Here is a 62,081-nt window from a genome sequence, read left to right as displayed (position 1 = left end):
GCTTATGGGGTCTGGTGTTGTGACCATTAGGTCATCTGCAAAGAGCCCTAATTTATAGGTTCTGCCTTTTATTTCCACTCCCTTGATGTCTGTGGCTGCTCGGATGTGGATTGCTAGGGGTTCCAAAGCCAGGATAAATAAGAAGGGAGACAGTGGGCATCCTTGTTTCGTGCCTCTTTGGATAGCTATAGTGTTAGAATCCATATTGTTAGTTCTGCATTTTGCTGAGGCTTGGGAGTATATTTGTTTGAGGGTTTGTAGGAAGTTGGGGCCAAATTTCATGTTAGTTAGTACTGCTAGTATGTATTTCCACTCCAAGCAATCAAAGGCTTTGAGGATGTCTAGGGACATAATTGTCAATGGGAGTTTGGTTGCCTTGCTGTGTTCGATCAGGTTCAGTAGTTTCCTGATGGGGTCTGTTATATTGCGGCCAGGGACAAAGCCAGTCTGGTCTGGGGCTATTAACTTGTGTAGGAAGATTTTTAGGCGGTTGGCCAAGATTGATGTGAATATCTTGTAGTCTTGGTTTATTAATGAGATTGGGCGGTATGATTCTACTTTGAGGCTGTCTTTTAGTGGTTTTGGGATGCAGACTATTCTGGAGTGGGTCCAGGTTTTGGGGATGGGGCCCCCTTTTATGATGTCGTTGAATAGGCGGGTCATGTAGGGCATCAAGGGTTCTTTGAATTTCTTATAGAATTCTGCTGTGAAGCCGTCTGGGCCTGGGGCTTTGTGTGGTTTCAGGTTTTTGAGGACCGCATCTATTTCCTCTGGGGTGATAGGGCTGTCCATGAATTCCTTTTCCTCATCAGTTAGGGTAGGCATGTTCAGTCCTGCTAGAAATGTTCTGATTTCCTTCTCTGGTGGGTTATGGGAGGTGTATAGGTTGGAGTAGAATTCTGCAAATTCTGAGGTTATTTCTTCAGGGGAGAATGTTATGTTGCCGTCTTTTTTGGTGATGCAGTGTATTCTTGTTTTGAGTGCTTTTTTCCTACATCTATTTGCTAGTAATCTGGAGTTTTTCCCTCCATATTCGTAGAAACGTTGTTTAGAGTATAGAATGTTGATCATTGTTTTGTTAATTTCTAGGGAGTCTAGTTCTCTCCTTTTTTGTTCTATAAGTTTGAGGAGTTTTTTAGATCCTGTTTGTTTGTAGCGTGATGAGAGGGCTATGATGTCTTGTTCTGTTTTGCTAATTTTTGAGGAGGTTTGTTTTTTAAGGAATGTTTTCTCTTTTATGCAAGCTCCTCTGGTGACCGCTTTCATTGCGTCCCATAGGAGGGGGGTTGTTATATTGTTTACATCGTTTTCTTTGAAGTAGTTTTGGAGGGTTTTTGTGAGACTCTGTCTAATTTGTTTGTTTGTAGTTAGGATGGGACTGAAGGACCATGATGGGGTGGTTTGTGTTCCTTCTCCTATTTTAACAATGACTTCTACTGGGGCGTGGTCTGTGATTTTAATGTTACCTATGTTTGTTGATTCTACTGAGGGGATCAGACCCTGTGTGAGTAGAATGCTGTCCAGTCTGGACACTGTATCATGGCGTCCCGATTGGAATGTATGGCTGATGTCTCCCGGGTTTTGCTCACCCCAAATGTCGTAGAGACCCCTATTTTTTAGCATTTTTAGTAACTTGTAAGAGTTCCTGGTTGTTGGGGGTTTCCTTCGGAGGAAGGTTGCCCATGGGGTTGTGGGGTGGATATCTTTCAGAGATATACCTTTCATATTCAGATTGAGGTCCCCTCCTAGGATTGCTTCCCCTTCAGAGAAGGAGAGGAATTTGTTTAGTGTCTTCTGGAAGAATTCCAATTGTTTCGTGTTTGGGGCATATATGGAGCCGATTGTCAGTTTGATTTTGCCATCTAGTGTCCCTTTAGCGAAAATGAATCTGCCTTTTTTGTCCTTGAGGACTGTTGTGGCAGTGAAGTTCAGGTCTCTACTGAGTATTATGGCTACCCCACGAGCTTTCCCTGAGCCTCGTGCGACCCACTGTTGACTGAAGCGGGGGTCGCTCAGGAGTTTGCTGCCTTTGGGTGGGTTGTGTATTTCTTGTAGGAAGGTGATGTGTGGTTTCATGGTGTTTATGTATGAGGTGATGCGTTTCCTTTTGATGGGGTTTCCCAGCCCCCTCACGTTTAATGTAATTGCTTTTAGGTTAGCCATCTTGCTTATCTATTATGTGGGGCGTTTCCCTGCCAACCCGTTCGGGTTGTCTTGTGTCTCTCTCTTCGTGTTGTTTAAAGGACCAGTGGGGTTGCGCTGACCTAGGGTGTGGTGGGTGGGGGGCTAATGGGATTAGAGTAAGATTTGGGTTAAAGAGTAGGGGGTAAGTTGTAGAGAGTTTCCTATATGTAGTCATATAGGTGTTTGTTTGGGGTATTTTAGGCCATCTGGCATTTAGCCAGTTGGTCCTAGGTCTCAGCTGGTGTGGAAGGCCGTGTTCAAGGACAGGCCATCCCCCCTGTTGTTTGCGATAGGGGGTGATCAGTGAGACAGTGTGAAGTGACTTTGTAACGTCGCTGTCAGGTATAAGGTTCATAAGCAATGTTGCCAATGTTATGAGCAACATTGTTGGCTCACACCCTACTTATGGGCTTCCCATGGGCCACTGTGCACAGAATATTATACTAGATGGACCCTCAATTTGATCCACCAGGGATCTTCTTATGTTCATAATAATAATAATAATAATAATAATAATAATAATAATAATAATAATAATGTTATTTATACTCCACCCATCTGGCTGGGTTTCCCCAGCCACTTTGTGCAGCTTACAACATATCTAAAAATATGAAATCACAATGTTTGAGAACCCAAATTTCTGCTGAATTGTGGCCTCTAGATTTATTTTCTGAGCTATATACTGGATGCTTAAAATTAAGGCTGCATCCACACACTCTGGTAATTTGACAGATTATCATAACATTGCCTTAAAAAATCACCATAGCTTTCATACTTTTGAAAGAATATCTCTGTTTACATGTTTGTCAATGTGATATGTGTTTCATAGCAAACAATCCCACCTTCTTGCGGGAGCATGGTAGGAAAGTCAACCTAAATGTGGAAAAGCAGATAGTACGAGATGGAGCTGTCAGAATCACAAAAAGGAACGTCTCTCTAGGTTGTGATTTGACGTTCTGATTAATAAATCACAGTACTGCTGGGAAAGTTGTGTACACATATTTATCAGTGCAAACAATGGACAATGTCAAGGCAGATGCATGATTGCATCTGGTTGCTAGTTATGCAGCTTCTCAGCTACTCTTCACATTTCTTTATTTAAAATCTGTCTTTCAACTAAGATCGAAGTTATATATATCATATAACAACACACTAAAATTATTTAAAAAACACTCTACAAAGGCTAATCAGCAGCAGCATTAATCCTGGTAGAGTCAATCATATCAGCATAATCTTTGTAGCATCAATATTAATCATTTCAGAAGCAACAAGGTGAAGCTAATCAGGAGATTTCCATCACAGGGCTGACTTGGACTAGTAGCTAAAAGCCTACAAGGAATCCTAGATAGGGCGTTTCACATACTGTACTAGATATGCATATTCCCATGTTTCTAGTAACTGACATGTGGTTAGATTCGTATTTGTTATGTCATGTACAGATCTACCATCTGGCCCAAACTTGGCCAGCTGTGACCATCCAGGTGGAGAAAGGCAAATAGCACCACAGTTTCAATTCCCAAATGATAGAATCAAAACCAAATCTTTACCCAGTACTGCAGATATCAATCTCCCATCCTAAAAATTTAGATACAGTTTAATCTTTGTTAGTAGGAAACACTCATGAAAATACATTTGTCAGTTCACACCAAATCTCAAACCAGAGGAGTGAACTAGACACCTACGTAGTTATGGCCTAGGTCAAACAATCTTTCATTTTAAAAATCAGCACAGTACACTTGTTATCAAGGCTAGCCAGTGATTAGCAGGCTGCACAATTGTGCACGCAAGTTGTTCCTTATTTTCAGCCTGGGAAGGAAACTGCTCAGTTCTTGCGGAACTGGGTGACTGCTGCTGGAAATGCTATCTGTCAGCTATTGGGAATTGTAGAAGGTAGGGCCTAGGACAAGTGACAGAAGCTGTGGACCAACCAATCTCTAAATGGCAAACAAGGAAATGGGAGGGGCTTTAGAATCAACGTTCTGATTGGAAGGTGAGTAGGAGTGGGTGGGCTCTGCAAATGACTGATGGCAGTTTCAAATACATGGGGGAAATGTCTTAACTGTCACAGCTGAGTTGTTTTGACAGGTAGGACAAAATTTGTGGAGCAAAAATACTCTGAATGGGCTGTGATTGGTAGTTTGGAGAAAGCTCAGCAGAGGGTGGAATAGTTCCCTTCTGGAACCCAATTTGTACTCTCTTTTTTTGGTGTGTCCCTGTATACTGTGTGGCCTACTGAAAACGAACTGTCTTATTTATGTTGGATTTATAGCATTTTTACTCCACCCAGCTGAAACAAAAATCGGCAATAAGACTAATATAATATCTAATATAAGTAGCATAAGATAACCCATGTGATAATATAACAAATATGTTTTTATATACTGAGGATTGAAACTATAAAACTGTTCTGCGTGTACTAGGTTTTATTTTTTGTCATATGAAAAAATATACCCAGGAGTGTGGGATGTTAAAAGGATTGCCATCTCCTATTTTCTAATATGTTGACGCCTTGAGTAGTGTGCCTCAGAGCATGCATAGAGGGCCTTTCTACAAAATGAACCAGTTTATAAAGCTTTGTTTCTAGAGAGGTTAGGCAAACTTACTTGATTTTGGTTTTCATGAGCTCAGTTAAGATTATAATGTGCTGGCAAGTATTTGGGGGAAAGGTAAAATTTCCCCCAGATAATTTCTTGTGGATTTGCAACTGTTATCTATGCTTCTTTTTATTTTTAATTTATTTTATTGTAGTGTATTGGTTGAATTTTACTGCCTCCTGGAATGCTGTTGCCAAACAACTGTGTTACAATATTATGCTATATATTGACTTACGTTTGTTGGTCAGGAGAGCACTGTAAAAACAAATTATAGAAGTAGTCTCATAAAAATCAAAACAGGCTGGGATTGACTCACAAAAAAGCAGTAGGGTCAACTGTTCCTTTATAGCAAGTTATGATTCCAACAGAGTTATCTTTGGCTTGTGAAAAAACAGATCAATATTTGCTGCTGGATAACCAATGTCACAGTGCATCTCTGCCTGAAAGGAAAGAGTGACACATACAAACCAAAGAACAAATCCTTTGATTGAAATTTTTAATAGATTCGTTGAAACACATTATAAAATGAAAATTTTCTCTGCATGAGCAATGCAGATAAAATCGGCTACATTTGAAGTGCAAACAAGGAGAAATGGCAAGTGGTAGAATGTATAGTACCCATCTAATAAAGATTCCTTTCTCTCCTGTGTCTTAGCATCTTTGTTTTTTGTTTCCAACAAATCTTAATTAAAACACTACATTTTCCATCTAGCTTACTTGAGGTTGTGTATTCTGTGATCAAAAGGATAATTATCATCGTGTATTTTTTTGAAAATTAATAAGGTAACATTTTTACTTCAAAATCCTACTTAGTCTTGGATTTAAAACACACTTAATTGAAACTTATAATAGTGGTCAGAAAGGACAACGCTGTTAGGATACACTTGTATGCGAGATGAAAAACAAACAACACATTTGTCATGAATTTTAATATTTTGCCATTTGCGCATGTAAAATGTGATTATAGATTGTATCTCTGGCTGAGGCTGGGCGCATGTCAGAGCTTGAAATCAATTTGATACATGTTTGTGACAATATTTTCTGGTGACTCAGTCAGGAATTGCACAGAGACCTACCCACCCTGATGCCAACTAATGAAAAGAAGGGAAGGGAGATGGAGGAACATTTCATAAAAGCTGTGAACTAGCAATTCACAAGGATTTATACTCTTTGGAGGCTGCATACTCTTTTTATGCCCTCACTGCAGCAACCTAAATGCACTCCTAGTTGCTAGTGCCAGCTGTGAAACCCAACAGAGTCAAGCTAATCAGTACACAGAAACACTGTTCCACAGTTTAGCAAAGGCAATGGGCTTTGGCTTTCCTTTTTTCATTTCCTCTTAATTTTAGAGCCACTCAGGATGTTAGATGACAAGAAATGATTAGTTCATTTTCTGCAGATGCATAAAAAGCTCCTACATTTCTGCTTTGGTGATGTGAGATCAGGATCAACAGAACGCCTAGCAGGCATGGCCAAACTTGGCCCTCCAGATGTTTTGGGACTGCCCCAGTTTGGCCATGCCCTAGATCTTAAATGTTCTCTCTCTCTCTCTCTCTCTCTCTCTCTCTCTCTCTCTCTCTCTCTCTCTCTCTCTCCCTCTCTCCCTCTCTCCCTCTCTCCCTCTCCCTCTCCCCCCCTCTCTCTGTTGCTTACATGGAGCCAGAGCAGCCCCCATGAATTATTCTGATGCAGCAGAACCTACTGTGCAGATTAATAATTTGCCTAACATAGAGCAGAGTTGTTTGCACTCTCTTGTTTTATTTCAGACATGATTATTCTGATCTGCCAAACCATTGAGAATGTGCTGCAAAGTTGCATGCTCCCTCCTCCCACAAAACAAAATACTTTAACTGTCAAAGTCCAGGGTAAAGAGATCTGTCTTTAGTATATGATGAAAGCTGCACAATGAATATGCTTGATGCACCTTTGCTGTTTTCCTTTGGTGTCAGAATCCTCATCTGTGGGTGAGTGTTAATCATGAATTGTCTCCAAAACCATGATTTGAAATAGGTTTGCAAACCAGTATTTGGAGCCGATCCTGACTAGTGCTAACCCATATTTTGGTTGTTACGGCAAAGTCTGGGAAAAGGAGGAGCAAGTCTATGAGAAAGAGGGGAGGAAGGAGCATGTCCATAATCCTGTGGTTTGTAGGATCAGGAAAAGCAAAGTTTTAATGGAGCCTTTCTGTTTTGGGTGCTCTCTTCTCCAAACTAAATAATACAAGCTGTAATAATATTTTAAATTTGCACAACTTTAGTTCACACAGTTCTTTGCTCAGAAGGTAAGCATTTATTATTAACATACAGATGGGAACAATAAGCAACATAAAGGTTTTGTTCTGATAGACCAAGATTATTAAATTAATGTCAAGGAATCCTAGTTGGAACTAGAATTAGCATCATCCCAGCTAGATGGGCAAGGTATAAATAATAAATTATTATTATATCATTCCAGTAGTGTCTTTCCCTCTTACAGATTACTAAAGATATTCATTATTGTTTTCCTCAAGTTTTCAAATATAATCACAGTATTAGTAATTTCTGATTACTGAGAAATGATATAATTATTTTGTATTATCTAGTCTATCAACCTCATCTACAGTAAGTAGCCTATTCTGTATTAGCACTTTTTTCTTGAGAGATGCTATTTGTCTTTTACTGCTGCACAGTAGACAAAATAATCCACAGGCTGCTTTCTCTACCTGTATTTCTGTCTGTCTTTCAGGTCCCAGGATTAGCCCTACTGTAAGGGAGGCTGAAGCAACTGCCTCAGATAGCTGATTTAGAATGTCACAAAAGAGCAAAAAATGGTTAGTTATTTACTTTACTGTTGTTGTATTTTTACTGTTAGGGTGGGGGAAAGGCACTTGTGGGATTTTCTGCCTTGGGTGGCAAAATAACCTGACCAGCCTTGGGGATTATGCACCACAACTGGGAGCACAGCCTGAGTGTCATTTGCTGCTACATCTCAATCCAGATAAGACTGAGGCGCTGTTAGTGGGTGGTTCCCTAGACTGGATGGGTGGGAGATTGCCTGCTGTTGATGGGGTTACACTTCCTCTGAAGGAGCAGGTTCATAGCTTGGGGGTTCTCTTGGATCCTTTGCTCTCGCTCGAGGCTCAAGTGGCCTCAGTGCCCCTGAGTGCCTTCCATCAGCTTCGGCTGGTGGTCCAACTACGTCCCTATCTGGATGTTGTCTATGCTCTGGTAACCTCAAGGTTAGATTACTGCAATGCGTTATACATAGGGCTGCCTCTGAAGACAGTTCAGAAACTTCAGCTAGTGCAGAATTCAGTGGCAAGGCTGCTCATCGGAGCAAGGCGGTTTGAGCGTATTGCACTGATCCTGGTGCGACTGCACTGGTTACCAATTACCGGTAGTTTCTGGACCCTATTCAAAGTGCTGGTTTTGACCTATAAAGCCTTAAATGGCTCAGGACTGCAATACCTCAAGGACCGCCTCTTTCCATATGAACCTACCTGGAGCCTGAGATCATCTTCTGGGCAGTGGCGGAGCTAGTCGCTCAGGCACCTGGAGTGGCACACATGCTGTGCACCCAGGGGCATGGCGATCCACCCAGGTGAGTGATTGGCATGGTGCCGATCCACCCGGGGAGATTTTGTCATCCCCCTCTTGGATGACACCTGGGGCGAACTGCACCCCTTCCTACACCTCTGCTTCTGGGGCCCTTTTTCATGTGCCTCCTCCTGGAGAGGTCCGGAGGGTGGCAACATGAGAACGGGCCTTCTCTGCAGTGGCTCCCTGTCTGTGGAATGGTCTCCCCAGGGAAGTTCGCTTGGCGCCTTCATTATACAGTGGTACCCCGCAAGACGAACGCCTCGCGAGACGAAAAACTCGCAAAACGAAAGGTTTTTTCGTTTTCGAGTTGCCTCGCAAGACGAATTTCCCTATGGGCTTGCTTCGCAAAACGAAGCTTGCCCCGGGGACAGCGGGTCTTCTCTTTTGAAGCAAGGGGCGGCGGGGAGATCGCTTCTCCCCACCGCCCCTTGCTTCAAAAGAGGTCCGGGGGCAGCGGGAAGCGCTCCCGCTGCCCCCGGACCTCTTTTGAAGCAAGCGGCTGCAGGGAGATCGCTTCTCTCCGCAGCCACTTGCTTCAAAAGAGGTCCGGGGGCAGCGGGAGCACTTCCCGCTGCCCCCGGACCTCTTTTGAAGCAAGCGGCTGCAGGGAGCTCGCTTCTCTCCGCAGCCACTTGCTTCAAAAGAGGTCCGGGGGCAGCGGGAGCGCTTCCCGCTGCCCCCGGACCTCTTTTGAAGCAAGGGGCGGTGGGGAGAAGCGATCTCCCCGTGCTCCGAAGCCAGGCGGGGGAGTGGGAACACCTGCCCCAGCCACCCCGCTTCGGAACGCTGCTCCGAAGCGGGGTGGGGGGGAACACCTGCCCCAGCCACCCCGCTTCGGAACACTGCTCCGAAGCGGGGTGGGGTGGGGACACCTGCCCCAGCCGCCGGGCTTCGTAGCGCTGCTGCGAAGGCGGGCGGGGGGGTGGGAACACCTGCCCCAGCCACCCCGCTTCGGAACGCTGCTCCGAAGCAGGGTGGGGGTGGGGAACACCTGCCCCAGCCGCCGGGCTTCGTAGCGCTGCTGCGAAGCCGGGCGGGGGGGTGGGAACACCTGCCCCATCCACCCCGCTTCGGAACGCTGCTCCGAAGCGGGGTGGGGGGGGGAACACCTGCCCCAGCCACCCCGCTTCGGAACGCTGCTCCGAAGCGGGGTGGGGTGGGGACACCTGCCCCAGCCGCCGGGCTTCGTAGCGCTGCTGCGAAGCCGGGCGGGGGGGTGGGAACACCTGCCCCAGCCACCCCGCTTCGGAACGCTGCTCCGAAGCGGGGTGGGGGTGGGGAACACCTGCCCCAGCCGCCGGGCTTCGTAGCGCTGCTGCGAAGCCGGGCGGGGGGGTGGGAACACCTGCCCCAGCCACCCCGCTTCGGAACGCTGCTGCGAAGCTGGGCGGGGGGGGGGTGGGAACACCTTCTGAAGGCGGGCGGGGGGCGAAAGTCTTTGTCCCCCCTGCCTTCCTTCCCAGGGGCTTTTAAATCGCCCCGGACAGCGGAGAAGTCCTCCGCTGTCCCGGGGCGATTTTAAAATGCCGCCCGCCAGCATTTTAAGATCGCCCGGACAGCGGAGAAGTCCTCCGCTGTCCCAGGGTTTTTTAAAATGCTGGGGGTGAGAAGAAAAGCCCTTGTTCCCCCCCCCCCCAGCCTTCAGAAGAGGTCCGGGGGGACAGACTGTCCCCGGACCTGGTCTGAAGGCGGTTTCCCTAGGAACGCATTAATTGATTTTCAATGCATTCCTATGGGAAACCGTGCATCGCAAGACGAAAAAACCGCAAGACGAAGAGACTTGCGGAACGAATTAATTTCGTCTTGCGAGGCACCACTGTACACCTTTAGGCATTAGGCAAAAACGTTCCTTTTTAACAGGCCTTTGGTTGATTTGATTGACATCCTATGCCCTTTTAAAATGTTTTTGTTTGTGGGGGGGTTATCGGGTTGTTGTTTTTATTTTGATTATGTATTTTGTGGTTTTATATTTTGATTTTATTCTGTGAACCACCCTGAGACCTCTGGGTATAGGGTGGTATATAAATTCAAATAATAATAATAATAATCAAGCAGCAAAATATTCTGGGTCAGCTCTGGCAGAGTGTCTCTTTAAGGAAGTGGCAGCTCTGAGTTCTTTGTACCTACTCCTTTTCTCTCAAAACACTTGCATGTTCTCATGCAATCTCCTTCCTGCTCTTCTGTTTTTTCAGAATCTTAGTAGTTTACTCCGTAGGAGAATGGAGAAAGAGAGTGACATCACAGGAAAAAACTCCCAGCATTTCTCATCCTTTTTTTAAGCCAAGGAACCATTCGCCGCATTCATGGCACTCAGGAGGCATGTAAAGAACTTTGTGAAGAATTATTCTGAAGCCGAGGTAAAAGTCAGAGAAGCAACATCTAATGACCCCTGGGGCCCCTCCAGTTCTCTGATGTTAGAGATAAGTGACTTGACTTTTAATGCCGTCTCTCTTTCTGAGATTATGAGCATGATATGGCATAGGTTAAACGACCATGGAAAGAACTGGAGGCATGTGTACAAGTCTCTCACACTTTTGGATTATCTCCTCAAGAATGGATCAAAGAAAGTCATTCAGAATTGTCAAGAGGCCTTCTTTAATATCCAGGTGTTGAAGGACTTCCATCATTTAGATGAAGCAGGAAAGGATCAAGGTAAAAATACCCAAGTACTTTCAGAATTCCCTTAAAATAAAGTTGTGGTCTGTGTGAGTGTGTGTGTGTGTGTGTGTGTGTGTGTGTGTGTGTTGGAACATAGAAGGTACTATTATGTTTTATTATGACCTTATGTGTCGTCTTGTATTTGAAGGTCTCCAAGTGATTTACATATTTATCAAATTGCTGAGGGATTAAAAAGCTATGACGCTTTAGACATGGGCAGAGGCCATAGCTCAGTACCAGCACACACTGCTGATTCACATTCACTCATCTCCATTTGAAGCACAGGGTAATAAGAGATCGGAAATGACATTGCATATTGCGCAGTAAAATCTGCTTGAACATTACCAAATGTTGCAATAGATCAAAACGGACTCATGGAGGAGCAAGTGGCTGAATATCTCATACCCTGCAAAGAGCTGAGATCCTAGATGATATGAGTCAAATAAGGATTATGAGGCCCTTTGTACAAAATGTGATATAAGGATAAATATTATTAAAGCATCCATTGCTTGAAAAAGAATATAGATGCTAACATTTTTTTTTGCCAGGCATCAAGCAGGATGGATTAAATAGGTGACATGTTGGATTAAAAGAAAATTATGTAAATTCATATATGAATCCAGTAATGCTAGAAAAACTGTTAGTGCCATGAATAATTAACGTATTGCACTAGTAAATGTATTAAATTATTAACAGCACTTGCTGAGAATATCAGCAGCTGGTAGATGAAGCAAACAGTCCATCAACTCTGAGTCTTTCTATGAATATCTGCTGTCAGATGAATTACAACCCTATATGATGCATGTAAACAAATTCCAACTGTGACAAACCTAATTTGTGCTTTAATGATTTAGATGTGCCAAGTATTTTTATTTATGTGTTCTCCAGGATGAGAAAATCGTATATTGAAGGAGAATTGCAGCATGGCTTTTGAAATACTGAAGCAAAGTTATTGTATTGTTTCATCACCTATTTACATGAGTGACAGAGCGACTTGATAATAAATAATTTCATTATTTTGCAAGACACAATGGCTGTTTAGCTTCAGATTGATAACACTTGGAACTGATACATAAATCACGATGTCAGTGATACCTAGTGTATAGCTGTTTCAACTGAAAAACAATCTTTCTTTGCAGCAGAGTTTAAATTATATAAATCTATGCAGTAGGTAAAGTCACAAACTGTGGTAAAGTGTATCCACAAATTGGCTAAAATATAATTTGCAACATTTGGACAGCCATATACAATGGATGGAATATATAGGCTATCATGTGTCAAGTTTGCATCCCCTCTGGACTGCAAGCACCATGCCAAGTCAGCAGAAGCAGGTCTGCTTGAGCTGTAATGGCATCTGTCGCGAGCCCTGCAGCAGTCAAGATTGGGCTTGGATTGCCAGACACAGACTCAGGAAGAGGAATAAAGGGTGGGGGGGGGCTGAATATTGAGAAGCTGGGTTCAAGGAAGGGGAATTTCCCCTCTCCACTCTGACTTCTGCTGCATTGGGTGGTGGAGCTGGGATGCGGAGGGCTTGGAGGTGGAATTTGAGGCAGCGCCAACTGAACAGGAAGGTGCAGTCTTGTTGTCTAGAACCAGGCACTACCTTTGCAAACAGGAGCACACCCAACCTGAAGGAGCATGTATTTACAATCCAGACATTACTGCAAGAAGAGCAAGTCTTATGAACAAACATGTTACACCTCATCTTTAAAAGCTTGGGCAGGGTGTGAAAACTTGTTGGGACATATTTGTTGCTTCCGTCTAATTCTGAACTTCTTGCCCTGTTCTTGAACTCCTGAACAATGACTTCTGGGTCTTACGTTTGCTGATGAGCCTGTACCATTATTTGCCTGAATAAATAACTCTTTCTTACAAGTAATGTCCTCCGCTTGCGTGTTTTCGGATGGGAGCCAGGATAGCATCAAACTTTTTCTCCCACATGGGGAACTGAAGATGCAAACATAGGGTAGTATTCAACTACCTTTTACTCAGAATAGACAGCCATGCTCATTCATTTCAATGGACCTACTCTGAGGACAATTTAGTTGGTTACCACCCCTATATGGGACTAAATTCCCTATATGGGACTAAATTCCATTCAACAAAGTGGGACGTCCTTATGAGTAGATGTACCCAGGGTTGTACTGTAAAGTGACTTTGCATATATGTTTTGGTATTTATTTCCACATGCATGGCCAATTTAAAATAATAGATGGTTAAAAATAAATAAACAGATATTAAAACATTTGTTTCATTGAAAATATATTTATATTTTTCTGAATGAGGACAAGGGCTCTGATATGATCATGAATAATGTCTTAGTTTAAACAATACTTACAATATATAGACATATGTACCAACTGTTGAATATTTGTCCAGCTCATTATCCTAGGTATCAAGAGCTTCATGCCATCATTACAAATTTCAGCATCTTCTGTATCTATAGAGTTCTACAACAGAGCTAGTCAGCATTACACTAAACTGTACATTAAAAAAATAATCATTTCTTTAATCTTTTTCAACAGGTTATCATGTGAGGGAGAAGGCTAAGCAAGTCCTTGTTTTATTAAAAGATGATCAACTGTTGTACAATGAACGTGAAATTGCACGTCGGACCAGGCGGCGCACTTCCTATGCAATGCTTTCCCCCACAACGGTTACTGAAAAAGCTTACTTTCCATCAATGCCTATCTCGGATCCTGTGTCAGAATTCCCTCCTTCAGAGAACATCCAACGTAAGCAGCACTACTTTAAATTGCAAAGCAAGTATTTGCATTTCAGAGCTTTAGTGACTGAAATTCCAGCATGACCTCAGAGCCACTTGGTATTCTTGGTTAAATCCCTGTCTCCTAGCCTCAGTTAGCATCTTTCACAAACCAAGCAACAACTGGGTGATTTAGCAAGGAGGCATCTGCTTGGCATGGGAAACAGAATGCTGAGGGAGCTGGATCCCACGGGGCTCTTTTATACTCTTAATTTATTGTGTCTCCTGATAAGGATTATTATTATTATTATTACCACCACATTCAGTAAAATGCTGCACAAAGCCAGTAATAGCCCTTTCCATGCTAGAACCCTTTAGCACTGCAGAAACATGGCTCTTCTACAATCAGCTGGAAATGCAATTATAATAATGGATCTACACGGCACTTAATATTCCCCTATATGCTCCTTAACATCCCACAGTACCTGTCCCTATACCATGGTAATGGTAACCTAGGATTGTAGTCTCACTGCAGAGATGCTGTGACCAGAGATGCCTCTATTCTGCACAAAGATGGGCAGAAGCACTTTCTGGATGAGGCAACAATTGCCACAGATCTAGAGCAAGGGGAGTTCCTGTGGTTCCCAAATGATGGGAGGCTTCTTGCTGCTTCCATCAAATTTCAGTCATTTTTGTGGCTTATCAAGCACAGGCAGGCACAGTCCAGAGGAGCCTTAGAGCAGACATGTAGCTGGTTTGGAAGCTGAGGGCACTGCAGAGGGAACCTGCTAAGCGATTGCTAAGCCACCCAGCACATAGCTCCCCACCTTCACTGTGAGCTCCCTGATTCCTATAAACTCCTTCACCATCCAAGTTGACATTACGTTTCCCCTTGCAACTCAGCCCATCAAACCTGATCTCTCTGACCTGCTAAAGTCTCTTTCTGCCCTCTTTGCAGCCAGAACAGTTGCACATTATTTATAATGCATAGGGTTTCCCCCCGCAACCACAATTGCAGAACTAAAATTGTGCTAATAAAAAATAAAATAAAAATAAAAATAATGAGCAGTTTCTGGTTCAAAGTGGAAAGTGGGAATTAAACTCCCTAGCAAAGAACCAGGAGCTGTCTAATGATGAATGAGTTCAGGTATGTCTTGACCCATGAGGAAACAGGAAGCAATTAATTAAAGAAAAACCACCAGACAGTTATAATTAAAGGGGCAATATCTCTTAAAAAGCTTTAGTGGTGTTTTGCTAGTTCACACTAGACAGGAAATGTAATTACACTATGGCCAAGAATTAAAAATCACCATGAACCAGGTCTAAAAAAAGAAGGGAATACAAATACTGAAATGCAGCAATCTGGCAACATCATCAGGATTCTGTGTAAAAATGCAGTGAACAAAAAATGGCAACTCTGCCTAAAACACACAGCATGGAAGGAGCTGATTCTTTACTGTGAGAGTCAATGCTGTTTGCATATTGTCATTAATGAATGTACAGATGAAGCCAGCCAGCCAAACACCATAACTGATCCTGAGAAGGGAGCTTCTCTATGTTGCTGAGCCAGGTTTGAAGACATCTTTTTACTTACCGCTGCTTCATGTTACTTTCTAACAATGTGCACATACATATGAGTCACATCTTTGTACAAAGATGGAAGCAAAACAGAGCAATGCAAGAATAACAGTTGCTATGTCTGTCTCTGAGGTAGATGTGAGCTGAGCTGCAACATGTAAATGGCCTTCTGTAGTACAGTAATTTCTAGGGACCTGCAGCATTAGGCAAGCAGATAAATGTATCATATTAAACAATTCTTTGTTAACCATTAAAAGATACAGAGTACAAGAGAACTCTTAAACGTGAAACAGCAGTTAATGCAGAAACTGCAGCATCAATTCATTTATTGCTATCCATTTTCATTTGTTTCCACGTAAAATATCCCTGCTGTAGGACTGCAGCCTTTAAACTTTTCCATTATCTTTCAAATGGTCTCTAAATCCCTTTCTAGCTTCTCATAATGTGAAACACATGCTTGCCATGCTGCAGTAATAATGCTCCTTTTAAATACTAATTGGAATATTTGGTGGGAGAAAGGGATGATACTGGCCCTAATTTTCTAGTTTCTTCCATATAATTTTCACATAAACAACCAGAACAGTTTGTTCTTTATGTTAATTTGTCCCTCTTGAAAAAAAATGAGACTTGTTTCACTCACTGAGGATATAAGCAGAGTTAGCAGGTAAACAGGATTCTGTCTGGGTTTGTTGCTTATCGGGGAAAATTATAAAAGCTTTTAGCATTCCGATCCAACCACTGGCAGGCAGAGTTGTAGCTAATGGACTGAATAAGACTTGAGAGGCTTTTTTTTTTTTGCCCAATTAACTCTTGGAAATTTAACATCTGTCTATTTTTTTTTCTTTTTACCAAAATATGTTTTAAAACAGTACTTTTCTTTGACAGATGTTCCCCCTAAGGCATCTGCAGGAGCACCATGCCAGGCAGTTCAGGCATCTGGCAAAGCAGAGATAGTCCAAGATACAACAGCACTTAATGCTGTTGCCAAGGTATCGTCAGAGGTAAATCATGCACTGCATTTGAAGGGAAGGCATAGTTGAATATGGCATTTAATCAAATGTGCCTATGATGTATTTCATTCCTGTTGCAATTCACAAAGCAATCCTATGGATGTTAACTAAGAGCCAAGTCCAATTCCAACATTCAGTTGGGCTTACTCCTGTGTGTACAGAATTGCAACATTAGGTGGTAATTCTATATAATGTAACTTGGGAGGGAAGTCAGCAACCCCAGGGTCCATTAGTCTATCCATATAGACTAAGTTCCTATATCAACCCCCCCCCCCCACCTCCACTGTTCTGTGCAATCCCAGGTCAATTAACACTTGCAACAAGTGTACTTCTAATGAACATTACTGTTTAAATATAAGATTTATGAATTGTGGTCCTGTTAAAAAAGAACATATTGTAGTGACATATGAACATTACAAACATATAATCTAAAACAACAGTTTGTTGTTGTTGGCATCCATCTGTCTCGGGAGACAATGGAGGAATGTGCCTTTGGGGATAAAGTCAAACTGTTGGAAGGTTTCAGCGCATGCTGTGGCTGACATGGAGAGAGACACGTGTTGTTGCAGCTGGGGCAGATGAAGATGTCCGGTTGTGCAGCTCCAGATGTACCATGAAGTTTTTTTCTCTCTGCGTTCCTCCCAGTAGTCCTCTGATCACTGCTATGGGTACATGACCTGACTGTCTGTCTCCAGGCCCACTGTGGTCATCTGCAAAGGGTTCCCACATGGCGGAGTTGATGTTGGCAGCCTTCATGTCATGTTTGGAGACATCTTTGTAATGCAGAGCTTATCTGCCAATGGGCCTGAAGCCAATAGGCCTTACTGCCAGGTAAATGAGGTTCAGATTGAAGTCAAAAGCAGTCATTTAACTGGAATTTCATTACCTGCTGCTGGTGGTAATGTTGACTGTGGCCACGATTGTGAGACTTATAGTATATTGCTCAGGAATTTGTGCCTGTGTGCCAGGCATGCATAAAGAAAAAATGGGGATTGGGGAGTGCTGGGGCATCTTTCCATGGTAGATTTTCCTAGACACAGGTTATTACTTGTGAATTTCATTACCTAAATTTAGATAAAGTGCACTGGCACTGAGCAGTTCTAAATTTACAGATATAATTTAGAAATCGTAGCACAATCTAGATCAACATGTGGCCTTGAACTACTGAATTGGGAGTCAATCAAACCAGTGTAGGAAATGAGTATTAAAGCTTTGGGTAGCGTGAAGTTAATAGTTAATAGTCATATATGAACAAACTAGAATGGGCAGCCAAGCCATTCAGTTTCGATTCAGAAACAGGACAGGATAGGAAAATGTGAAGTCCTTAATTACAGATGGATAATGAAGTGGCTATAGACTTTCTCTCATATGCAAAACTATTTCAGGTCAGTGCCGAACTGTTCTTTAGTTTACTATGGCTCAAAATCCTAATAAGAAAGTCCAATAAATATTATTTAATTCCTAACTTCTGTTTATAGTACATAAGCAATCTGTGGATTTGCATCTGTGAAAAAGTGTGGTGTTTTCCTAAGCAAAGGTAGTTGTAGCCTAGCTGAAATAGCAAGAGTTTTGTTTAATAATATTATTCCTTCATTAATTTTATTACAAAATAAGTTTAAAGAATGCAAATTACAATATCACAAGTTCCAGCATTTTGGGATCCTGATTGTAGTTGGTAATTGCCAAGCTCCTTAGTAATTATTCCAGAATCTAATTACCTTTGCCTGCTTCTTGTTTAAATTATTAATATCTACAGCTCAGTCTCTTGAATGGCTAATATTTAGTTAGTTGGTTGGCTGATTGATTGAAATTATAGACTGCCTCATAACTGAAGCTCTTGAAGTTACTATCATAATAGTATTTATTATTTCTTCAGTGCTTAAAAACACCTGCAAAGCTCTGTACCATATAAAAGTAATTAAAAGGCAACAAATCCCTGCATGCAGCCTTACAGTCTGTGTATGATTACTTAATGCAGGGGGGACGGACCTGTGGTCCTCCATATTTTGTTGGACTCCAACCCCCATGAGCCTCAGTCAGAGTGGCTAATGGTCAGAGGTGATAGAGTCAAACAGCATCTAGAGGACCACAGGTCAATGGGTTGATTTACTGCATTCTATGAAGCAACCTGTGGCTCTTTTCTTAACATAGACCCTCAGCAAGTTTTTCTTATGGTTTAAAACATTGTGATTGCTATGAAGAGAGTGAGAAGTCCATCCCGTCCGTCCGTTTCCACCCCCCCCCATGTCATAATGAAACAACTCAGGACCAGCCAATAAAATTGGAAATCATTCAGAACAGTCCAAAGGTAGTACTTGTATACACAGAGAAAAATTAACATGAAATATGCTGCCATGGGATGTTTGGAAGGCCAGCGGCACAGATGGCTTTAAATGAGGGGTTAGGAAATGCTGTGGAGGGATAGGTTTGTTAGTGGCAGTTAGCCATGGTAGTTAACTTCAGTTGGTGCAGAATTCGGTGGCAAGGCTGCTCACCAGGGCAAAACTGAGCACATTACACCGATTCTGGTCCAACTGTACTGGTTGCCAGTTAGTTTCCAGGCCCAATTCAAAGTGCTGCCTTTGACCTATACAGCCTTAAACAGCTCAGGGCTGCAATACCTCAAGGACCGCCTCTACCTATATGAACCAACCTGAACAATGCAACTTCCCCATCTCTCTTCTGCAACTGCCTGCGCACCCACAAAATCTGCTCCTGAGAGTTGGGGAACTTTCTAGAGCAGAGAAGATTTTGGGAGCACACAGGGGAAAAGGAATGGTGCATGCGTTGTGTTGCATGCAACTCTGTCTTCCAACCACCAAATGATTTATTTGAATTAATAATTAATATACTACTGAAAGTTGAAGTGTATGAGGTGTTAGAGAAGGGGTAGTACCTCTGGTGGTGGACATACCATGCCATGCTCCTTCAGGGTAGTCTGTCTGCCTTTGGTCTCCACCCTGCATTCAGCTCTTCCCTGTGGCTCCTATAAGCTGACACTATATGACAGCAGCCAAATTCCAGAAAATGGCTTCAACTGGCTGGCTAAACCAAGTAAAGGTAGCCAGTAGGTCTCAGACCCATGGTGGGTTAGGTACTTGCCCTGCATGCAAAGGCAGGCTCTGGTGCCTTGAGCAGACGAAACAGTTAATAAGGCAGGTCCTGTACATGCTTTCGAGGGAAGTGAGGGGCAGATGGGGCTCCTCAGCCTGTGAAGGTAGCCCATCTAAGATCAGGAAAACTCTGATCCTAAACCTCCGCTGCCTTGTGGGACATCTTCAGGAGAATAAAAGACTAAGGAGTAAACCCTACACAAATTGGGAGTGGAGTCCCTACGATGCTTGGATGGCACCTGGTACACTTTGCTCCAGGGAGGTCAGTTCTGTGCTGCTAACACAGCGGTTTGATTTCACCCCCAGAGGGGCACTCCATTGTCTCTTGAGACAGACAGATGCCAACACCCCAGTGTGAAAATAGGCTTTTAAGTGGTTTACAAAGTATAAAAAGTTACACAAATATAAAAACATAAAACATCCATAATAAAACAATCCCATTAAAGCATTAGTACACATGGCTGCTGTATAATACTTTCTCATCTTACACTTTTAATTGTAAATGGCGACTGCTTTGGAAAGAGACTTGGATATGTGACAATAGGTTCCTTTGAAAGGCATCCTATTGTACTAGCTTTCCCTCTTTCCGCTGTGCAGCTTTTCCTTTTTATTAATATCAGTAGTACTTGCCACAGTCTGTTCAGAAGGAGCGCCATAAGATACAACTTAATGCTACCATGCATGCTGCCTTGGTCTGGTGTGAGATCTTCAGCAAAGAAAATAATAGCGCCCCATTGGGGAGTTGAAAAGATATAATCGCTATGTTGCAAAAATTGGCATAGGCAAAGCCTGCCAATATTATAATTTGAAAAACTAGAGATAAACAAATTGAATTCGTTTTGTTTTCCATGCACATAATAGAGATTTCATTTCTGAGCAGTATGTTCTTTCCTCCCTTTTCAATGTTCATAATTAATCATACTTCTTACTTGTATGAAGTGCCTCACAGTTTCAAGTCACTGCTGCTGACTAATTAAGGATCACTTCAATCACCATTTATGTCAATATTGACCCAGATATTGTACTGTGTCATGATGCTTGAGAAAATGCATTTATTTCCTGTTTTAAAAATAAGGAATTAACACAGTGGTTTGGTCTGGACGTTATGAAAAAATGGGTTACTGCTACATGCACAAGCCTTGGACTACTGTACTGCTTTAGCTGTCCTCCTCTTCTTGTGCGGTTTCCAATTTCAATTAACCACAATCTAATGTTGAATCCAAAATTTTGGTTAATCTTAACTACATTAGTAGAAACAAGCACTGGAAAATCTACTGAACATTCTTACATCAGTCTTATCCAGCTTCAGTCATCATCCCTGGCGGCAGAGAGAACAAAGAAAGACCTAATTTGGATTTAAAAAAGGAGAGCTGGGACAGATCTCTATCTGCCTAACTGCACGCACTTGCTTCACAGATGTCTGCCTTGGTGTGTTGCAGTGTAAAAATGGTCACAAACAGTTTTCATTGAGTGTAAAAAAATTTTCCCTTGATAAAGAGCCTCCTCAAAACATGTTGGTAACCAAATCCAGTTGGGTAGCTAGCTATCTTTTCTGTCTTTGATTCCTCTCCGCATGGCTATAATTGATTCTCTTTGTTTTGTGGGAACAGTTCAAACCCTAATAGAAGCTTCAGTCAGAAAATTAGGAAATCATGTATTGTGAAGGAATTTATCCTTCTATTAAAGGTCATTGGCAGTGCAATCCTGCACATGTCTACTCAAAACTAAGTCCCATTGAGCTCAGTTGGGCCTGCTCTCAGGTAAGTGGATGTAGCACTGCAGCCTTAATTTCTTACCTATATGCAAAAGTATATTTTATTGAGGAATTACTCAGTAATAGGTTTTAGGAATAATTTCTGGCATCATGATGCATAAATAACAAAGTCATGCTGGTGGGAAGAAAATTGCTTTTCTTATTCCATCTGCTGTGAAATACCAAACATACTTCTCTCAGTCTAGTGAATCTATCACTGTTAATCCTTGTTTTCCCTTAAATCTAATAAGTTGGTCCTCCAAAAACTCTAGCCCTCTAGTCAAATTTCACAGTGTTGATCTTCCAATCTCCATACTAATACCTGGAAACTTTAATATTCTGTCAAAAAATGAATTTCCCCTTGTAAATGTATTCCTACTACTTCTAACCTAATGAGAAAGTAACTATACTTATTATTCTCAACTTTTATTGTATTTTGTTCAAGTGTAAAATGTGTTATTGCTAGAGTTAACTCTGATTCGTTTCTTAACCTTTCTTTCCAATCACTACTAATCTAGGACTACTTGCATTTTAAAGGCGCTGTTCAAATGTAATGGGAAATCTTAGTTTTACACCCTGTGACTGAGCCCTAGCAAGCCTTGGGCTCATATGTGCTCTCTCCTCTCTCCTTCTCTTTTGTGCTTGCATGGAGGCAAACCAAGGCTTTCCTTTCCAAATTTAAACAAACCATAGTTCCCTGTGATTTCTGAACTTGGGGAACTCTGGTTGGTTTGTTCAAAAGGTGGTTTCACAACAAGGCAGGCTTTGTTACCATCGTTTGATCCTGACTTGCTCTCACTAACCATAGTTTAAACCATGGATTGGCAGTGTGGCACCTGTGGGCATACATGCACTTTCAGAGGGCCAGGGGTGGCTCGTCCCGTGTTGCCACCTAAGGCAAAGGGGGAACGTGTCCCCTGCCCCCCTTTCTCCAAACTTGGCGAGGGGAGGAGTGTTCCACAAGGCAGCAAAAGTGGTGGGGCTTCCACCACCTGAGGCGGGTTCTTCACCCCACCTTATTGGTGGGTCAGCTCTGCACAGGGTCCAGTCTCCTCATATTCCTCCTCCCTTCAAATTAAGCTTGAAATAAGCCTTCTATTGTAGCCAGTAGAAAGCTGTTTTCAAGCTTAACTGGGGCGTAGGGTTATGGAGTGGGTTTACAAACTGGGAGGAAAGAATCAACCTCCCTTTACTCAACTGTGATTCCCTCCTGTGACACAATTAGGCTTCCAAGAATCCCTCCATTGGCTATAATAGGTTTCTTTCCAGTCCATTTTTTTGGGGGGGGGGAAGGGAGTGATTTTGAGGGAGGATTACCCCTTTCTTCCCCAGCTGTGGCCTCCCTCCCAAATATGCTGCAGTTGGGCTTCAGTAGGTGTCTTATTTCAAGCCTTTTTTTTTTTTTTAGCAGGGGAGGGGGGCGGCTTCCTGGAGACTGCAGATGGGAAAGAAAGGTTAACTGTTGCCTCCACAGCTGCACTCAGTCTTCAGGAAGATTCCCTCTCATCCCAAAATAATTAGGTTTGGGTGTGTGTGCATGTGGTTGCGATGTTTGTGAGGTTCTGGTTGTCATACCCATATATGTGCATGGTTGTGTTGCGCATATGCTACCCCAAACAGTTTTTCCGCTTTGCAAATGCCCTCACAGGCCCAAAAGGCTCTGTGACCTAAGCAAACCATGCTTCTCCAAGTTCAGGCAGTGTAGAAAACTCTGTTCAAAAGTGGAAGAAGATGTTTTCAATCCTCTCCCCTCGGGTAATTGAAAAGAAGCTGAGTGGAGAGATGGAAGCCTAAGAGTCTGAGGCTCACCAGGGCTCATTTATATATCAGGAAACCCTGGTTTCCCATCATTTTGAATGGGGACAGAAGAATTTGTTGTAGAGACTGATAGACTGGATTCACAGAAGTGAAAAGTGACTTATAAGCTGGGAGTTCACAAACATACAACAAGGAAGATATATAATTGTTCCAAATCTCTGTATCTATCTATATTTTCTTCATGCTAGAGGAAGAGGAGAAAAATTCTAAAAGATAAGAAAGTCAAAGCAGGAGACTAATGTAGTGGTATAAAACAGAAAGGAACACATCTTGCACAATAACAACTCAGCACTACTCTCTATTAGAACACTTACTACTTTTCCCTAGTCATTTCACAAGGCTTCCACGGGACTTTTTAAAAGAAAGCTGATATCACTGTAAGATACATTTTATAAACTTTAGTCTCCTTTTTATTGCTCATTATACTGTATTTCCTGTCAATATTATATCTACTCTGCAGCAGTATTCACATTTGATAAAAAGAAGCTATTGAAGTTATGGTTGCATTAAATTTTAATGCTGCATGAATCTAAGCAAGGCTCCATGGAATAGAATTCCAGAACAGGCAGTACAAGTGTAACTTAGAACTATATAATTATGCAAGCAAGAGGCTCCAATTCAATTGCTGTTCAAAGGAAACTTAATTTATCAGCTCATTTGGAAATGGTTAGTTTCCTTATTGATGACACCATAATATAATTTACCTTCCATGTTTGTTAAAGCTAGTCATCATCATATTGGCTAATTAATTTTTCTTAGGCTGGTTTGAGCTGATTCTGCTGAAAAGTTTTAACAAACACTTGGTTCTGGTGTCCGGCTTCGTCATGAGTCAATGGTGGTCATTCCTCACTGCCCTCTGTGGTCAGCGAGGAGGTTCAGGCAGGGGAAAGCCAGGATTCATGAGGCAAAAATCCTGGCAATGTTCCCCAGTGGGGTCTGGGGAGCTCACTGCATCCCGCTGTGCCGCTCAAGCCCATGTCTGCCATCTTGAAAGGCAGAGCGGGTGCGACCTGGGAGTGTGTCCCTGCCATGGATGAGTCTCCGTCTCTGGCATGATTTGGTTCCTCCATACTTTGGACAATTGGTATTAATCAAGAGGCGCCCATGGACCGACATGTGCTAAAGGGCTGCAATCAGCCAGCTGCCGAAAGGACTGGGCTTGGCTCTTTGAAGGTACTTGAATGGTTTTTTTGAAGCTTGAGAATCCTTACACAGCGGGGGAAGGAAGGGGGGGGACAAGGTGCTTTGTGCTTTCATATAGTTTTCAGATGGTCTCCTTTCTTCTTGTCCACCCCTGCAAAATGAAAGAGATGTGTGTAGCTACTGTTATGTTATTCTGTTTGTTACCTTGGAAAAGAGGGGGGAGGCTTTTAGAATCATAGAATCATAGAGTTGGAAGAGACCACAAGGGCCATCGAGTCCAACCCCCTGCCAAGCAGGAAACACCATCAGAGCACTCCTGACATATGGTTGTCAAGCCTCTGCTTAAAGACCTCCAAAGAAGGAGACTCCACCACACTCCTTGGCAGCAAATTCCACTGTCGAACAGCTCTTACTGTCAGGAAGTTCTTCCTAATGTTTTGGTTGATGCTCAGCAAGGAATTTATCAAGGTTTTACTATGCCCTCCCACCTTGACCGAGGTTGAATGGACTTTATTTAAAATTATTCCTGGACTGGACTAGGAGTACTGTTGGTGCAGTGATAAAAGAATGAAAGGCTGCTGAACAGATCTGGCAAAGAGGCTGAAATTGAGAAAATATCTAGTTTTCAACTGTGTGCCAAGGAAGGATTACAGAGCGGAATTTTAGTGACGGGAGACTAGGTATGCGCTCAGCGAGTTATTTATGGCCGCAGCTTGTGCGCTAGTCGGTAAACAGCGGAAGGAATGGAATGTGACCTTTTACCATCCAGATGAACACTGCAAAGAACTGAACAATGGAAGATAATAATTAACTCTCCCAGCACCCCGGGTCTGGAATAGCAATGTATATGAAGGACTACACACGTGGAACGGATTACTCATTTATAAGATGTATCGGAGGTGCTGGAAGAATGTTTGATGGCAAGTGAAGGATGTCAACTGTGGCAATGTGAGGCAATGATGATGCTCATATGTTCAGAACTGGAGCGGGAAACCTGATTTTAAGAAATTGTATTAAATTAATTTAATTTGGCTTGATTTGTAATAATTTGGAAAATTAATAAAAATAATTTTAAAAATAACAAAACACGTTCTGTCACAATCATAGCAGAGTTGCACGGTCTGATATAAAATAATGGGTGTACCTTTTGGTAAAGGTTGGAACTTAATACATATGTGAATGCTGTATGATGGGTATAATAAAATATGGCAGCATATCCTAAGAAGAGCTTTGAAAAGTTCCTCTAAGAGGAGTTAGTTACACGCATGTTTTTGGGTTCTATGGCTTTCAGCTCTTAACTTCCATTCGCTTTCTCTTGTGAAATGCTGTCCTACTTCCTTGTGTCCAAAGTAATCATCTTCAAACACGCCCTGGAAGATAATATACTCGTATTTCATTTTGACTCAGTATCGACATCAATATGTCAAATCAAAATTATACCTGCATCAAAAGTGATGCCAATCTCCTGTGCATTATTTTACACAACAAAAGTAGCAGGACTACTTTAAAAATGCAAGCTACAATTTAAGTGACAATACTTGAATTAAATACCTTTAAAAACACACCATTGGCAACAGGTTGATTTAACTGCAAGCAAAAACAAAAACAAGCAATGCTTAGGATTGCTTCAAAAGCTGTGGTTTAAACAGTGCTGAATACAGTTAGCTACACCTGTGGTTACAGTGTTTTCTGTACCAGTTTTAGCACTTCACTTGACACCTGCTTAGTTGTTTTTCTATTGTAGAAAAGGTTGAGTTCGCTTCCAGCACTATGTTCATTAACCTTCCATGGTTTTAAAGCTTTCCTACCAATATTAGAAAGTATCTCAGATAAGGCCAGCCCCAAATAAAAATAAAAAGATAAATAAAATAAATAATAATAAAAAAATCATCTCTAAATTTTAGCACTTGTGTGTGAGAGACCTCATCAGAAACACAGCAAATATTGTAATACGACACAGTTTATGATTAAGAGAGATGGCTTTTTAAAGCCAGAATTTTAATTCAACCACGTGATTACCAATGCATAGACAACTGTATTCGAGCTATCCTGATCCAGGAATGGGCATACCTGTCTTACCAACCAAAGCTGGTATGGATGAGCCTATGGCCAGTGGCGAAGCTGCATGCTCTGCTACCGGGGGTGGAGAGCAGGAGGGGACGTGGATGGCACCCCCCCGTGAGTGTGACGCGCCACCCGGGGGCGTGGTATGCCACCCACAAGGGTTTGGCATGCCACCCGCAGGGGCATGGCACGCGTTCTGGGGGCATGATGTGCCACTTGTGGGGGCGTGGTGCCTGGTGCATGCGGGGGTGCGTGGCGTGTGTCCGGGGAGAGGGCGTTGCAATGGCACCCTACCAGAATAGTGGTGCCAGGGGCGGTCCGCTCCCTCCGCACTCCTGTTCTTCCACTAGCACCTATGGCCATAATATAATTGGTCACGGATACCTTCAAGTAATGTAAATAAATTAAATTATTGACAGCCTTGGGATGTATAGTCTCCTCACATTTACTTCCAGCAGCCAAACTGCTGAGAGAATTGGAGGCAGCAAAATTAAGATCAAACTAGATGCAGCTGGTATAATGATTAGCTGTCAAAACCCTGTGAAATCGTTGGGGGAACTGTCTGAGGTTATTCAGCAAATTGGTGCAGTATCTGGATATAAAATTAATAGAAACAAATTAGAATTAATTGGTCTGCACTTTGGTGGAATAGCCAAGCTGGATTTTTTTTTTAAGCTAAACACAGGTTAAAATGTTCTGAAAAGCAGTTAAGTGTCTCATAATATATTTATCAGAGGACCTGAAGTTATTGCTTGTGAATAATTATGAACTGCTTATAAAGTATACATAAAGGAGGCTACAGATAATTGGAAACTATTCAAATGATCATGGTTTGGCATGATTGTCTCAATTAAAGTGAACCTAATTCCATAATGGTTATTTTTATTTAAAATAATTCTTTTTTTTAATGTAATCTTTCAGTAGCTGATATATAATTATAAATGTTTTTATTTCAGAGGAGAGAAAATTACAACAAAAACATAAATGTCAATAATATATAAAACCATAAAAATCAAATCCTATATAAATACAAAAACTCACTGAATCCCCCAAGTTAAACCACTGGTGTAAAAACTGCAAAGTCTAGACCACATGAGTTAGGTAAAAGGCCTGGGTGATTAGAAAATCTCTTTGAAGCTGGGGGAGGGACGCAGTGGTGGAGCTTCATGCTTTGGCACTGGGGGGGCAGAGAGCAGGCGGGGCTGGCGTGCGTCCTGGGGGCGTGGCATGCCGCCTGCAGGGTCGTGGCGCCCAGCGCGGGCAGGGGAGCAGCCGCAATGGCACCCCACCAGGATTGTGCTGCTGGAACAGGGCGGTGCGCTCCCCCCGCACTCCTCTTCCTATGCCAGTGGAGGGACGATGGTGGATCGATCGCCTGTCATTGGCTGCCTGTGATGTTAAATGCCACACAATATTTTTCTTAATGTAGCTTATAATTAACTGTTTCTGCTTGATTGCTTCATGTTTTTCTTGTGTGTCAGGACTTGATAATCTTTAGTGATGACGAGTCCTCAACTACTGATGTGCAACCAACATTTCCAACTAAGGTCCCTGTAGAGGAATTGGCAACAGATACAAAGATAACGGCCGGGAACTCCTGGAATTCGAGTAAGTAGGAAACAATAAGTAGAAGGCAAGTACAGCGGTGCCTTGCAAGACGAAATTAATCCGTTCCGCGAGTCTCTTCGTCTTGCGGTTTTTTCGTCTTGCGAAGCACGGCTATTAGCGGCTTAGCGGCTATTAACGGCTTAGTGGCTTTAAGAAAAAGGAAACAAACTCGCAAGACGTTTCGTCTTGCGAAGCAAGCCCATAGGGAAATTTGTCTTGCGGAACGACTCAAAAAACTGAAAACTCTTTCGTTTAGCGAGTTTTTCGTCTTGCGAGGCATTCGTCTTGCGGGGCACCACTGTAGGTTAAAAGCAAAGGCAGAATTTGCATTCAATTGCACCTTCAGAAGGAAGCAGCAACTGGGAGGAAAGGCAGTTTTCATCAGGAAGATGGTGTAGGAATGGAAAGGGATTAAAAAAACCAAAACCCTCCAATCCAGATTGGGGGGCCCTGCAGTTGCTTCTTCTAAAGAAAGAGATGTGACCAGTTTACAATGTGTTATTTTTAAAATAGTCTCAATTCTAGTCACAAAAATTCTTAAACCATTGTAGACTTCTTTCCAGGCCTGGCCCAATACATTCTGGCACCTGAGACTAACCACAAAATGGTGTCTCCACCCCATCCCACCAGCGAAGGAGGAGTGAGAGAAGATCTACATTGGGAACAAAGGGGGGAATCAAATCAACCTTACCCAATGGTTGAAGTGGGAATCAAAGGCTGGAATGTTGAAATGACATTTGATTGAAAATAAGTGGTACTGGTAAAGAGATGCTTAAGAAAATGTAACTAGGGATTGATTATTGGAAATGGATATTTATAATAATAGGTTAATATATGGAGTAAGGATAAATGCTAGAGGGTAAGGATTTGCTGAATTTAATATTTGAACTGGAACACAAAATGGGAGGTGTGAGGAGGTCAAGAAACTAGTGAAGAAAATATAAGATTTGAAAATATTAATTCATTTCTAGCTCTGATTTTTGGCTTTTCTCTTTGTTTCTATTTTTTATTCTCTACTTTTTTCCTTTCTTTTTTCTCTATCAACTATCATTTTACTGTGTATTTTTATTTGTCTTGTTTTTGTAGGTTAAATGCTTAAACGTTTAAATGTTGGATTTTGTTTTTATTGTTTGTGAAATATTAATAAAATATCATTTTTTAAAAAAACCAAAGGCTGGAGTGCGGGGGGGGGGGGCAGGGGGGAGGCACCTAATCTGATGCATGCTAGGTGGATGCAGAGCCCAGGAGATCCCAGAGGGTGGCCCTCACTATTTCCTCCCTGGGGTAGAAGACCTGCAGCACCTCCTATTCACCCAAAGGCCACTGTAGGGGTGGCATTTGGGGGGCTACCAAGCAGATGGCAGATTTGGGCTCCAAGCATGGGCGTAGCCAAGGGGGGGGGAGCTGCCCCACCCGATCACGTAAAACAATAGAAATACTTAACTAACAAATCTGCCACGCCAACAAAAGTCCTCTCCCCCCACAAATTCTTGCCCCCACTAACAAAAACCCTGGCTGCACCCATGGCTCCAAGGAGCACATTGCTACAACTATGGCAGCAGCACCTGTGTTCTTGGGAGCTGAGATCTGCTGCCCCTGTGGATTCTGCTGCCTGACGCTGTCACATCCCTTTGTCTCACGGCCCAGTACTAGAACGTCAGATGAACTAAGTACATGGGTTGGCGGCTGGTTCATGACTGGCAAAATAAAGTATTTTACAGAACAGAAATTAGCAATAGAATTTACTGCCATGACATGTTGTGACTAACACAGTTTAGTGCATTCTCTATAACCTCACAAACTGTTGCCATAGAGACAAACAATGTCATACAAGAACACAGAAAGGGTCTCAGGTGCTAGATATTATTGATAGAAAAGTAAGCAGTGGGAGCTGGTGGACTCAAGAAACCAGGATTCTATTTTCATGCTGGGCCTTGTCTCCTTGGTGGGGTGCCGACTGTGCTGTGGAAGATATCACAGATTAGAAGCTGAAATGATTTTCATTATTGTGTTCCATAACATACCTATTTCTGCTTTTAAAACTATGTAGGTGGGGGAAATGCACACAACCACACACACACACACACACACACACACACACACACACAGTGTCAAAGTATCCTACAGTAACAATGAAGTGTCTTAAGTGCTTCTTTTTCTGTATTTTGCCAGAAAATAATAATCCCTTGCCATCTTGTAGACTGAAATAAAGTTGGGATATTTGGAGGAATAGAGCCACTCAAAATTAAGTTAATTTCAATTTAAGAATTAATTATTAAAATAATAATAATAGTGAAATACAGTGGTACCTTGGTTTGCAACCGTTTTGGATTACAACCATTTTGGATTACAACCACATCAAACCTGGAAGTGTGTGTCCCATTTTTTTGGATCACAACCCAATTTTTTTTTATTACAACCCTTTTTTTTGGGAGGCCCCATTGGTGAAAACGCGCCTTGGGTTACAACCTGTTTTGGTTTACAACCAAAGGTACCACTGTATTCCATTTTCACCAAAGCTAACTTAGGGGTTGGGATTCACTTTGAAGAATAGACTTCCTAAAGACAAATTTGACAAAACTGAACATGGGTTACATCCAAATCTGTCAAATCTCAATTAATTTGTTTTGCGGAGAACGTACCGTATTTTGCGCCCCATAAGACGCTCCGGCCCATAAGACGCACCTAGTTTTTTTGGGGGGAAATAAAGAAAAAAATTTTAATTTCTCCCCCAGGTGCGGGGCTGGAAGAACCAGGTCGGGGAACAGTGGGAAGGCACGCTCTGCCTCCCCGCTGTCCCCCGAGCTTGTGGGGCTGGCGATGGGGAGAAGTGCACCAGTCCCGGGAGGGCAGGCAGCTCTGCTGGGCCACCGGGAGCGGAGCGGAGCTTCTCCCCCGGCTCCCGGTGGCCGGGCAGAGCTGCGCTGGTCCCAGGAGCACAGGCAGCTCTGCACGGCCCCCGGGAGCGGGGCGGAGCTTCTCCCCCGGCTCCCGGTGGCCGGGCAGAGCTGCGCTGGTCCCAGGAGCGCAGGCAGCTCTGCAGGGCCACCGGGAGTGGGGCGGAGCTTCTCCCCCGGCTCCCGGTGGCCAGGCAGAGCTGCGCTGGTGCCAGGACCACAGGCAGCTCTGCAGGGCCACCGGGAGCGCGGCGGAGCTTCTCCCCCGGCTCCCGGTGGCCGGGCAGAGCTGCGCTGGTCCCAGGAGCGCAGGCAGCTCTGCACGGCCCCCGGGAGCGGGGCGGAGCTTCTCCCCCGGCTCCCGGTGGCCGGGCAGAGCTGCGCTGGTTCCAGGAGCGCAGGCAGCTCTGCAGGGCCACCGGGAGTGGGGCGGAGCTTCTCCCCCGGCTCCCGGTGGCCGGGCAGAGCTGCGCTGGTTCCAGGAGCGCAGGCAGCTCTGCAGGGCCACCGGGAGTGGGGCGGAGCTTCTCCCCCGGCTCCCGGTGGCCGGGCAGAGCTGCGCTGGTCCCAGGAGCGCAGGCAGCTCTGCACGGCCCCCGGGAGCGGGGCGGAGCTTCTCCCCCGGCTCCCGGTGGCCGGGCAGAGCTGCGCTGGTCCCAGGAGCGCAGGCAGCTCTGCACGGCCCCCGGGAGCGGGGCGGAGCTTCTCCCCCGGCTCCCGGTGGCCGGGCAGAGCTGCGCTGGTCCCAGGAGCGCAGGCAGCTCTGCAGGGCCACCGGGAGTGGGGCGGAGCTTCTCCCCCGGCTCCCGGTGGCCGGGCAGAGCTGCGCTGGTTCCAGGAGCGCAGGCAGCTCTGCAGGGCCACCGGGAGTGGGGCGGAGCTTCTCCCCCGGCTCCCGGTGGCCGGGCAGAGCTGCGCTGGTTCCAGGAGCGCAGGCAGCTCTGCAGGGCCACCGGGAGTGGGGCGGAGCTTCTCCCCCGGCTCCCGGTGGCCGGGCAGAGCTGCGCTGGTCCCAGGAGCGCAGGCAGCTCTGCACGGCCCCCGGGAGCGGGGCGGAGCTTCTCCCCCGGCTCCCGGTGGCCGGGCAGAGCTGCGCTGGTCCCAGGAGCGCAGGCAGCTCTGCACGGCCCCCGGGAGCGGGGCGGAGCTTCTCCCCCGGCTCCCGGTGGCCGGGCAGAGCTGCGCTGGTCCCAGGAGTGCAGGCAGCTCTGCAGGGCCACCGGGAGTGGGGCGGAGCTTCTCCCCCGGCTCCCGGTGGCCGGGCAGAGCTGCGCTGGTTCCAGGAGCGCAGGCAGCTCTGCAGGGCCCCCGGGAGTGGGGCGGAGCTTCTCCCCCGGCTCCCGGTGGCCGGGCAGAACTGCGCTGGTCCCAGGAGCGCAGGCAGCTCTGTGCAACCCTCGGAGCCGGTCTCCCGAGGGTTGCGCACAGCTTCCTGAAGCCTGGAGAGCGAGAGGGGTCGGTACGCACCGACCCCCCTCGCTCTCCAGGCTTCAGCCAAAGCCTGCATTCGCCCCATAAGACGCAGGCACATTTCCCCTTCATTTTTGGAGGGGGAAAAGTGCGTCTTATGGGGCGAAAAATACGGTACTCTTGCCTTCTCTTAATACTAGTGGTACAGTTTTATGTTATTAAAATGCCTTGGATTTAATCTAAAGTACTTCCCTGGCTTTTCATTCCTTACGTGGCTTCTTTCCACAAATAATGTGCGCAAGTCAGATAATACTAATAGTTTATGACATTTGATTTTTCCAAAGAGGGTCATCAGCTTTCTCTCTAGAGACTTTCAGATTCATTATGTTTCAAACTGTGAAAACATCCTTGATTTTGTCAGCAGGAATATCTTTTTGAAAGGTTAAGCAGACTGACAAAGATAGTAGAACAGAGGGATAAAGAGTAGAGTAAGTGCAGATTGTAGTAAGCACAAACCACTATCCATCTACTGATTTTTTTAAACAATGAAATGAACAACATTTTGTTCTCATGCCAGTCTGAATCCTTGCAACTAGTAATTTCTGTGAAGTTGCATATTTATTGCAAGAGTACAAATAAGGTGGGATGTATGGGAATTGTAGTCTAACAACATCTGGGGAGTTAAGGTTGAGTAACTTGTTTTATTTTTAGAAATAAAAGACTCAGACTGCACGGTTTACACAAGCCCAATTTTGTGTTTCTATACAAATAATTTAAAAACATTTCCTACTTTAGAATATAAGTTTTATTGTCTGTGTTTTCTTACTGCTGTATGAAAAAGCACATGAATTTTACCTCTGAAGAATTTGTAAGTAAAACACGTGGTTTCTCTTTTTATGCTAAGGGAAGTGGAAAACTTGGCAGCAACTTGGAAGGGAATGCTTTCAAGCCTATATTTCCACATTTTACTTTGCTGCATATTTTGTGATTTTAAATCTTTGCTAGGGTTCTCTCACCAAAGAGTACTTGCCACATAGGAAAATAGGGATGCACATAATTCTATAAAATAATCAACAGCTAATCTGTGCAGGAAAGTGGGGTGGATTAGGACAGCAGAGAATTCCAGCAAGTTACACAGAAACAATAATTCGTGACTCGTTCTCCTTTTCTCCCCCACTCGGAAAATTAGCTTTCCATTTTGCACACATGAAATTAGCATAGTGTCTTTACTTTCACCTGGGAGTCTTCAGGAAAGTCAGAGGAGCTGATGAGTGTGGATTTCAGTACCGAACACTGAGAAAGGGGAAAGCTTTACAAGCTCTGCAAACTCCCCACTGCTTGTCATGTTGAGGCAGAATGCCTCAGTGAAGACTGAATATGAGGTTTTCACTGAAAGGTATAGAAGCCAACTCCTAGGGCCCCCATAAAATATATGAGGGGGCCAGGCTCCCCCCAAAGTTGATGGGCATTGCTATTCAAATAGTGTGCATGCATTTTTCTCCTTATCTCAGAGTCAGGAATCTGGTGGGGAATGACCAGGTTTCCTTTTGACGCAAGTCTTTTACTGGCTCCCTTGTTTGCCTCCCATATGAAACGCTTGGCTTGAAGCATTCTCCTGAACTTGATGTTCAGGTGGGAGGTCAGGTTTATGGATCTTTAATGTCAGGCACTTCCAGCGCTTGGTCCTCCCCTCCCTGCTGTGCTTGCATATAGCCTAGTTCCTTATCACTCTTGATCATTCATTTGCCTTACTGAAATTTGTACAGTATAATAGGCAATTGAATAAAATTGGTATGGAGATTCCTAGGAAGAAAACTACTTCTAGATGATTAGCATTTAAATAGGACACATAGCCATTAAGGGCTGTATTATAGTCACTAAATCAGCATTCAGCTTGAGCAAGACAAATTTGAATACAATATTATTATAGCTCATAATTACAGATATTTAAGTGCAGTAACATAGATTAGCTACATGAAACCAGGCTTGAAATAACAAGGTTTCATCAGGTCATATTCAAGTCATAATATAGTTTTATGGCTGATATTTGAAAGAGGGATGGACATTTCCTTATTTGAATTTCCTATTTCAAATAAGGAAATGTCCATCTTTCAAACATTTGAAATAGGGATGGACATTTCCAGAGGGTGATGCTTGGGGAGTGTTCTTTGGCCCCGTGGAGCCTTCAGTGTGGGATTCCTTAGGGTTCAGTTGTATCCCCTATGCTATTTAACATCTACATGAAACCACTGAGTCAGATTATCCAGAGGTTTGGAGTACAGTGGTGCCCCGCAAGACGAATGCCTCGCAAGACAGAAAACTCGCTAGACGAAAGAGTTTTCCGTTTTGGAGGTGCTTCGCAAAACGAATTTCCTATGGGCTTGCTTCGCAAGACGACAATGTCTTGCGAGTTCCTGCTAGTTTTTTCCCCTCCCCCCTTTTTCTAAGCTGCTAAGCCGCTTATCAGCTGATCCGATCAGCAGATAAGCCGCTAAAAGCTGTTAATAGCGCTAATCCGCTAATCCGTCAATGGGCTTGCTTCGCAAGACGAAAAAAACCGCTAGACGAAGAGAATCACAGAATGGATTATTTTCGTCTTGCGAGGCACCACTGTACTGGTATGTTGTCAGCAATATGCTGATGACACACAGCTCTACTTCTCCTTTACATCTGGAGGTGTGGCAGTGTATGTGCTGTTATGTATTTTGTGGGGTTTTTAAATTTTTTTTTATTATTTTAATGTTGTGAAGTGTTGAGATCTGTGGATGGAGGGTGTTATACAAATTTAATAAAGAATAATAAAGAAAAATTAATAGCACACTATCTAGGCATTATACTTCCCCCCTTACATTCCCTCGATATATTTAATGTACTTGCCCTATTAGGAGTTTTAACAGCACTGGATACCCTGCTGTGTTATTGATGTTTTATCTGGATTTTATCTGCTGGTCTTACAGCTTTTATCTGCTGCTTGTATGATCTTTTATACTGTAGTTTTCTGTTGTTATATTTCTGCTTTTTAGCTGTATTCACCTTGAAGCCACTTGGCAATAATGTAAGATATAATATACTAATGAAACTATATACTTCCATTCAAAAAATAATGTTATTTTTTGTGACATAACTTTTGTTACCTTGCAGGTACTTATTTGAATCCCTCAGAAAGAAATCCTTTAACTTTTCCAAAATGGGATTCAGGCAGGAAATCAAAGAGTTCTATTATTTCCAAAGCTATGCTTAAATCTCCTCCGAAGACACAGTCCAGTGTATACAGCCACAAAGTTGCAGAAACTTTGCTTGATCTTTGGTCATTGGGCCCAGAAGAGTTTATCACTACCAACAGACAAAACACCAAACCAGATTTTGTTTGCTGTCAGACTGAAGCCTCTGTTGAAACCCTCTACCAATCTCCAACTTTTCAAACATTTGATTCTTTGGGAAACAGCATAACGAAAACCACAACTCCAGCTTCTTCTCAGCAACTATTTGAACCTAGTGAATCTAGCCTGAAAAATTTCTGCTTCTTGAGGGCAAGCACAGTACAGCCAGCCAGCTTAGGCAGCCAACCAACCCCAAGGCCAGGTGAGCTTGTGGCTTCCATGTCCATCATAGAAACATGCCTGTTGCTTCACCATCCAAATTCTTTTTCTATAGTTTTTGCAAAACTGTACTATTTTTGTGAATAATAAATACCCAGGGGGTTGGGTTCCATTGATTCTAGATGTTAAGACACTGTTAGTGAATGTCTATAATGCTAGTAATTGCTTTTATAGCATTCTCTTTACACAGCAGATAAAACTCTTATTATATTTAAAAGGGGCATCAAGTGGACATTATTTTGAAGTGGTCATGGCTGCATACATATTACTGTCTAATCCGGGCCCAGTGCACTACCACGAAGGCCAGCCTAATACATTTTGGCACCTGAGGTGCACCACAAAATTGCACTCTCTAACCCGCCCCCCCCAGCCGCCCCAGGAAGAAGGGATGAGTGAAGATTTACATCAAGAACAACAGGGGGATAAAGCTCTAGATTGGGAGCAAGAGGAATCAAACCAACCTTACCTGATGGTTGAAGTGGGAATCAAAGGCTGTCACAATAGAAGGGGTTTCCTCCCTAGGGCTGGGAGGAGACCAGCAAGTCGTCCTGTTTGCCAAGAGGCCACTGTAGAGGTGTGCTCTGGTCTCCAAAGATTGCACCACAGGATTCCACTTCTTGGAGGTGAGATCTGCTGCCCCTGTGGATCCTGTCTCACTTTGCCCCGTGGGTGAGCCAACACTGACTACCACACATGCTATTAGCCACAATCTATATGTAGGCTTTAGTTTCTTGAGAAATTCGGCTGTTTGATGCCTTTGGTTGAGTACAACAGCACCCCCTCTTTGCTGTGTACAGCATTGTAAAAATGAGACTTGAAATGCAGTGGAGAAAACGACCTTGCTGCATTTTAAGCTGCTAATGTGTACAAAGCCTTAGTGGCACCTTTTTGAAGCTTCATAGTAAATATTAAATAACAGAAGCCAAGGTGAAACTTAATGAGTTTAGTGCTGTTGTAAGAACTTGTATAACTAGTCCATTCCCGCATACTGAATTGAAACAGGTCAAGGATAGCTGGCTTGCAAGTGATGGACAAATTTTGGGCCAATGCATGAAATGTGCATATGCATTTAACATGTCTTGTTTTTTACTTTGATAACAGCAGTTGCAGGGTACCCTATCAAGAATGGGAATGCAGCAAAGAGGGAACAGGGCAATATTTTCCACTTGCACTGCTATTTGGGTGAAAATCACCCCTCTAAAACTACCATATTGTCTGATCTGGCCCAACAACTTTCACAGTGATCATGATATGGGGGAAGGGTTTAACATCCCTCCATCTCTATGGGGTCATGATTTCTCCCTTCCTTCCATTATTTTTATATAAAAACAAGGCATGTTAACTGCATGCACAATTATGCCCAAACTATTATTTATTTGAAACTAGTGGTCATCTTTTGCAATACCGTATCAATTTCCCCAGTCTTTTAACATGCTGACCTTTATACCATACAATTTTAAAAATTGTGACACATGAACAGATTGTATCCATTTATTTTCTTTGCACGTGAGTAAAATTATATACATGTCAGTAATAGTCTGTTCAGATATGTGACAGTTACCAAATATCCCAAAATGAAGAGTCAGAACTAAGGAATTAAAGTTTTCCAGCATTTCCTCGCCACCCTCACTCACTGAAACATTTGGGAGTTCCAGGCGTCAAGCCATGAAAAAAGCTGAATTGTTATGCACAAAGCATTTTGTGTTCATGGGCAGAGCTGGCTCTACCGTTGGGAATACTGGGGGGGGGGGCGCCTTAGGTGGTAATTTGTGGGGGGGGGTGAGTAGCAGAGGCAAGGTATTGGATGACAGAATTGTGTGTGCCACATGACCTGCTCTGTTGCCCTCAGATACAGTGGAGTACACTGTCCCATCATCACCAGTGGCTGCATACACACCATACATTTCAAGTACTCCCCATGAATCCTGGGAATTGTAGTTCACCTCTCATAGAGCTACAATTCCTGACATTCTTACAAACTACAGTTTTCAGGATTCTTGGGGTGGGTGGAGGGAATGTGCTTTTAAAGTACAGTGTATGCAGTCAGTGTTGAAGCAAGTTTCACCTGCTACCCCTCTTAGCTTCTTTATATGGAACAGGAAGGGGAGGCATTTTGTCTTTCACCTCAGGCAGCAATTTGTATTGGACCAGCCCTGTTCATGAGTCTTGAAAATAAAACACAAAATCGACTTCTTTAGTGTGAGGAAAAGGAGATTAAAGAGGAAGAAAGGAATGCTGAGATTATGGGGAGAAATGAAAAGGGATTGGGGAGAGAAAGAGGCAGGGGAACACAGGAGGCGGCCAGAGCATACCCAATGCCATCGCAACAGACCTCTCTACAAACTTCACTGCATTACTGAATCTAGTCTTTCTCTTGCAAATGATCTGGCTTCCCACATCAGTCACATGGAACACCTCTTGTGTCAGTTGCCATAAGTTCCACACTATTGAGCAGACCCTCGCACTGGACACAGTACAAATGCAGTCTGGCTGTGTGGAGTGTTGCCATTCAGGAGCTGTAATATTGCCTGAGGCGAAAGAATAAATGCCCTTCTCTCATTCCATGTATTGATTAGATGGGGATAAAAGGCCTGATCACTTTAAGGCATATCCATTGCCAGCATTCTGCAGTTTCAGGGGAAGTTCCTAAGACCTGTTCCTTGAACTTGCATATCCAATAATGTAAATGGACAAGCCCCATCTGGATGAACAGCTGATCCAGGTAATAAATAAATAAATCTCACTATCTTAAGCTCCAGATTCCATTGTGTATTGAATCCCATGTTTGGCTTTCAATTTGTTTGTTGTTTCTTTAAACATGGCACATTGTAAGTTAAGATACTTCCATTTATTTTCAGTAAGATGCTAGCACGGTCCAGGGGGTCTTAAAAATGAATATCTACCTTTGGCAAATAATGTATAACATTACGTACTTTTCTTTCATGTACATTTCAGACTCTGCCGGCTCAATGGGAACAACATCCTCCTTTTCCACTTTCTCAATGTCATCCCCTGAGTCAGCCGTTCCAAACAACACCCCACAGCCTCATTGTTTTCCTTCACGTGGACCTTCTTATTTGCTCACACCACCACCTGGACTGCCTTCTCTTTTCTTTAACGATCTCAAAGAAAGGATTGCAAATTCCTTTTCACCCTGCCAAGTGCCTGATGTATTTGAAAATGCTAACATCTTAAGTCTTCTTCCAGATAATTCAAAATGTCCAGTCAAAAACATTGATAGTTGTAGGCGTAGAACTTGCCGCGCTTATTCTGAGAATTGGGAAGACAATGTGGTGCATGATACACCTCCTGCGGCTGCCGCAATTGAGTCTCCTGCTGCTGATCTGCCTGGTACACACTTCCTTTGTACGAACACTGAACAAAAAGCCATGACCCTTTTGGAAGAGATTAAAAACGCTGTTTGTGGACTCAGAGGGGACTTCTGCAGTATGGCAAAGGAGCTGCATACTATCAGTAGTGAGTTGACAAATATGGTGGCTTCCATGCAAAATATGAGCAAAATCTTGGCAGCTCCCCCAGACTGCTGAAGCTGACCCTGGCACTCACAACGGCAACTTAATTAAGGAACCTTGGATCTGTTATGTATCTTGCCTTACTCATCAGCTTTACATAATTCGCTAGATCTCATATAGTTTAGAGCTGAAGTAACGTTTTAATTTAAAGAGATGTTTTTATATATGTGCACACACAAATGTGTACCTGTTATTCTTGTTATGAAAAATAAATTGTTGTTTACATCTTTGTATTTTAAATGTGGTTAATATTTTCATTATTTAAAATTGCAGCTTGATTTATTGAATATTTGAAACCAACGTATCTGAGTTAAGCACTAAAAACAAAGCATTAGCCCCAGAAATAAAGAGCAGTTAGGTAACTATCTGAAAATGCTGACCATATTTCCTTTTATTCCTCAGTGCCTCTGCATACCTAAAATTCCATACCACCCATGAAACATGAAAATGGAGGTCACCAATATTTGCAATAAGTACTCAATAGATCAGTGCACACAGGACCCCTTTGGGCCAAACACAAGTTCATTAAAACTACCTGGCGGCTCTTAAGGCCACAGGACAAAAATGCACAAAATGTAACCCATGTTCATTGATTTAAAGGTTCCTGCAATGGGAAACAGTAATGGAAATGCCAGTAAGAAAGTCAAACCATCTGATTACAATGAATAGTGTACAGTATATGCCGTCTGATAAATACCCTATGGAACAATAAGAGACAAGTGACATTTTCCCAGAAGAGATCATGTGGTGTCATAAAGTGAACATGATACTGTTGTGAGGGGTTTGGGGCGGGGTGGTAGGCACTAATGTTTGAGTCCCTTCCAATTCCTGGATCCAGCAGTGATTCACATTGCTGGAACAGCCAAGCAAGTTTATTGATAATGGCTTCTGAAGTATGAACCATTAAGGTAACAAAGGAAGTGGCTTTGTGCATGTTAGTTAGAAAGACAAAGGCCAGAGTTAGAAATTGTGTATGTGCATGAGCCAGGAATGAGAAGCTCCAGAGCAACAGATGGAGCAGCTTAAGCAAATGATCCAGCAGCAACTCCATCAAAAGAAGCAGGCAGCAACTGGCTGATTTCTGCTGGGGTCCAAGGCTGTGGCTATGGGAGAAGCAAGACACACTTGAGGTGTTCATGCTGTGAGCACCTCCATCATAGGCTTAGGTTGTATATATGTGTAAATAAACCATGTATCCTAAAGATACCACTTAGAGATTGGGATGGTGTGCAACAATGCCTTTGACCCTTCAGATGTTGCTGAACTACAACTCCCCTCAGCCCCAGAAAACATGACCAATAACGAGGAATGATTGGAGTTGTAGTTCAGCAACATGTGGTGGGCCAAGGTTCCCCATGCCTGACCTACTAGAAAACACAGGCAGGGGTAATCACAGCCTGTCCACTGGAGAGAGGTTGGAGAGAAGACCAGGAACAGGGTGTTCTCTGTGGTAGCCGCATTGCAATTTGAATTACATTGCACCCCACCCCCCATATATGTTGTTCTCTGTGTTGGCCTTCCAGTTGACATTTCCTTGATTTTTATTGTGCTGCGTTTTGTTTATTTTTTTCATAATTTTTTTAATTAATTTTCCAACACAAACAATCATATCAGAATTTCCACAAATTTAACTCTATTTGGACTTCCTTCAGCTTCTCTGACAATCATCCATATTTGCCTCCCAGTTAGGCATTTCTTTTGTTTATATTGCCATTAACCTTCCCTCCCACTTCTGTTTCTGTTCAAACAATATATCTCAACTTTCACAGTGCTTCTTGGAACCCCACTAGCGTTGTTTGCACATCACATGTTCTTTTCAGATATTCAACAAATTTCCCCCAGTCCTTGATGAACTTTTGGTCTCGAAGATATCTGATTTTCCCAGTTAGTCTGCCAGTTCTGCATAGTCCGTCAGCTTCAGTCTCCATTCTTCTACCGTCGGTATTTCCTCTTGTTTCCATTTCTGGGCCAATAGGATTCTTGCTGCTGTAACTGCATATTGGAAAAGTTTAAGGTCCTTTCTTCTTATTTCCTTTCCTATAATCCCTAAAAGAAATATCTCTGGTTTCTTTGCAAATGTACATTTTAACATCTTTTTCATTTCATTGTATATCATCTCCCAAAATCCCTTCACTTTCTTACATTCCCACCACATGTGATAAAACGTTCCTTCTGTTTCCTTACATTTCCAACATTTATTACACGTCTTATACATTTTTGCTAATTTTACCGGTGTGATATACCATCTGTAAAACATTTTCATAACATTTTCTTTTAGTGTCATACAAGCAGTGAATCTTAAGTTCTCCTTCCACAGTTTTTACCAATCCTCAAACTGTATATTACAACCAAAATCTTTGGCCCATTGTACCATTACCGATTTAACTTCCTCATCTTTCAGATTCCATTCCAACAATATTTTGTACATTTTTGACAGAATTTTAGAATCATTATTTATCACTTCTGTCTGGAACTTTGAATCTTTTTCTACATAACCCTTTTCTTTGATATCTTTTTTAAACATTTCATTGACCTGAAAGTAATGCAACCAGTCATAAACATGTTCTGTAACTTGTTCGTATGGCTTTAGTTTCCATTTTCCTCCTCCTTTGATTATCAATTGACCATATGTAATCCAGTTACCTCTCATATTTATTTTCTTTACACTCATAACCTCTAATGGAGACAACCAGTGTGGAACTCTGGGTTCTAATAGGTTTTTGTACCTATCCCATATTTCTATTAATGAGCTCCGAAATATGTGGTTCCCAAAACCTTTATGAATTTTATTCTTTTCACACCATAAATACGCGTGCCATCCAAATCTGTTATCAAATCCTTCTAAATCTAATAACTCCTTATTCTCTAATTTTATCCATTCTTTCAACCAGCAAAGACATGGTGGTTCGTAGTATAGTTTCAAGTCCGGCAGTGCGAAGCCTCCTCTTTCCTTTGCATCCGTTAATAACTTAATTATTGTGCTGCGTTTTAATAGTTATTTCAACTGCTGCTTCTATTTTTAATGGTGCTTTACTGTTATTTTAATCACTTGATTTTTTAAAAGCATATTTATTATGTTGTAAATTATTGGGGTGGGCAGATCCCCTGAAAGGTAGGTAACCCCTCCCCCCCATTCAACTATTCCGCCTAGCGCCATTCAAAAACTTCTGCTGAGAATCTGAAACCCTGCCAGAGCATAGCATTTTAAAACTTTTCATTTGGCATTTTTCTGATGGTAACGCTATTGCTATTATTATTTACGACAATGTTAGAACTGTTTTGTCGCCTATTAAATGTCAAGATGCTAGCCTGAGCTCCCAACTCTTGGATTTATATTCTATAGCACAGATTTAAAATTGCAGAAGCACCAAAACGTGCTTTTACAAGAAAGCTGCTCCAACATTAAACATGGTATAAAAGCATGCCATTTTTCATTGAGACTTGAAAGCCCAACTCCATTGACAAAATGCTCTACAAGAAGCAATGCCACATCAGACCCCACCCCACCTGATCATCAATGGAGCATGGTGCTGCCCCGCCAAGCGTGGTCTGACAGGCGCCTTACAACCAGACCAATGGCTCTCTTGTTTTCTCTTTCCTCATCTCCATGTTGCCCTTATAGAACAACTCTGCAGGACTAAAGGTTTTTCCCGTGTGGAATCAAAGACCAATGCATTGATTGTGATGTATGTTTTTGCAGGCAAGAGCCAACTTGATAAGATGAAAGAAATAACTTTCATCCTTAAGTTGAAATAAATTGTGTATCTGTGTGTCTGTTTCTCCCAAGAGCTTAAGAAAACAGGTCAGGGCTATAATAATTCCCGAGCACTTGTAGATATACTGCATATGGGGACAAATTGTGCACTTGCTGTACTAAAAAACAAAACAACAACAACAACAAAAACAACCTGTAAAGTTTTGAATGCAACATTAGGTTTGAAAAAGGATATCCTAAGAAAGAGAACTCCTGAGTCAGCAGATCTGCCTCCAGCGTGTACAACATGGCTTCTCATTAATGTTTTAGAGGCAGTACAAAGTGTGTGATGAATTGTACTAGTAACTGGAAGATATTTGACAATTGCTTGCATGTGTGGTTAATTTAGTGACAGATAGTGAGAAAATCCCCAGCTACCCTCTCCCCACATGCTCTAAAGTGTTTATTTGGTGATCTACTTTTGGACTAAGGAGAACCTAAAGCACACAAAGTGGAGCTTTTCCTGGTGTCACAGGGATAATAGAATCCTAGAGTTGGAAGTGACCCCAAGGGCCATCTAGTTCAACCCTGTGCAATGCAGGAATCTCAACTAGATAAAACATGGCAGATGGCCACCCAACCTCTGTTTAAAAAGAGAGCTCCTTTGGTACCCTTGGATGCAGCTCATCAGACCCTGGAGATTTTAATTAATTTAAAGTAGCTAGGTGTTCCCTTAATACCTCTTTTCCTATCTTGGGCTGCAGCTCCCTCCTTACATCATTTATTCTGTTATCACCAGGTTGGGCATTGCTTTCCTTTTGGGTGAAGGCAGAGGCAAAGTAGATGTTGAGTAAGGTAAAGGGCCATTAGGCCCGGTCGTGACCGACTCTGGGGTTACAGCGCTCATCTCGCTTTATTGGCCAAGGGAGCCTGCGTACAGCTTCCGGGTCATGAGGCCAGCATGACTAAGCCGCTTCTGGTGAACCAGAGCAGCGCACGGAAACGCTGTTTACTTTCCCATCGGAGCAGTACCTATTTATCTACTTGCACTTTGATGTGCTTTCAAACTGCTAGGTTGGCAGGAGCAGGGACCGAGCAATGGGAGCTCACCCTGTCACGGGGATTTGAACTGTCGACCTTCTGATCGGCAAGTCCTAGGCTCTGTGGTTTAACCCACAGCACCATCCGCGTCCCAGGTGTTGAATAGTTCCACCTTTTCTCTGTCATCCAATAGCATTTCTCCATGTTCCCCATGCAGAGGACCTACCACTTGCTTGTTCTTCCTCTTACTGTGGACATGAAAGGGAGAAGATTATTATGTCTGTCTGTCTGTCTATCTATCTATCTATCTATCTATCATCTACCTACCTACCTACCTACCTATCTTGAACTCACTTGAGCATGCTTGTCAAACAACTACCACTTACGTCTTGAGGCAAACAGCTAGACTAATTGAGCTTTGAAAACAGCTCCCTAATGGTGGTTGCCAGAAGCGACCCTGGAAGTGGGGAGAATCCATCGAGAATGCTCAGCAATTTCCCTATAAAGGTAAAGCCATTATAGAAGGGGACATGTGCAGACTGTGTTATGAAGCAGAATTGTTCGCTCTACTCAATGCAGAGAAAGTAGGCTAAAGGGACAAGAGAGACTACATCCATTTCTACTTCAAAACGGCATTAGTAAACATCTCCTTTTTCTAGAAGCAGGTTGCAGGAATTATTTCTGTAAATTTATTTCAGATATTCCTTAAATACAGAGTGGCTTATAAATTCTGAAGTTGAATAAATAAAAATTGTCAAGGTTATTAGCATTCAGTGCTCACATCCGCAGACTTGTTTTGCATTGCATAATCTAATGCAAGATTTGGCTTCCTGGGAACCTGATCTTAACCTCATCCACACTGCAAGCTGGTAGACACCCAAAGGTCTAAGGAAATGTTCCAAAAGATGTTCAGGATTAATTTACATCATCACAGTGCAGTGGCCATGTGTGTTGCTGAGGAAGTAGCAAGTGCTGTGCATCACATGTAAAGTGGTAATTTGATTGTTCCTCCGCACACCCTGATTGCTACTCCTCACATTGCTGCACATCTCCCAAAACCACATGGTTGCTTGCTGCATCATCATCTTGTCATCGGGTTAAGATGGGGCAGATAATACCAATTCATGAAGATCCAACACTCAACACTAGCCCACTTGTTCCCAGCCAGAAAACAAGTTCACTTCCATTTAGTGAACTGAACCAAAGCAAATATTTATTCTTCTTGCTATGACTCTGGTTGGTCACCAACAGACTCAAATAATTAATCAGCATTGCTTGTCTGTATGAGAATCAGCCAGGCAACACGGTTTGATTCTGACCTCAAAATGATGACAAAAGCCTTGGACACATGTAGGAATCAGCCTTCACTGCTTTGTTGAACACCTTGAAAATACTGTATTGACAACAAATGATTTATTCCTCCACAACCACAACTTACTCTTTTAAAAAGTTTGATAAACATGCCAAACAGCTGGCTTTGGCATGGGCTGGGTTGTGGGTCATTTCTGCTTCAAAACCTTTCCCCTCATGTTTCATCCTTAGACTGTGGAGATAAAATGGCAGTCAGAAGCACCCAGGTTGATGACCAAAGTCAACTTGTAATCTTATAACTGATCTGGTCATTGGCAGAGTATATTCTCAGGGTTTTGAAATGCAATTTGTGAGTATCTGGCAGCAGGTGATCAAAGAGAATGGCTCAAACATCATGCTGCCCAGACATGGCCCAAGCACAACACACCCATCCTTAGAGAGGGAAATGTGAGGAATCCTATGGCCCTTGGGACACTCTGTTAAGAAGCATAGAACTGCAGCTTTAACTACCTTTTTGTTGGAACCTCTAAATTTAAAAAAGTGAAAAATCCTCCCCACGAAACCATCAAGTATGTTTCTGATTTTGAGTCTGAGTCTCTGAAGTGCTGTGAAGTATATTCAAAATGTTTCTTTGAAAATGAAAAAGTGCTTCACTTTTAAATCACACAAACATGCATCTGCAAAGCCCTTGAGTCATGTCAACAGTAAAGAGTGCGATGGAACATGGCCAAATGTTTTGTTGCGTTTTTGTTGAGTTACAAATTCAGTTCTTTGACCTTTAGCTTAATATGTTTCCTTGCCTCTGGCATCTGAGATGTGCAACATTCCAAAAGGGAGAAATAAAATATAAAATGCAATTAACACGGAAAAGCCAAACTTTTTGAATCTGTGCTCTAAATGCCTGATTCAAGCAGGTGTTGAGACATAAAGTCACCAGGCTGCTGTTAAATAGCATTTGAAAATGATCTGGAATTCACTGAGGGGAAAATAATACTTTCTGCGACAACTGCCCTATGTTTCTAGAGGACATTTAATCCATGGCATGTGAAAACAGACAATTGAAATAATTACTCATATGCTAGAGACAAGCTTGCTCGAAGATAACCTATTTTCAAAATAATCTTAAAGCTGTGCACTTTTTGATGAAATTTATGTACCACGTGAGCATAATTTTGAATGTCACTGCTCCCTAACCACTCACACAATAATGAGCCCTGGTTGAAATGACACACCTTTCCTGCTGCTGCCATCATCAGCAACAACATCGTTAAGCTAGTAATTAATTAATTAATTATCTTCCACGCATGTCTCAAGGCAATGTACAAAATGCAATAACAACAGCTAAAAACAGTTTAACACAATACAGAAAGAAGCAGCAGATGAAAAACAATATAATGTAGATGCCTGCAGCACAGGGACCACATGAACTGGTTTTCAAACACTATTGTCTCTCCACGGCCAAGGATGAGGGCTGTGGGGACAAAGAGGGTGTCAAGGGCTACCCCCCCCCCCGTGCCTATGCTGCCACTGCCTCAATGAGTGCCCCAAAAATATGCGTCTTTGGAGGCTTCGATCTTGCCCCCACCCACAAAATGGGCATCTTTTGGGGCTGTGATCTTGCGGAAGCCAAAATGGGACATCCCAGGATCCAGTCAGAAGCCAAGATGGCTTCTGTAATTTCACGATGTCTCAGTCAAATCTGGACAGTTGAGGTGCATATGGCTACCAAGCCAGGCCTGTAAGAGGTGTAGCCTGGGGATGATTCTGAGGGGCAGAGAGAGGCCTGGAGAGCCTCATCGGGCCACAGGGACTAAGTTTCCCCACCATTAGGCTTAGGGTGTCATTATGTTACTTTCATGGCTCAGTTTAGGGTGTTTTTCAATTTAGGACCAGCCTATAAAGGGCCTGGCTCCTGCCAACCTAGCAGTTCGAAAGCACATCAAAGTACAAGTAGATAAATAGGTACTGTTCCAGCGGGAAGGTAAACAGCGTTTCCGTGCGCTGCTCTGGTTCGCCAGAAGTGGCTTAGTCATGCTGGCCACATGAGCCGGAAGCTGTCTGCAGACAAACGCCAGCTCCCTCGGCCAATAAAGCAAGATGAGCACCGCAACCCCAGAGTCGGTCACGACTGGACCTAATGGTCAGGGGTCCCTTTACCTTTACCTATAAAGGGCCTGGGGCCCAAGTACCTGAAAGGGCAGCTTCCCCAGTAACAACCATTTTGGACCCTACTTTTGGCAGGTGAGGTCTTATTTGTGATGCCAACTCTGCGGGTTCACTGGCTGGCACTGAGCCAGGACAGGGCCTTTTCAGTGGTAGCTGTCTAGCTGTGAAATGGCCTAGTGCATCCGTCTCCATTATTACTAACTTTCAGGAGGGCTTTGAAACATCCGTGTTTACTCAGGAATTCAATGGCTGTTCATAGGAACCTCAAGATCACTAGATGGAATGTTTTTAGCTGTAACCACTTTTAGAATGCTTTTAGCTGTTGTTGTTTGTAGACCACTTTATTGCATTGGTTTTGTTTAAAACAAAAATGCCCCGGACTTCTTTGGGAGGAAGAGTGAGAGATAAATTCAATAAATAATAAAATAATAATAATGTTATTGGTCTTTTACAGCATTTTGTTTATTACTTTTTTGTATACTTTGTAATTTTAATTATGATAGGGGTTTTAATTTATTTTTAGTAGCCTTTTTTCCACTGCCATATATATATATATATATATATATATATATATATATATATATATATATATATATATGGCATCTTATAAAGCTATAAAATACATCATACAGCCACACCCCAACTGCCACTCAAACACATTATTTCTCATTTTGTGTTTTTGCACCTGCTTTTTGCTTTCTTAAATATAGTATTTCCACATTTGCTATGATTTAACCCAGGGCAGATAATGTTGGCTTGAATTCACTTTTACAGAATAAATAAGGTAAGTTAAAAGCTGTTAGAATCAAAGCAACTGGGATCAAAGAGTATAAATCCCCAGTCATTGCTTTGCGGAGCTGATCTAGAGATAATAGGTCCTTGCCAATTAAAGGAAGGGAAAAGGTATTAAGCAGGTACTAGGAGCCCTTTCTATCTCAGATGATCTGAACAAAAGGCTTTGCTTTTTTACAAAGAAAAAAGAAAAATAAGAAAAAATGGTGGAGTCATTGCAGCCTGTTTACCAAGGTTTAGTCTAGTCTCTCCTGCTGCTGAAAAATCAGAGGACGACACAGCTGGAGGATGCATCACAGATCACACTAGACTGACCCTTGTACTTCTGACTCAGTCCTGTAAAGCAAACAGGCAAGCTCACATTGCTATGAGGACTGTATAGGTTATATGGGTCTGTAAAGAGTTCCACACACAGTATGGGAATGGCTACCAAAAAGAGGAAACGCATCACCGAAAGAGAACACAGATTTGTGCACATGCAAATTCGGAAATGATTACTAAAATTTGAATAGAAATACATCTCACCATAGTGAGAAAGACTGGGAGCAGGAGACCTGATGAAGAACCTGTAGCTTACAAGGTTTCAGCATTTTGAATGACTGGTGTATTGTTTCATACATGTTATGCTTCTCCTATAAGCCAAACTTGATCCAGTGAGCCTAGAGATGCACAAGCAATTAATGGATCTATCTCTGTTGTTTTCTGGGTATCCTGTGGAGCATACCAGTAGCTTGCACCATTGCACTTAGGATTCGCAGAGGAAGCACCCAAACAACTAGCGGTTAGCAAGCCCTGTCGCCTCAGAGATTAAAAAACAACAACAGCAACCCCCCCATGGCCTCTACCCCCCGCTGTTTTCTATGTTTCCAGTACTCAGAACAGGGGGGCAGACAAATGAGCAAACAGGAGTTCCCAGTTTGAACATGACAGGCCCTGTTTATCTTGTCAGCAGCTTATTCTTCTGGAACAGGAAAGTCTTAAATTGTGCCCTGGATCAATCGACCTTCCGTTTCACTTAATCTTCCCATGGATGTGACTGACAATGTTAGATAGGAAAGGAGGAAAACAGCAAGGAGCATGTAAACAGCAAGATTTGGCTTTGAATTTGGAAAAGAAAGCCGAGGGAAGAGGTCATGCGAGGTATCAGCTGAGCATCCCTCACTCTGTGGCTGAAGCTGCGATTCTACAGGGTTTGATCATCAGGCAGTCAGAACGTTAGTTTCCACAACATGTGTCTTAGAGCAGTGGGTCCTTCCATTCCATAGTACCATGGAATTAAAGGTGTGGATTACTTGATTTCAGAATATTCTGTGGCTGGTAAAGGGAACTGGTAGCAAATGTACTGCAATGTACCATTAAAGGGTTGGGCTAGGCCATGGGAGACTGCGATTCAAATCCTCTACTCAACCATGATGGTGACTAGGTGACCTAGGGCTATTCATGATCTCTTAATTTGATCAAACAGGGAGGAAGAAAAGCATGTAAGCTATCTTGGAGGAAAGACAGGATATAAATATAATGAAATAAAAAGAAAATGCTGGCAGAGTCTGTCTTGTATAATTCCATGAGGCTTTGCTACAGAAATCCCTCTGTAGCATTTGTTTCCAGATTATACCATGTGTGGAAATGTGTGGAAACACGTTTGTTTCCAGATTATACCATGCCCACCTTCATAGGCACTCTCCCTCCAGCAAAATCCGAGTGTATTAACAGAGGCAGTAGCACATAACAAATAAAAATAACATGCAATTTAAGGGACTGTTCTTTCACTGCTCTAGCTCCTGGTCCTACAACCTTCCTCATCTCTCCTTCTCCCTCATAGTGATTTCCAGGATTGGCTGGGAGCATGCTGGCTTGTCCCTCTTGTCTTGCGCACCATCACAGATCCATAGAGATTGAAGGGGAGCAGTAGGATATCTGTTCTTGTCTTAGTTTCCTAAGACAATAAGACCTCAAGGCCCCAGGAAAGATGTCTGTCCTTTTTCTGGTTCGAAACCTCCAAGGCAGATGATTCAGTGACCCCTGTTGGCGTACAGCCAAATGAGGGTCAAAGAAGAGATGCATTCAAAGTAAATAGCAGCCCCCGCTGCAATCTGGATGAGGACTTGCTCTTGACTAAACCATGCTGAGTATTTCTAAACACCTTTTTTTGAAATTCATGATTAAAAAGAGCTGTGCTATATACTTATGTGCCTGTAGCTACGCTACTGTAAATGCATTAACCTGCTGTTAAAATGAGGCAAGTCCACATGCAGCTCCTTGCAGGAAAGGCAGGATACAAACGAGATGATAGACAGCAAGGGCAAACATCCCTTTCCAAAATATGGGCAAACAACACATACATACTGTACAATAGCACTTTCGCTGCTGCATAGCTTCTGCCGTACGCTGAAGACAGGATTATTGAACCTGGCCGTGGACAGCAAAGGTATTTGCATGGGAGGCAGCCGCTTCAGTTTTGTTTAACCTACAGTGTACTGTGCTGCATTTGTCTGGAATTGCTTTACTTGTTTCGAGCATCGAATTAACATATTGTTGCAATCTGCCCAGGGACTTTATGGCAAATGGCGGGTAAGAAGTGTCACAAATAAAATCCATGATTCCCATTGCTTACTATTAAACATTATAAGATTCACTGGACTCTGGGCTGGAGAGGGCCCAACTGCAGGGTCTACCGCTAAGAAACTGGGAAACTGGTGGTGGGTTGGGAAAATGCCCTCCTGTGTTTGGAAGTGAGAAGAGTGGGTCTCTGAGAAATAGGGCTTATTCCGCTGTAGCTTGTGGGGTTGCTATACTCTTGATCTGAAGTATAACAATGGCATGAGCCATTAGCCCTCTCCCTGCCATTGAGCATTATTATGTCTTATTTAGACTGAGTTGCTGTAAGCTCCTTCCCATGCATGCTCCAGTTTCCATAAGACAATGGGATGGAATGTGACTTAAGATTGTCCCCAACTCTGAATTAACCAACCAGGTGTACCTGAGGGCTCACATGCATTCAAATGATCTGTTGATCTCAAACAGAGGCTGATAAGGCTTAGCTTGTCCCCACACACATCACAAAATCTAATTGGCAGCCAGAATCAGGGCAGGCATATTCCCACTGCAGACTTGCCTTGCTGTTTTAAGTTGCCCATTAGGGGTCACTAGAACCCAATCACAGAAGAAGCAGAACTTTTCCAGGAAATGGATCATAATTTCCTTTCGTCCTTTTGCAGCGAGAGATTTTATTTAGAAGTGAAAACTTTCTCCCAAACGTTTAAACATGAGTAGAGGTTATTCTTTATCCTGACCCTGCTTTCAAGTGTGAAAAAAGAGAGTATGAAAGGCACAGAACACTTGGCAATAAAACATTAGTTCCTCACGTTGTTGACATGGTAGGAATGCAGGTCTCCCCAGTGTTGTAGTTGTACAATATTTGGTGTGAGCACAGTGAGCATTCTGGGGAAAGAAGGTGCATGTACACACATACACGTGTACACACACACACACACACACACACACACACACACACACAGTTTGATAGATGAAAGCAGTATTTCATATAGCCAAGCAATGTTCAATCAGAAAATCCTCATCAGCTGAACACATTGTAAATCTCAAATGCCAGTTCAACTGACCGCCAGTCACTATTTAGAAATTAAATGAAAGCAGCACACAAAGACCAGTCATACTGCAGTGGGCTACATCCTCTTTGCTTTTCATTAGCATTGCAACTGGGGCTTGCTGCTTCCATTAGTGCAGCATCACCCACAGTGCTCTGTCATGAACTGGCAGGACAACAGGAAGGAGGAAGAGGAGGAAGAGGACCCCAGCAAGGGGTGTAGCCAGGACTGAGACACACTGGGGCAAGCAGGGGATGGGGAAGGAAGTACTCACAGGTTGATGGAGGGTGGCAAGAGGATGGAGGTCAGTGCACAGGAACCACTAGAGCAGCAGGACCCATCACCCTTCTCTTCATGAACACGGAGGACTCTGAGGTGTAGTGAGCAGCAGGCTGGGCACTCCAGTAGGCTGAGGTAAGCAAGGGCCCACAGCCCACCTCCCTAGCTGGCCAGGTGGGTCTTGTTGGCTCTGGGAAGAGGTATGTGTTTCCTCAGCTGGAGGAGGTTTGCAGCAGGTGAAGGTCATATACCTCGTCAAGCCCTGATGCTGCAATCAGCAGGCAAAGCACAAAAGGGCAGCAGAGCAGAGGGGCTGTGTTTGCTGAACTGCTCATGTTGATGGACTGTGGCTTGGATGTTCCTGGACCTCTATGGGACTGTGCTTTGGTTTTGACTCTGGACTGGGTTTCCTGGACTTTGGATGTGTGAATTGACTCCTGGTCTTTGAACTTTGGATGACATCCTGACTTGCGGCAAGGTAGGCCAGGGGTTCAGGACATGTTGGCTGGGTCACTGTATGTCATCCCTAGCCCTGGTATGTGGGATGTCCCAGCACATGCTTATTATCCATTGATTTAACTTGGGAGTATTGCAAATGTTACACCATGCAAGACTGGCAGTAAGGGGCTAGGGAGGGTGGATGACAATACTTACAGGACCCCTTTTAAAAAAGGGAGAAATTGCTGGCTGTACATGCCTTCTGTAATTATCATTATTATTATTATTCATTTCTTTTCTATGCCGCTTTATATTCTTAAGAAAAAATGTCAAAGCGGTTTACAGCAAATAAAACAATCCAGAATAAAACATTGCTGGAGAAAGCAACAGAAAACTAAACAAAACAGGAAACTAAACAAAACAGACAGGAAACTAAAATATTATCTTAAAGATTTTTGGAATGAAACATTACAAATGAGGTCAGCAACAGAATGCACATTTAAAGCAGCAAAGTTAATAATAATAATAATAAATAAATATATTTTTTTTAAATTTATACCCTGCCCATCTGGCTGGGTTGCAAAAAACTTAAACATGTAAAATGAAAATGTTACTAAAGGCAGTCAAATATAAAAGGCACATTTAGAACAGCATGATTAACAAGAGAATAAGCAATTATCATAATGCCAACTTTTTCACTTGGTGTGCATTGGATTTGTAGGTAGTAGCAGAGTATATCCTGGAATCAAGGCTGGCTGAATATATTGTACTGTCAGCTTGGTTATTTTGTTAAAAGGTTAGGTAGTAATGCTAGAAAGAAATAAACCAAATAAATAAACCAAACATTCAAGCATGAATTCCTGTGGCATTGTGCGGCACCAGTAGGATCGCACACTATTGTATAATTGATGTCCCTAAAAATATTGGTCTTTCAGCTAACCTCTTATTCTCTGTCCAATTGGACCAGCTCTGCCTCAAACCACTTGGCTTGTAAAATAACAACTTTCTTGCCTTGGTACCAGATCTAGCAAGTTTTGTAGGACTTTGAAGGCTGAATAAACTAGCATTGTAGATTTAAATTTTCTTTGGTACTAAAAAATATACAGCTTTGTCCAATCAAGTTGTGGTACAGAAATGTGCTTCTTCAAAACTTAAGACTGGGACAACATGATTTATTATTAGTATTGCATAATTAAGTCTGAGTCATTGAGATTATGGGAAACGTGGGCTCATACTTTCTATTTTATTGTTCTTGAAGGGGAAACATGATTCTTCAGTGTGTGTGTGTGTGTGTGTTTTAATTGGTTAGCTACATTTGTGCAGTGTTCATTTTCCACTTCATGCAGAAGGTATGTATACTTTGAGTTGCTGTAAACCTCTTTGTTCACATAAGATCATTACACTTCTAGCCACTTAAGGTAAACATAAATTTAAAAAGATAGAGCCACCCCCAGTTCAATAAAAGTGTAAGTTTCAGCCACCAGAAGAGACTGCTTTATCCAACAAATTTCAAAGGACCTATATACCACAGAGCCTAGGACTTGCCGATCAGAAGGTCGGCGGTTCGAATCCCCGCGACGGGGTGAGCTCCCGTTGCTCGGTCCCTTCTCCTCACCTAGCAGTTCAAAAGCACGCCAAACTGCAAGTAGATAAATAGGTACTGCTCCGGCGGGAAGGTAAATGGCGTTTCCGTGCGCTGCTGTGGTTCTCCAGAAGCGGCTTAGTCATGCTGGCCACATGACCCGGAAGCTGTACGCCGGCTCCCTCGGCCAGTAAAGCGAGATGAGCGCTGCAGGCCCAGAGTCAGCCACGATTGGACCTAATGGTCAGGGGTCCCTTTACCATTTTATATTCATTTCAGTCTGGCGTTTTTTCAATGCACTACGCCAGGCTGTGTCAAGCTGGTGTTCTCCAGCTGTTTTGGGTTTCAACTCCCCTTAGCCTCAGTCAGCAGAGCTGGAGGGCAGCAGGTTGGTGGTGACAGTCTTATTCCTTTACACAGCTGCCCGTTTTGTTTTCAATTACGACCACAGTAACGCATCCCTGCGGTGCTGCTCCAATGCTCCTGTGCTCACCCAGCACTATTTAAAGAGCGGCTCATCTAGCCCTGGTTCAAATGGCAGCAAAACTGCATACACAGGGTTTCAAGCAGGGTTCTCTCTCCCAGTTTGACCTAGAGTCTCTGGGGACTGAACACGGGACATTCTGCATGCATAGCAGATTCTGTCCTGCTGAGATACAAGCCTTCCCCAAAAGATAGCACACTGGTGCTGGATTAGTTAGGGCACATTTACTACTAAGGACTGAATCAGATCAAATATATGGAAAGACCTTTGGGATTAATGTTAGCATGAGCAGGCCAAGCTGATAGCAGAAGGAAGAGTGGTATAATTGCACACATAAAACACAAATGAAAATGACAGACCTGAATTAATAGTCTGGGCACCAGCATGGCCTTCTGCTTAGCTGCTTCTAGTACAAACAAAAAAAATCCAGATACCACGTTCCTTTCTCACTGCATATTTCTTGTTGAAGATTCCCCCCGTGGCAACTTGTATCCTTTCATTGCGAAGGGAAGGAACAAATTGGGTTTCCAAAACAAATTGCCCTTTCCTTGGCCGTTTGTCTCCGCAGCTGCAGTCGGGAGGGCCAAAGAAAGCACAGTTCACTTGGGAAACCTGAACTCTCGCTATTGCTCCTGTGATAAAGGATGAGCGTAGCCAAGGGCATTTTTTCCTCACAATCCAGCAAGAAATCTTCTGCAAGAAGATGTCAATTGTGATAACACAATTTTGAGACTCCCTCTTTCCCGAGACAGTTGGGGCCAAACCAGGCAGGATAGGAGGAGCAGCACTGGTGGTTCAGGTTGATATATAGTGTGGGCTGTGAGGGGGTTAATTTTACAGCAAAAGGTACCTATGGACAAGGGGAAAGGAATCCTCCTGTCTCCAAAGGTGCCAACCTGAATAAACTATTGGGGGCAGGGGGGCAGGCAGAGGTCAGGCCAGCCCTGCGGACAAAGAAAAGGGGGAGCAGAGTGGAGCACAAGGAATATTTATTTATTTATTGCTTGTTTATAAAAAGGTTTGTGTATCCACATCCAATCTTGCCCCATTAAAACATTTATTAATTGGTGTGTGGTGTTCTTTTTGAAAATCTACTAAAGAATAGAATGAAATGAAATCAGGATTAAGGGACTTTCTCAGGATAGTGGAGGCCATGTATGCTGTGTCCCATTGGTGTGGTAGTGGTGACACTCGCCTTTCTTCTGATAGGAATTGCTCTGTGAGAGGGGGACACCAAAAATGGGGGGTTGAGGAGGGTCAGTTTTGAGGGGAGTGAGCAATGTCTCTATTTTCATCTGAAGAATGTTGAAGGATATGTGTTACATGAGCCGGAACGGCTGGAGAGGTTCTCCTTGTGTCAGTGGTGGCAGCTAAATTGCTCTTTCCTCAATAAGGGAAGGAACAGGAGATGGGGAGGCATTCAGTAAGGCTGAGGGCAGCAAACAGCCTGCGGCCTACCTCTGTTATGGATCCTTTGGGATAGAGCCCAGACAGTAATGATTCAGATGACATTCTTGCCTAGTTTCTCTATCTCTCTCTCTCCCCCCCCCCACTCTCTTATAAAAAAACAGGGTTAAGCAATTGTCAAATATTCATTCCTCACCTGAGCCAAAAGGATTTAAACCTTTGTGGCAGTGTGGAAAAAAACACCTCCTGAAATAAAAAGCACGGTTTGTTTAGAAATCTAAACAAACCAATGAAAAACCTCAAGGGGAAGCATCCTTTTGGGCATAATGGGCATGAAGGGGGTGTGGGCAAAATTAATCAAAGAGAAAATGTGGCTGGAGATAGATCAGGAAGCATTTGCTAATGTGACAGAATAGTCCTCAAGGGGAATTAGGGCAATCCACAGAGCTCAGGCTCCATAGGCTGTTCAAAGTGCTGGAGAATATAATTGGGGAAAGGGCTCTGCAGGAACCGGAGGGCTGGGGGTGGATGGGAGGATCAAACTAGGCTGCTTTCTGTCTCACCCTTCTATTATATTCATGATCTATAAAGGAAAGACGGAATAGTTAGTGGATGAGCAGGTGAGGCAGGCAGTTTGATAGCCAGACATGAGCTTCTAGCCTTAACAGGGAATTATCTACTAGGATTTGCTTTCTTCAATCAGCTGGTGGCAGTGATTCTGTGAGTGCCGTTCCAGAAAGCATATAGCCTTTTTGTGTAATCCATCTGTTCTGCCACTTTAATGCAATTTCGCAACTGGCTTTAACCCCCAGCCCAGCCCATTACGCTACTATACCTACCACCAGTTTGTTAGTTGTTCTTCTGGATCAAAAACCATGTAGAGAGCATCCATCTATGACTCATAGATCTGTCCCATTTTGAGGGTGTCCCATTTTTTGTTTATGGGTGGTTTTCTCAGAAAGAAATGCCAATAGAACTGGGTGCATGATGAAGACAAAAACAAATCCCAGAGAATTGTATATACAGGACAGCAGGGAGACAATAGAAACAATCACACATAGCTGCCAACTCATAGGCTGCAGGCTCCAAGGGGGCAGTCCAGCATGGAAAATGTTTGGAGTCTTCAAATCCTCCTCCCACCAGTTGGTTTTGGCCCCAATGAGGGGAACGACAAATAATTTGTTCTGTGAATAAATCAAAGGTGGAAGGACCATGTCAGACTTTGCAAGAAATATATGTGCGGGAACAAGCATGAAGCCCATCTCTAGCTAATCAAATGTGACTCTGTCTCGCTTTCTCTCCTGCGAAATAGACAGGTGTGTGATCATGTCCAATGTGACGCCGGGCATTTTCAGTTTTTACACTGCTCCTCTGTAGAAGTGCTTTGTGGAGTAGTACCTTGTTTTCTGGTGGTGTCGGTTTGGCACCTTTCGCCAGTGTTGTTACGTTCCCATACAGAAGCAGGTTGTGAGTGTGGATTCTTTCAGTCCTGGAAAGTGGAGGTTCGTATTGTTTGCTAATAGGCAGAGGAGAGAGGACTGCACCAGGGAATCATGATAGGCAGCCAACACCCACCCACTCCCTTTGATCCACATGCATGCTCATACTTACCTTTAGCTTCTTCCTCCTTAACAGTCCTATTGCCATAGCAACAGAAATCTTAGGTCACGAGTCATATATATATATATATATATATATATATATATATATATATATATCCACAACAAATATGCCATCACTGATTATAGCAAAGGCAATGGAATCTAATTTTTGTCAGAGACATAACAGTGGTTTTGCATAATTGTATATTAATACTCAACATGGCAATATTTGGTTAAAATTCATGAATTCTGTTCTAAAAGGAGGGATAACGACCGGAGGCTTATTTCTTCTCCTTTTAAAAACATGTTTAAGGCTTGAATTCATATTTGAGCAGACTCCTTTTAATAATCTTATTATTAATGAGAAGAGGGTGCAAAACACACACGCAATGTGAGGGTTTTAACTCCACACAAAAAAAGAAAGGCTAGATCAGTGTTTCCCAACGTTTTTTGGGCAAAGGCACACTTGTTTCATGAAAAAAATCTTGAGGCACACCACCATGCCAGAAGGGGAAAGGTCACTTTTTACTTATGTAAAAAAAAAATAAAAAAATAGTAACAGCATAGAAGGTAATGGTTAGGCTAGCATCCCTCTTCCAAATATGCTAGGTTTTTATTTGCAGGGACTGTTCTACATGGGAAAGCATTCAGCACTGTCATTCTCCCATCTGCCATCTGAATTGGTACTATTCTGGGTCAACTTACTCTGCTGCATGTGTAGATGAAAATGGCACCAAGTGTGGGGGAGGGGGCAGAACAGGTTTCAGATACAGGATATTAAGCATACACGTACTTCAGATTGAACTGGTTGCTTGCTTTGCAAGTTTTCATTTCCCAAATGACTGCCTTGGCAAGCGCAATACCTACCAGGCTCAACGCCGGTCTCGCGCTGCCGCTTCCCGCGCTCTCAAGGACCCGGGAGGAGGAAGGCGTGAAGGGAATCCCGAAGGCGCGAAAACCTCGCGCATGCGCAGGCCTTCCGCCTGCGACAGCCCAGTAGGCTGGCCGAAGCGAGCGGCGATGAGATGTGGGAGGGAGCTCGCTCGCCGCCCCGCGTGTGCCTATGTGGGGCACGTTACAGCCCCGTGACGTCAGCGCCACGCAGGCAGCCAGGCAGGCAGACGGCGAGAGCCCCGCGCTGGGCGGCCTCTCCTCGCCGCCGCCGCCCCGCCTCTCGCCGCCCGCCTCGCCCGCCTCCCTCCCACGGCACACCAGGCAACGTCTCGCGGCACACTAGTGTGCCGCAGAACACCGGTTGGGAAACACTGGGCTAGATCATATTTATTAAATGTAAGCAACAGTGAAGTACAAATTACTTGAGCTGAGTAGGTAGGAAAGTCCTGATTTTCGTCAAGAGTAAAGTTGGAGGGTATTTGAAAGACAGAAGGAAGCAGGCCTCTATATACCAGGTGCTGAGGGGGGAGGAAGCTGTTGCACTCAGTTACGGCTTGTAGGCTTCCCCTAAACATCTGGTGGGCTGCTGAGAGAACAGGATGCTGGACTAGATAGGCCTGATGCTTATGTTCTTCTTTACAAAGTGCATAGGTAGTTAGTAAAGCTATAGAATTCACTACTAGAAGGTGTGATGACTGCCACCAACGTAGATGGCCTCAAGAGAGGGATGGAAGAACAGGCTACCAGTGACCAGGTCTGATGACTATATTCTACCTCCAGCTTCTGGAGTACAACAGCAGGAGCAGGGACAGACTTTGGTAACATGAGAAAATGGAGGTGGGGGGCAAATTTTCTCAAATATTTCTTGTTTTCAAAATAATTGCTTTGGGTATGGTTGATTTTGTGTGTGCACCATCAGCAGCAGGAGCAATCCTGCTGACTCTGCCTTCTCATCCTCCTAGTCCCCTTCCTCTGCCAGGTGAAGCTGGCCAGGTGGGGAAGCCAAGCCTCGCCTCTCTCACCTCAGCAAAGCTTCTTCCCCGCCCCCTGGCTCCACAGCGCCCCTTGCATCCCGCTGTCCCCTGCCGCTGCTAGGAGCAGCCGTAGATATGCCTCCTTTGGTGTTGCATGAGCTGGGGGGATGTGCCGGGCACCGTGGCACAAAGGCAACTAGAAATGGCGTTCCAGCGCCTCACAACCCGGGTTCCAGGCACCACGTAGCGCCTTGCTTTTCTTTTCCCGGTTTCCAAGCACTGGCTGGTGGGAGATGACTATTGTGCTCATGTTCGTCCTGTTTGTGGGCTTCCCAGAGGCATCTGGCTGGCCACTGTAGAGAACAGGATGGTGGACTAAATCGGCCTCTGGCCTGAACTGGAGGGGCTATTCTTATGCCTGGTGTCTTGTTACCTGCATTTTCACATGCCGTGCCTGATGCTTTATCTTCCAGATGATGAGAATGAGACCTAGAAGGGTTTGCAGACTTCTACAATGTGTAGGACGATTCCAGGGCTATGTAAGGTTAATTTAGGCAGGGGTTTTAGAGTGCCTCAATTTAGATATCCTGCTCTTGATTGCTGTTTGCAGGAGCTGTTTGGGGTATTTTGTGGGTTGTGCTTCTAGTGCTCTAGCTAGTTCATTAACTGACTTTAAGTCGGAAAGAGAAAGGTGGGATAACTCCCCCTTTTATAAATGATGCAGTTGTAGATGGATGGGTCAGACATAGATATAACTACGCTAGGCTTGGCTACTGATGTGAGAGAGTAATGGACACTAATAGGCATTTAAATGCCTGTGCCTGTTTCTGCACCCTTGGTATTTATCTAAATGATTTTTTACCTCTCTGCAGCCCCCAAAGGCTCCCAGATCAGTATGCAAATATCAGTAAGTTGATATAATAATAATTAATAACTGAGGTGCTCAGTATGTACACTTGTCAATAAACATTGTTATATAGGCACAAACCCTCAAAACCATGGTGAGATAGGGAGGACATTAACTCTTTCCCTGCCCACTTCCCACCAAAAATGCCTTCTCTTAAGCTTCCATTTGCATTTCATGGAAAGCCTCCATTTTGTGGGAGCGAATTCCAGAGTTCAACTACATAATTATTGGCATCCGCTTTCTGGGATTTCAGACGGGGTCTCTCCCAGACGTACCTTGAGATGCCAGTGTTTGAACCTGGGACCTTCTGCATGCAAAGCCACAGCCCTTCCAAATTCAGTGAAATCTCCCTCACCTGCACCAATTTCTCTGCCTACAGAGTGTAGAATTTGGAGAGGCCATTTGTGTGCTTCTCTGATTACTGGTGTTTAAAAAGGCTGTGTGACTATATAAAGCTGTGACTATGCTCATCAGTTCTGAAAGGCTCAGAAAGAAGACGATATCCCAAGGAGATGATGCTTAATAACCACACAAATGCAAGGCAAAGTTAAGCCTGTAATAATAATTTTTAGAAATGCATTTGACAAGCACCTTGATTCCATGAGATAAAAGGACAGAGAAGGCCTATTAGAGAGAAGTTAAAAACAAATCCCAGTGAAGAGTAATGAATGAAGCTGGTGAATCAATTGTCTTTGGTTCCTAAACTGTTGTGAACAACAACAAAAACCCCTGCCTCAACACCCATTGCATGTCAAGTGTGTCTCCTGCTTCTGGCCCTTAAGTTCTGCAACAGGAGAGGGAGGGAGAAGGGAAGGAAGGACTGTTGCTCCTCCCCTCTATAGCCACTCCATGCCCCATCATTTTTTTTGCTTCAGGGAGGCATGTTTGATGAGTCTTGGCTGCCATCGCAGTGGAGCATCATTGTCAGCCCTAGAGTCCCTCAAGGGAGTGCGTGACAGGCAGGGAGAGTTATAACTGTTGGGAGCGAGAGAAGAGAATGCTCCAAGCAAGCTCTTCCATGCAAATCGAGGCCTTAAATTGCACAGAGATAAATCACAGCAGTGAGGATTTGAGTGACTCCCATTTAGGAGGGGCATTTAAGCCTGCTGGATATTCACAAAGGATCAGGCACTGTATCATGCAGAGCAAGCAGATGTGCCATTTAGGAATCGGACGTGTAACTGGCTTTGGTCATGCATAGGATTGGACTGTATCCTGAGCCCTCCCACATAGATAATCCTAGCACATTGGACTACTCCTGCATATAGGCCCACAGAAGCAGATAACCACCCCTCTTAATCAGCGTCGGAGAGACAGGGGTGTAAGTGTGCCCCTGCCAGACCTCCTATGAGTCTCTCCCACCACCCATGTAGTTACTATCATCTTGCTAAATGGTTACTGCCTGCCCAGTGTATGTGTAAGGGCAGCCCTTTAGAAGTGGTGGTCAAACTGGTCTGGTTGCAGAACATGAGATTCCGCACGGGAACAAAGTACAGGTGGGTATCCCAGTTTACTGCTTTCCATGTGAAGAATGTCTGCATATTTCTTAATATGTCCTCCGGTGCCTGCGTTTACTTTCACATAATCATTGCCCATCACTGCTGAGACTGATTGGCGAACACACATTTCGCACGCACAAAGACTGATACATGTCACAGATGC

The 62,081-nt window shown here is 43.4% G+C and overlaps 1 protein-coding gene across 4 annotated transcripts; it reads left to right on the top strand.

Moving 5' to 3' along the window:
• Positions 1 to 4,178: 4,178 nt before the first annotated feature.
• ENTHD1 (ENTH domain containing 1) lies at positions 4,179 to 39,484 on the top strand. 4 transcript variants are annotated; one of them, XM_081210873.1, is made up of 8 exons: positions 4,179 to 4,269; positions 7,503 to 7,587; positions 10,549 to 11,008; positions 13,540 to 13,749; positions 16,182 to 16,285; positions 27,679 to 27,805; positions 35,254 to 35,694; positions 38,667 to 39,484. In XM_081210873.1, exons 3-8 carry the CDS (start codon positions 10,660 to 10,662, stop codon positions 39,257 to 39,259), a joined length of 1,824 nt encoding a protein of 607 aa, XP_081066999.1. In that variant the 5' UTR covers positions 4,179 to 4,269; positions 7,503 to 7,587; positions 10,549 to 10,659; the 3' UTR covers positions 39,260 to 39,484. The 4 variants fall into 4 exon arrangements, with proteins under 4 accessions (XP_081066999.1, XP_081066996.1, XP_081066998.1 ...); XM_081210870.1 differs by having other exon boundaries at positions 16,182 to 16,297; XM_081210872.1 differs by lacking the exon at positions 4,179 to 4,269 and adding an exon at positions 4,309 to 4,391 and having other exon boundaries at positions 16,182 to 16,297.
• The last annotated feature ends 22,597 nt before the right edge of the window (positions 39,485 to 62,081 follow it).

The sequence above is a fragment of the Podarcis bocagei genome (assembly GCF_964188305.1).
Source record: "Podarcis bocagei genome assembly, chromosome: 10".
Taxonomy (NCBI): domain Eukaryota; kingdom Metazoa; phylum Chordata; class Lepidosauria; order Squamata; family Lacertidae; genus Podarcis; species Podarcis bocagei.
Note: the sequence above shows the minus strand (reverse complement) of the source record. Positions and strands in the feature narration are given on the sequence as shown.

Excerpts from the sequence above, each read along its gene's own strand:
- ENTHD1 (XM_081210870.1), top strand. The coding sequence starts at position 10,660 with ATGGCACTCAGGAGGCATGTAAAGAACTTTGTGAAGAATTATTCTGAA. Across the intron at positions 13,750-16,181 it reads TCCTTCAGAGAACATCCAAC|ATGTTCCCCCTAAGGCATCT; the intron begins GTAAGCAGCACT and ends TTTCTTTGACAG. Across the intron at positions 35,695-38,666 it reads CCAACCAACCCCAAGGCCAG|ACTCTGCCGGCTCAATGGGA; the intron begins GTGAGCTTGTGG and ends TGTACATTTCAG.